Below are 72089 nucleotides of genomic sequence, written 5' to 3' on the forward strand. Positions count from 1 at the left end.
AGCAATATTACTTCTAAATTGTGAAAAAAGTGGTCAGTTTTCAAAGTGGCCAATTAATTTAAAGACGTTCTGGAAACAGATAACATATAAGCATTTCCCTCTGTTTCTCTAGGGCTTTCTGCAGAGGTTTGGGTTTAAAAAGCTGTGGTATACTTCTGTGTTCTGACACTCAGAAGGTTTGTTCACAAAGACTCGAGTCCAGAATTCTCTGTATCTTGGTGTCTTCTGAAACATAGAAGTAGTATTTTTTTAAAAAAGTAGAGAGTAGAATAATGGTTACCAGAGGCTGGGAGGGGTGGGGGTAGGGGGATGATTAGGGGTGAGCTAATGAGGACAAAACTATGCTATCTGCCCTAAGTTAATCATTCTGCAGGGTACACATGTATTGAAACAACACACCGTACCCCCCCCCCAAATAAATATAAATAAAATTGACTTTTTAAAAAAAAGTCGTGTTTCAAATACTTGTTTCAATCTACTATTCTCAATCCTCTTTGGGAGAAGAGAATTTTCAGTTTTTGAAGTGTTGACTTCAACATTACCACAACTCAGGAGCTTCCAGTCAAGATGGCAGAGTAGACGGTCCCCAGCGCCACTCTCTCCCACAAATCAACCAATTTACAACTATTAAAAAGCAATGATAGCCACGCAGGGGCCACTAGAGCTCAGGGGAAGAGGAGCAGAGACCTACGGAGTTCATGAAGGTGGGAGAAGCCAAGATGAGAGAAAGAAAAAGCTGCTCTGACTGTTGCAAGCCCCAGCCACTTCCATGCTGGAGCTGCTGAGAGCATGGAGCACAGAGCAGGAGCTGGCAGAAGCCACAGCTGTGCCCTTCAGATTGAGTTACTTGGAGGAGGCAGGGGAGAAGAGGGCCATGGTGGCCACTAGGCCAGCAAGACCACTAATAGAGTTCCCACAGACCAGCATAGTGTAGAGGATTCATAAAACAAATGTACTTCACAGGGCCTGGTTTTCAAAAGCCTTGCAGTTTCAAATATTGACCTTGCAAAGGACAGGAAATTTTCCCCAGGCTATTGAATCTCTGTTGCAAGATAAGAATTGTAACACAGCAAGGTTGCTGGCTCAAAGACAGACGAGTTATTGACTGATATATAAAGTTACTAAAAAGCTGCTGGAGGGAAAAGGAATGTTGGCTAAATCAAACCTTTGTTAGTGGATCGCTTAATTGCCTAACAGAACGTCATCTGACTTGTTTTTACTGAATGTTACCAGCTTCTATTGTAAAAATTGTTAAACTGTACTTAGCAAAATGCCACCTATGTCTCTTCCTGTAACTTCTTGGTCTGGAGAATAAATGCAGGAGGAGAACCCCAATTCATGGTTAATTTCCCAAATGGAAGAAATGCCTCGTGCTTGAGGAAGTTCTGGGATATTAACCCCTTTCCAGGGCTTCTCACTGCTCAAAAGAGATGGGCTTTGAGTAATCTTTGGTGGCTCTGTCACCCAGGGGGAAAGGGGTGACAAATCCATGGGAGGCAAAGCGACAACATAGGAGTGAGGAGCCAGAACAGCAGAAAAAGAGGAGCTACTCAGAGGCCAGTGAGTCATTGCAAGGGACCAGAGCACAGCACATCCCATAGGAAGGGTTTGGAGCATGGGCAGTGGGGGAGACAGGCCCACCGGGGGAACACTGGAGCAAGGACAGCTGATTTGCCCCCCAGTCAGTGCAGGACCACTCAGAGGAGACTGGTCAGAAATACAGAATTGCATGGGGTGCAGTTTGATGAAAAGACTCAGGCCCAGACCAGAGTTTCTAAACAATCCAGGTGCACTGGATCGCATGAGAGCTGGAAGTACCTATAAAGCCAACCATTAAACCCTGAGCTGCACAAAAAGCCTTCCCTAGAGAAACAGCAGCAAAGCAGCAATTTAGCTCAATCATGCAGTTCAAGTACTGGACCCACAGTACGTTCCCCCATTTTAGAAGTAAGCAAAGGACAACAAATTAGTTCCAGCACAGAGTTTAAGTGGTAGGAACTGCAAATAATCCAATGCAGAACTGAGAGAAAAAACAAAGTACCTGCAACCAGAGACAAAGTTTGATGTTAACTAGCAAAGGTCTCATTTCACCAAAGAACACCTATTATACCTAGAAGGACCAGAAGTCCTCTGGGCTACCAAGCCAGAAAGGGGGGAGGTTCAGGGTCCTCAACAATGCCCCCCAATACCCACAACCAGTCTCAAGGGAGGGGGACAAGGGCCTTGGTAGCACCCCTGTGACAGTTGCAGCCAGCCCAACAGTGACCACCAAGCTGCCGCAGGAAGCACCCCAGGTTCCTTAGCTGGAGTGGTGGGGGGCGAGGGCTCTTGTCACACCTCCCTGACATCTGCACCCACCTAGCAATGACCAAGCCACTGCTGGAAGCCTCCTGGTCTCCCCTGTGGGAATGAGGGGGTGCCACAGGCCTCAATCCCACGCCTCCTCCTTCCTCCTTCCATCACATTTCCTTCCCCTTGCCCCTCTCCCCCTCCCTCCCAACTGCCCAACTACTCCACAACAACATCCTAGAATGTACAAAGCCAATACTAATAAAACTATATTTAAAAAAAAAAAAAAAACTACATTAACACAACTCCTCATAATAAAGCCCGATTTAACTTAGACTGTTATCTTAGGCCACTTTCCGGCACTTGCAAAGTTGCTCCATTGTTATATTGGAGATAGTTCTCATTCCAGTGTGTATTCAGTCATTCTGTATCCTGGAAGTATCCACAAAAATTCAGGGAGAAGGGAAGGCTGAAAAAGAAAGCATTCTGAACTTAAAATCAAATAATTTATTTACCATTTTGGAAAAGATATTTATGAAAATTCTACGCAGGCACATTATGTAGGATATAGATTTGACAGATGTCACAACAGTGGCATAAACAAGATGGAAGTTTATCTTGATCTCAAGTTCAAGGCTAAGCCATATAGCAGCCTCTGTCCATGAAGTCAGCTGGGACCCCAGGTCCTCTCATCTCCCTGTTCCTGCATCCCTAGGACATTGCTCTCATCTCTATGGCACAAAATGGCTCACCACCAAGTCCACATTCCAGACAGCAGGAAAGTGATAAAACAGAAAGTGAGGGTACCCCTTCCTTTAACGGCATATCACCTTTAGGTATCCTGAGCTGCTCTCACATCCCACTGGCCAGAATTCTCACAGTGGCTAAGCAATCACAGGTAGCTACACAAGAGCCAGCAAATGCCATCTTTATTGTTGGTGGTCATGTGCTCAACCAAAATTCAGGGGAGAAAAGGGAAGAACAGATATTGGAAGAAAATAGCCTCTGCCTCTGTAGGAGACAGAATGCTGGGTGATAGCTCTACAAATCTGATACTGCGATAATTCATAAATTATCCCAGGCTTGCGGCTGAATGTGTATTGTGAATTAGCCGAGAGCTATTCCTGGTGTTCTGGGTGATTTTCATTTGAGGAAGTGCCTAATCTGTCTGCCTGAATCTCCACAATTGCAAAGTGGGAGCAATCACATTAACCACAAAGAGAAGGCTCAAGAATATGTATTGACTTGATGAATCTTAAATCAGGATTTAAAAATCAATGAAGCATTCTTTAAAATCAACTAAGTGTTATTCCTAAAAAGTTGATTTTTGTCACTGATAGTAGCTAGTGGGTAAAAACAATGCTTTATACTCCAACAACTTTATCCCTTAGAGAGAGGTGGCTATTTCTACTTTTAAGTCACATTTCAGGCTCAAGAGGACTACTTATTTCTCAAACTTAGGAGATGCCTGTCAGGCTAAAATGACCATGTTGTATCACCGTTTTTATGTTGTAGGCAAAATATATTTGATGAAAAATTTGGGTTTGGTTTCAAAAATGATAATGAAAGGGGAACCAGAAAATCTTTAAATCCTTGATATCAGGACTAAACAAATAAGCAAAATTCAAATGTCCCTTCTTTCATTCAACATGTATTTATTGAGCACCTACTGTGTTCTAGACTTAGAAACTGGATACATAAGAATAATAAAGGCAGACAAGATTCCTGTTTTCAATAGTTTGCATGCTGCTGAGTGATACAGGTGATAAACATGTAAACAAAACATGTAACAACAGATAAAAAATAAATGATAATGTGACAACTGATAGGAAATAAAGAGTATATTCTGATAGAGAATAAAAGGAACATCTGCTTTAGATAATGTGGTCAATGAAGACCTCTCCAAAAGAGTGACATTTAAGCAGAGACCAGAGAGAGAAGCACCAGATATGGACAGAAGGGAGAAGAGAATTACAGACAGAACAAAAACTCTGGAGCATGTTCAACATATGTTGGCATGTTCAGCGTAGGTAGCAATGTCAATAATAGGAACCAGTATATTGGTTTACAGCATAGTTCTCTGAAAAGTCTCATGATTTAGAACTATTGCCTATGCTTCCACACGTCCACTGTAGCTTCCATTATTTTTTATTAGTTAAAAAATAGAAATTAAAAGTAATACAAAATGGAGCATTAAAGTTAGATGGCCTAGAAAGAATACATACAAACAGAAGCCCCTAGAATGAAGTACTTCAGAAACGTATAGAACAAGTCACTGAAATGCAAAGAGCAAAAAATACTAAAGCATGATTAATTTTAACCTTATTTAGGAAATCTTGGATGTTGCCAGTTTTTTAATTGAGGGCTTCTTAAACAGATCCCATTTTAATTTTGTGGATGCACTGTCTCTCCCACATTTAGCTGGGGTTGCATTTACTTTATAATTGGAAGAATTATCCATTTCTAGTTCTGCTGGACTTAAAGCAGGATTGTTTTCTTCATCTTGAGTATTGGGCCGTCTTCCAACTCAAATCCCCAGAGAGCTGTGCACGTCTATATCTGGAAATCCCATGGTACTGAGCACATTGCTATGGCGTCAGCCCTTCCGTGCTTTCAGCGCATCCCCTTATTTACAGACAGATGCTTAAGATGCAGTTTGCGATCTCCACTACTGTTCTAGTCCATTTTGTGTTGCTATAACAGAATACCTGAGACTGGGTAATTTACAAAGAAGAGAGGTTTATTTGGCTTACAATTCTGGGACAGATGCATCTGGCATGGGCCTCAGGCTGCTTCAACTCGTGGTGGTAAGTGGCAGGGAGCCAGCGGGTACAAGCAGATCACATGGTCAGAGGAAGCAAATGAGAGAGAGAGAGAAGGTGCCAGGGTCTTTTTAAGCAACAAGCTCTCGTGGGAACTAATAGAGCGAGAACTCACTCATTAATCCCCCCTCCCCCAGGGAGAGCATTAATCCATTCATGAGGGATCCGCCCCCATGACTCAATCAGTTTCTAACACTGCCACATTGGAGATCAAATTTCCACATGAGTTTTGGAGCAGACAACACATCCAAACTCCATCAACTACCCCTTTTGTGTGCTGACCCTTTCTTTGAATATGGAGGAAAGCATTTTGAAAATTATATCAGGAAGGTTTGCATTCTCAAACTTATTCAGTAACCTCCCAAAGCATCCTTCACCTTGAAACTCTTAAAAGGTAGGCCTATAGAGATTTGGTGATAACATTTGTTTTTCTCAAAAATAATTTCTTATCTCTTAATGATCATCTACCAAAGAACTGCATTATGTTTGGAATAAAACCCCTGGACTCAGAGGCTACAGCCCGCAGGAAAGCATTTGAGGTTTGCATGCGTGCCTACATGGAGGAATGTGTGTTTTCAGAACACGAAGCACTGGCAACAGCTTTGGCAGAGGAACTTCTTAGAAAAACTTGCCCATCTTTTTCTAATGAAACCGAAAGTTTCCTGTTGTGGAAGGGTAATAGATAAGTTTTGGAGAAATGGGACAAATGCAAAAAGCTGTACAAAGGAAATGTGACTTCTGCCTAGAAGGAGATATTGCCAGAAAACATGGTGGTCCTCTCATCTCTGACTGATGTGAAACATGTGGACTAGGTGGGAAAGGGTGCCAAAAATTTCCTCGAGGACTTAGGGTGGGGCTGCAGCTCACCCCCTCACCTTCCAGCTGGTTCCTGCCAATGTGCTTGTGAGGGTTGCTCACAAGGACAGCGCTTGGACAAGTACAGCTTGTTTCCTCTCTCCCCTTGCTCCTGATTATATTTAGCTCCTAAATGGCAGGAAGAAGCTGAATATCTTTAAGGAAATCTAATAGATTTGTTTGTAGTTCCCTGTCATCAGGGGATGGAGTCTTAGATAAGGTGTCTACAAATCACAGAATTAATTTTCCAGCAACTTTTTCCAGTGACTTTTGAATCTATTTTATATCCTAGATTTATTCTCCGCTCCTGCCATCCTGTTTTCAGATCTTCTGTCCAATCATCACAGAGTAGTAGTGGAAGAAGCACTAATCTTGCAGTCAGAAAACTAGTTGTATATAATTTGGGGCATGTTGCTTAACTTCCATCAACCATAATATCCTAATCTATAAAATGAGAGTTGAAACACATGCCTACCTTTCAAGGATGCTGTGAGCATCAAGTGGTTATGATTATGAAAGCATTTTGCAAATTGTAAAGGGTTAAACAAATGTTGGTTGTTATTTATTTGTCTTATTTTGGCTTGGGGAAGAGGGTAGATTTTTAGATTGTGAGTTTCTTGAATGACAGTGGAGATGTAGAAATAAAAACACCAAAAGGAATCAATATCTCAAGTTTCTCTAACTGTTGGCAGGACAAAATATATTTTTGGAGGATGTCCTATATCCTTTGATGTCCATATGAATCAGGAGGATGGTTTTGTTAAAATGTAAATTCTGACTCATTAGATTCAGGTGGGGCCTGAGGTTCTGCATTTCTAAAAGCTCCCAGGTGAAGCCCATCCTGCTGGCCCATTGACTCCACATGCAGTTGCAGTGGATGAAGGAGAACCTGGTAAAGGGAATAGGTAAGACAGGAGAAGACAATGATGAAGACTGAGCCTTCCTGTCTCTAGTCCATTTTTCTTGATACCATACAGGTGAAATGACTGTAGGATAACAGTAACTTGTTAAAAAATCTTCTTGCTAATACTGTATCTGGACATAGTTTCTTGTTTGTAATTAAGCATCTTTCTTTGGGAGAAAATTTAGTGCAAGAGATACGTCGAAGAAAAAACAGTGGCCTAATGTGGAGCATTCCAGGCCTGCCGTGATCTTCTACCTACTAGGGAAATTCAGTTTGTAAAGGAAGCAGTCTGTATTCTGCCAAAATGAAAACAGATCCAGCAATGATAAAATCATAAGCTTCTGTGACCTTAGCTGTATTTAAAGAGTATTCTCTTGGGAACCTAGTAAAACATGTCTTGATTGGACATTGTGAACTAACATCCTTGTCATTCACATTTAGAAGCAAATGACTTCCTTCTGGCATTTTCACAGTGATTTGGTAGCTTGCCATGATATTATCCATTGTTCAGAATAATTTTCCATGTTACTGAGGTTCATTTTCCTGATTTATACCTATTTGTAAATGTTGGTTCTCAAAAGGGATGGAGAAGTCAAGAAGAAAATAATTTTATAATAAACTATTCCAAACAAAGAGCAGATATTGAAATTCTTGAAATACTGTTGTAATTGTATAAAGGTATAGACTTAGGATAAATAGCTCTTGGTGACTCAATTCTAATGTGCAACTGCTACACTCTTTTTTTTTTTTTAATTACAGTGGTGTCTTGGTTCTCTGTTGGCTACCAAAATAACTACCTCTGGAAATGTGCTATTGTTTGTAACAAAGCTGCACAGGCATAAACTTTGTGGAAGCACAATTCTCTAAGATTTGCTGCTTACCGAGTCACCCACTTGGATTACCAAAATCTTGATTAAAATGATTTATAGGGGAACATAGAGTAAAATATCTGATTACAAAAATTACTGATGGGATCCTTTAGCATAGTATTTTTTTTTTTTTTTTTTTTTTTTTTTTTGGTCTTTTTCGTGACCGGGACTCAGTGAGTGAGTGCACCGGCCATTCCTATATAGGATCCGAACCCGCGGCGGGAGCGTCGCTGCACTCCCAGCGCCGTTGCGCTCCCAGTGCCGTTGTGCTCCCAGTGCCACACTCTCCCGAGTGCGCCACGGGGTTGGCCCAGCATAGTATTTCATATTAAATTAAAGTCATAAAAGAACTCACTGTGTTGAGTGAATCTCAACTACATAATGAGAACTCTATCTTGGTTCTATCATTTGTTTATATAGAGTTTTAAAAATCATTACTATGGAGAATATAAGAGAGCAAAAATAGTCAATTGTTTGGTTCTATCATTAATTTTCTGTACCCTTTGAAAGAATTTCTTGAGGCTCTTAGCCGAGTGTGGCTGGAGGGGATGTCTGTGCAGTGGTGCAGTCTATATCCAACAACAAGGTGGTTGTTATTGCTGGCTCCCAAATCCATTTCACATTCAACATCAGCCTTTATTGTCCTGTAATGATCTCTTCCATGTACAGGGGGTTTTAATGATTATAGTCCTCAGTTTGTAGTTGCTCAAAAGTCTAGTACTGAGTCTTCACCAAGTATATTTCTGCAGCTTTTGTAATCTCTGTTCTTAACTGCACAGAACTTAAAGGAGTGCCCTATGCATCCAAAACACTTTGCAGAATGTCTGCTGACAATTGTTTATTTGTTGGGAATAACCATTCCCTTTCAATGCTTCATCTGACTCCAGGTTCCAGTGCCTTTTCTACCACTCTAAATGTGGGGAAAAGAGCAACCTCCAAATTGATTTCAAGTTGAAAAAGGCCTCTTTTATTCTTCCATGATGTAAAAGTCTCTGTTTAAGCCTCTCTCTGACCTACATATGAAGTGCTGCTTTCATTTCAAAAAGAGTTGATTTTGACTAGTTCACTTTATACTAGGGATCATCCGGTGTTAAAAATTTTTTGTGATGTGCATAGAATATGCAAGTTAGACAACAAAAAGTTGTCTAAAAAAAAACTGGGGGGACTTCCAGTCAAGATGGCAGAATAGATGGTCTCCAATGTCACTCTCTCCCACAAATCAACAGATTTACAGCTATAAAAAAGCAACAACAGTCAACCTGGGGCCACTAGAGCTCAGGAGAAGAGGTGGAAAGACCTACGGAGTGTATAAAAGCAGGAGAAGCTGTGATGAGAGAAAGAAAGTACCTCTCTGAATGTTTCAAGCCCCGGCAGCTTCCAGGCTGGAGCTGCTGAGCACACGGAGCAGGACCCGGCAAAAGCTGTTGCTGTGCCCTTCAGATGAAATTGCTTGGAGGCAGCAGGGGGGAAAAGGGCTTTGGTGGTCCCCAGGCCAGCAAGACCACTAATAGGATTCCCTAGGAGCAAGGAGCCACAACAATTGAAAAAAAGGAGCCACTCAGAGGCCAGTTAGTCATCACAAGGGACCAGAGGATAGCCTGTCCTATGGCAAGTGTTTGGAGCACAGGCAGTAGGGGAGATGGGCTCACATGGGGAACACTGAGACACAGCAAGGACAGCTGATCTGCCCCCCAATCAGTGCAGGATCACTCAGAGGAGACTGGTCAGGAATGTAGAATTGTATGCAGTGCAGTTTGATGAAAAGACTCAGCCCAGACTGGAGTTTCTATGCAACCCAGGTGCACTGGATCTCACTAGACGTGGAAGTACTTATAAAGTCAACTATTAAAACCTGAGCTGCTCAAAAAGCCTTCACTAGGGAATCAGCAGCAAAGCAGCAATTTAGCTCAACCACAGAGCTCAAGTACTGGTCCTCACAGGAAGTTCCCCATTTTAGAAGTAAGCAGAGGACAACAAATTAGTTCCAGCACAGAGTTTAAGTGATGGGAACAGCAAATAATCCAACACAGAACAGAAAGAAAAAACAAAGTACCCACAAAGACAAAGTTTGATATTAACTTGCAAAGGTCTCATTTCACCAAAGAACACATGTAACACCTAGAAGGACTGGAAGACCCCTGGGCTACCAAGCCAGAAAGTGGGGAGAGCTGAGTGCCTCAGCCATGCCCTTGGACACCCAAAACCAGTCCTGAAGGTGGGGGCCTTTGGTCTTGGCCACGCCCCCCTGACACCTGCAACCTGCCCAGCGACGACCACCCAGCTGCTACAGGAAGAGCCCTGGGCTCTCCTGAGCTGGGGCGGTGAAGAGGCTGAGGGCCTTGGCCACTCCCTCCCAGCACCTGCAAGCAGCCCTGCAATGTCCACTGAGACACAGCAAGAAGGGCCCCAGGTTCCTGAGCTTGGGTGATGTGGGGTGAGGGCTTTTGCCACATCCCCCTGACATCTGCACCCAGCCCAGCAATGACCAAGCCACTGTGGGAAGCCCCCTGGTTTTCCCTTTGGGAATGAGGGGGTTGCCCGAGGCCTCAATCCGCCCCTGCTTTTTCCTCCTCATTTCCTTCCCTTTTCCCTTCTCCCCCTCCCTCCCAACTGCTCTGCAACAACATCATAGAATGTAAAAAAAAAATAATAATTTTTTTAAAAAAACAGAAAAAGAAATAAAAAATAAAAATAAAACTGTCTTTCTGATATATAAACAATTAACATTCATTTGGGGAAATTTAAATTATAGAAAATTATTTTTAAGTTTCTCCAAAATCCCACCACTCAGAGTTAATCATAGCTAATGTTTTTTTGTAAAGAACCTAAAGGTATTTCTTTTTTCATATTATTTGGCAAGTTATTCAGTCTTCTACTGCATAAGCTTCTTTTTCCTCATTTATAAAATGGGAATAAAAATGGTACCTATCACCTAGGGTAGTTTTGAGATTTAGATGAGCTAATACACATAAAATATGTAACTTAGCGCTTGATAATAAATAGTTTTAAGAGGTTTATTGGTATTATAATCAGTGCACATTTAGAAGTAGTAGGTTTATTATTTCTAAAAATTGAATGAAACTATACACGTTACTTTGTAAACTTGCCTTACTCAATAATATATTGAAGTCATCTTTCCATTATTTTAAATTGCTGCATAATATTCTTTTATACAAATACAGTCAAATTTTTTAAAATTCTGTTTTTTCCTTGATATTCCTTAGTGGCATATCTTTGCACATTTTCTTAAACTAAGTTTCTAAAAGTGGAAAAGCAGGTCAGACTACACAATATCTTTGAAAGAAAGTGTTTTATAATAACTCAGTTTAAGGAGCTGACTAAAAAAGGCAATTTATTAATCATATTTGACAGTCAAATGAGAGAAACCTGGTATTTGGCTGTGTGCATAAGTGGTTTTGAGTACTGGCTTTGAAGAAGCTTACTTGATTAAAACCTACACCTGCACCTTACAAATTCAAGATCCACTACCTACTAGCTGTGTGACCTTGAACAAATTTTTGACCACTCTGTTCCTCAGTTGCCCTATTCATAAAATAGAAATTTTATCGTGAAAATTAAATAGGATTATGCAAAAAAGATACCATGAATAGTGCCTAGCTTATAGTAAAAGCTTAATAAATATTATTTAACTTTCTTTTTTCTTTTTTTTTCTTACATAGGCAGAGTGAAATAGAAAAAATAATTTACTGAAATTGATCTTTATGTAACTTAGGAGAAGTGATACAAATTTTCACAACTTTCCCTTGAAGAACTATTAAAGACATTTCAATCCATTTAAAATTATTTCTTTCTCACTATCCTCCATTCCCTGTATGCTGATGTAGAATCCCTGGAGGAAGTGCTTTGATTTGTTGGGTAATAGAGGACCAAATCATCTAAGCTAAACAGCCTCAGGAGATGCTACTTCCCAGAGTATTGGGGATTCTGTCAAGTTCTTTGCAGTTAATTGCTTTAAACCCCAAAGCACTAACGGAAAGAAATCTTTTCTTTGCTCTATCCAGTGCTTGGCAATAAGACAAAATAAAATAATATTCTTAAAACACTGGAAAGCATCAGCTAAAACAAGTTATCCTATATTGCTCAATAAAATGAATAAATGAATTTATTTTGTTTCCAGAACTAACCCTATTAATAAGATACAGTGTTACCAAGAAATGTACTTAAGGTAAGGTGCAGGGGTAGGTTTTAATTAAGTTCTTTTTAAAAATTTAAAATACAAGTTGATATTTGGAGCCTTCTTCAGACTCTCCCAGTTAATGTCTTTCACAAATCATGTGGACAATTTAAAAAAAGAAAAAGCAGATCTTTGTACTTACATGGCTTCCCAGACCAAAGTCATTTGGTAAAAACAGATAAGACCCAGACTCAGTGTCATAAGAATTTCTTCTTTACCAAAAAAAAAAAAAAAAAAAAAAAAAAATGGGAACAGCCAGATGTCTTTTTTTAACACAGGAAGATTTTCTCATGGACCTATACAGCCCTGACCTTGCGGAACCTGTTTGATCATGACTGGCAATGAGGCAGTTGTGAGCACTGAGAGCATTGAGTCCCTGCGGCACCCTGGTCTGTGACTGTGGGTGCAGGGCAGGTAATTTGCACAGCACATCAGGCATGGCTCAGCCACACAGCAGTCCTAAGGGAAATGTTGATTAAGTTGTGTTGTGGGTGCTCAGGCTATGGAAATGCCAATGATATGACCGCTAAGGAGTCTTCTTTTGCCCTTCAGGTAAAATTCCTAGTAAAGGAGAGTGGATGATGCAGCATAGGACCACTCCACATCTGTGCTTGAGACCGTATCTGCTACTTCCCCGAAACCCATCCTCAAAGAACATCATCAAACTCATCACACTTTTATTTTTTGTTCTCAATTAACCTCCTTCAACATGCTCTGTTCTCTAACTCTCATCTGGGCCCCCACTTGAAGGCAGGGCCTTTTGTCGTTCATTTTTCTTTCTCAGTAATGTTTGTTCAGTGAATGTCTCTGCCCATTGAATCTAGGTTGCGATTTGCCTAGCAAGTTACTTGTTTAAAGTGGTGTCTAACATACTGCTATTAACAATTACTGTGTAGAAATAATGTGTTTTTCTCACTATATTCATTAGGATCAAGAAAGCAGGTAGGGGGTATTATTTGCTGTCCCTGTGGCTTTAAACCATACTTTTACTTTCTAAGGGAAATTCTGAAAATAGTGATAGCCCTAATTTAATATTTGATGATCTTGCCCTTCTTTCTACTTTTTTTCCAGGGAGGAGCCTCCCCTCACAATAGATTTATGTTCCTTTCTGTTCACCCAGGAGTTATTTCAAATACCTTCTCTCCATTTCTCATCCACTGCCATGCTGATGATCAGATTGTTTTGGCTGAAAGCAGGCAAAGGTGGTTCAACTTACACATTTGCTGACTGTACAACAGTCAAGTGATTTTACAGATTTACTTGCTCAATCAGCCACACGGCTATACATCAGCAGGAAGGCCATGAGGATCTCTGACGAACCCCACAGGAATTCTAATTCAATGAGCTATAGAGACAGTTCACAAAAACAGAGAACAGAAAGGAGTTTTTCTGATGTTTCCCTGTATTCTCCCCATCCAAGTGTTTTTGCAGTCACATCAACATTGCAAAAATCTAAAGCCAACATGAACTTTATGCAAGATAATTACAGAGCACGCAGTTGGAAATGGTCTCAGAACAGATCTAATCTATCCTCCCTGTTCAAGCAAAAATAAACCTTAATCGTATTACTAATTCATGGACTCATTTACCTGTCTTCCATGACTTTTAAATAAGAAAATACCTCGCCTTTCTTATGAAATCATTTCAGGCATAATCTCTGGGTTATGTATGTGACTTTCCAGAGAAACAGAGGAGCAGACAGATTTGGGTTTATAGTTTAACATTCCAGACCTAGCCATTTCAAAAGAAAAGAAGGGAAAGTTAGATGTGACAGCGTATTATAATGGCACTTCATTGTTCATCCTTGATTGTAAAATTCCAAAGAAAAGAGTTTATTTTGACTAACCTTTGGGAAACTTATCCATCTGTCTGTTTTCAAGCTCAGGATACCATGATCAGAACTGGTGACATGGTACTCATTCATGCATTTATTTATTCAACAAACGTTTACAAAGCCTCTTCTATAAATTAAACACTGTGGGCTGGAACTTTTAAAAATTCAAAATTCAAAATTTCTTCAATTGAGCTCTCAATCTAGAATTAGAGATTTAAATAGATTGTTATATTGCAGTGTTAGCACAGTGGAGGGAGGTATTCAACGCATCTCCATTAAGGCAGGTCAGAGAAGTCAGCATGGAATTTTTTGTCTCTTGAAAGATGAATCTTCCTTGAACAAGGAACCTATTGAATGGGAAACAGGGTCGGGTGCAAAAGGGAAAAAATATAAAATGCATATCTCTGTTTACATGGAACTTCCAGAAGTGTTGGAAAGCAGGCAACTATTAAGTTGAAATGTTTACAAACATGATAAGGCTATTTCACTGTTAAATAGCCAGTCATATTAGATACAACAATATAAAATTTAGAACTAATTCATCCAGATCGACCTCTTCTTTTAAAGATGGAGCAGCTGGGCCATGTAATGATGAATGAGCTACATAAGGCCACCCAACTGGGGGTAGTAGAACTAGGAGCCCAGCCTGAGACTTCTAATGCTGAATAATATTCTATTTAATAGCATCTTATCTAATCGATTCCCCTTTATTAGTGGAATGAATCAAGGCTGTGTAATATATTTGACATTATTCACTCTATTTTCTACAACAAATCATTCAGAAGGTTTATAAATAGAATGGGCTCTATTTACAGTCATTATTTGGAGCACTCTCATACAAAAAAAGCCTCCCCCCAAGAAAAAGAACCTACATGCTGAATATAAAAATCCATATTTACGTGTGCTTAGAAACATAGACATAATAATAATAACATTCTATGTATGAATAATGCTTTGCACTTTATAAAGTGCTTTCACATGCATATTTTTTTTCCCTCCCACATCAACTGTGTGGGGAAGTTATTACGGCCCTATTGCACAGATTGGGAAATTTCAAGTTAGAGTTTGCGACTTAATGCCACACAGGTAATAAGTGTTTGAGCCAGGGCTCAAATCCTCTACTACACTTGTGGCATTCTTGCTGTAATACTCCTATTGTCTCTTTAACACATGGAATATGCAATAGATGCCCTGTACCTTCCCATGTCAGCCTGGTATTTAATTATTACTTGCTGTGACCTAGCATTCTCCTGGAAGCTTTCACGGACACAAAGCAGTTTAGGTAGTTGTGGTCATACCTTCAACAGTTTCCAATCTAGCAGAGGGACATGGGACTGAAATGAACAAAGTGGGGCATAATATAGTACAGGTTTTAATAAAAATCTAAATTTGTGCTGGCTTTAAGGGCAGTAGGTACTCTCCAGATGCCAAATTACATTAAGAAATACACGTCTATTGATGATTTATTTTGGAAACCCTAAAACTGAACTCTATCATCAATTTATGCTACATTATTTATTTAATGTAATTTACATGCATTTATGATGCATTAATAATCTGAAAAAATGCAATTATTGAAGATCAAGAATAATAGTACTACAATGCCAAATACCAGGCTGTGCAAAAATTCATGTTCATCTTAAATTCCAACAAGGGAATAATATTATTTAGTTTTCTTAATGTATGTGAAACTTAGCTCTGTCACAGATCTAGCTTTCAAAATCCTTTCGCTGTAGAGGCATCAATTCTTTGGTGTCATGGGATATTCACTTTGTACCACCAATTAGAACTGTTGCACAACAGCTAAGAGGAAGATCTTATGCTCCAATAGATACTGCCAAAATTCCAACTCAGATAACTGGGACACAAAAACTTTGCATTCCATTACTGATTTTATTTTTTTTAATAGATAGCAAAATGTGGGAAATGCTATTTCAAAAATTTCATATTACATTTTTTGTGCGTAATTTGACCTTACTTTCTAAATTCTGCTAAAAGACAATCTATATTTTGCAAAGGTTTAGCATTATTTTATAGCATTGTTTTCCCAGTAGGTCCATATTTTGCTATTTTTAAACCTTCACTTTTCCATATGCTTTGTCATGAATAATGGCCAATTGTGTTGTTTTGTGTGGAAATAAAGATAAGAGATAAACAGTTGCTTCCCTAACAAAGGACTTGATTATGTCTGGATTGCTTTTTATTACCTACTGTTACTTAATTTCTCAGTGGGAACCCTTGGTACTCCTGACTTTGATGACCTTTCCCTCCAGTTTAATTGATAGCAACATGATAGTAGCCAACGTTAAATATCTAACTTTGGAAGACTTTGGCACAGTGATTCTCAAACTGGCCACACATTGTAATCACCTGGAGAGTCAAAAAAAAAAGGGATGGGGGGTTAAAAAAATAATTGGGAGGCATTAGGCTGAGACAGGTCCAGTGTTCTGGGCTCCTACCTAAGCAACTCGAAACACAACTCAGTGTAAACAGAAAAAGGAACCAAGCTTAGCCAGTCAGAAATCACCAACTAACCTCTGACTAGAGACTATTCATCAGAAACTGACAAATAACCTGTATCTAGGAATCTTATCAACCAGAAACTTCCACCTATCCTCTAACAAGGGACTTCCCACTTTAACCAATCAAATATCTTCTTTGATCTGCTTCTGAAAACACCCTGTAAAAGATTTTCCCTTAATGCCCCGTGGGTGGAGCCCAAACTGCTTGTAGTTTAGCAATGCCTGGTTCATGAATTGCTCTTTACTCAAACTCTTTAAAATGTTGAGGTGCCGGAGTTTACTTTTTGACAATAGTGATGTGTGAGTCTCATTCATCACCCACAGATTATGATTCAATGGGTCCAGGTGTGATCTCGGGATTCATATGTTTAAAAACTTCAAGGTGATTCTAACGTGCAGCCTGCTTAGAGAGGTAAACTTGGATCAGAAGAAGTCATCCTAAAAACTAAACAGAAGTGACTTTTTAATAAATTAAACAATAAATATTTGGACAAAAATTAGAAATATTATGACCAGAAAGAAACTAAGACTTCCATTAATAAAATCCAAGTACTAGGTTATTTGAAGGCGGTGTGTGCTAGTGAGTGTGTAAAACCAACCCCTTAGAAGCAAAAGCCTTGTCTAGTTGTGTTTGCCTGTCTCCCTGGTGTAATTACTCCCATCATAGCAGATTTCAAGCTACTAATGCTTTAACAACTGGCTTACCAAATTCCTGAAAATTTAACAATCAGCTCTTAAGGATCAATTTTAGCTAGCTCCAGCACACCACAGCTTCTAAGAGAACTAGATTGTGTATGCCAATCACTATCTGATTGACAAAAAAAAAAAAGTTACTTATTCTTTTGGGATAAAATGTATTTATTTCGGCTATATTTAGGTTAGAGTAGATAATTATCAATTCCTATTTTAAAAAGTTGCTTAGCAGCGTTACATAGCAATATTCGTTGGCCTATCTATGGATAAATCTTAATAGATTTCTTGATTGTTTTTACTTTTGTGTAAGCAGTATTCTTAATAAATTTTGTCAGTTGGTGTGCAAATCACTTAGAACATCAACAGCTCTGAGATCTTGTGAAGTTCTTTTCATTTTGAACTATAATAAAATGATTTACTTGAACATCATATAACTAGATAAATAATAAAAACAGAAGACACTTCCACAATGCTTTTTCTGTGTCAAGCATTGTTCCAAGTATTTTACGTACATTAACCTATTTACTTTTCACAGCTCTTTGAGGTATGTTCTATTAGCCCCATTTTTTTCAGATGAAGGAGCTGAGGGGCAGAGAGGTTAAGTAAATTGCCCAATGGCGCACAGGTAGTAAGTAGTGAATTGGAATTTTGATCTAGGCACTCTGTGCTCTTAATCACATTCTTACAGAACTCAAATGCTATGATAGGAATATTTGTGTCCCCCCAAAACTCACATGTTGAAATCTTAACCCCCTTTGTGATATTATGAAGAGTTGGGGTCTTCAGGGAGGTGATTAGGTCATGAGAGAAGAGCCCTCATGAGTGAGATTAGTTCCATTAGAAAAGAGGCCCAGGGGAGTTTATTTGCCCCTTTGACCCTGTGAGGACACAGCCAGAAGATGCCATCCATAAACCAGGAAACGGGCCTCATCAAATACAGAATCTGCTGCACCTTGATCTGAGACTTCCCCATCTCCAGAACTGTGAGAAACAGATTTCTGTTGTTTATAAGCTACCCTGTTCATGGTATTTTGTTATAGCAATCTAAGTGAACTAAGACATCAAGTTTTGTTTTTTTCCCTCTTTCTTACAGTTATTTGAAAATCATTTTTAAATCTAGTAGCATGTACCACCTGCTGAAAGATTATTTTGACTTCCTCATTAACAGTGTAGTTCCACTTTTCCTGTTATGAAAGTAAACAGCACCTATGACTTTTGTATAATAGAGCAATTATATTTATTGAGAATTACATTTTATAACAAGTCATATTACCATAAATCTCTAAAAATAGCAACACGTTTTTTAAACTTTTCTTTTTATGGGTTTATCTGTTTGGAGACAAAACAAAACTAAAACCAAAAAACCCACATCTAGGTTAATGATTCCTCCCAGATGCTTGTAGACTAAAGGAGAAGGGCCTTCCAAGTGCAGGTATTTTTGGTTGTTGTGTTTTGTTTTTTTAAAAAATTTTATTTTGAAATAATTTCCAACTTGCAGAAAAGTTGCCAGAATCAGACTAATTCAAAGAAAACACATACACTTTTCATTCAGATTCCTCTATTAAATTTTACCCCATTTGTTTTATCAATTGCTCTCTTTCTTTGTGTATGTACATGTGTACTCACACACACACAAACACACACATAAGTATATTTCTGGTTTTCTTGAGAGTAAATTGCATACATTATGACCCATTACCTCAAAATACTTCAGTGTATATTTCCCAAGAATAGGGATTTTAAAAATTTAATCACAATACACTTTTTATCTAATCTACAATCTATATTCCATTCGCCAAATGACCTAATATTTATTATTCCTTGGGGCATTTAATTTACCTGTAGTAGAGGAGCCAGTCTAGAATCACTTACTTCATTTAGTTGTCATGTGTTTTTAGTATAATTTAATCTGGAACATTTCCACAGCTTTTTGTCTTCTGTGATACTGACATTTTTGAAGAATTCAGTCAACACCTCTCTCCCTTTTATAAATAGAACAATCCTCATTTAAAGTTTGTCTGATGTTCCCTCATGATTGGATTCAGATGTGGATTCCAGGCCAGAATACTACATAAATAAGGTTGCTTCCTTCACAGGGTATCACATTTGAAGGCACACATTGTTCATCAACCCTTTTTGTTGAGGTTAATTTTCATAACCCAGTTAAGAGGTTGTCCAATTTTTTCACTGCCTAGTTACAATTTTTTCCCTTGCAACTAACGTGCAATCTGTGAGGAGATATTTTTAAGACCAAACACACATCCTGCTCCTAATAAAAATTTCTCCTAGCTTTAGAATCCAATGATAATTCTTACCTGAGCCATCTTCACTGTGATGATTGAAAAATGATGGTTTTCCAATTTCAAAATTCCTTTCACATTTATCAGTTGACCCATGGCATTCTACTGCAAGGAAGACACCTTCTTGTCTGTCTGTCTGTCTATCTATCTATCTATCATTATCAGTGTGGATACATGGACTCATTTTTTCTCAGTGGTTTATAATTTATGATTTTTTCTCAATTATTTTGCACTCAGATTGTCCCAGGTTTGACCAAAGGGGGCCCCTTCAAGCTAGCTCCCATGTTTTGGTGACATGCCTTTGAACATTTCACTTTCTGGTGTAACCAGACATTTCAGGCGTATCTTGTGCCTTCCCTGCCTTTCCTTTGGAATCAACCATTTATTCAAGGAACACTACTTCCTTTCAGTGGGGAATAATATGGAACACCAAGATCTGAGTGCTAGGTATGCTCATTCCTACTGATGAGTCTTTGTTTCTAAGCTCTTTTGACAGATAGATCTAGGAAATAAATGCATGTGTATACACATATTCACACACATAAATACATGTACATATCACACACATATGCATACAGATATACATGTGCAATTATACATACATATACCTGGTTTAGAAACCTTGAATTTATATTGATTTCATTCCATTCTTGCATGGTTTCTTTCTTGCCTTCTCTCATTCCATATTTGTATATTCCTTCTTCCACAATGAACATCCTGTCTCCCATCAACAGCAGCACATTTTCTCATTTGATCAATCATAAAGTACGTCTGAAATAGTTTCACTGTTACTTGGACACAGTGGTCCCCCATTCCTGCCTGTCAAAAATGATTAGACTCAGTAATTCTATGACTACTTATTTATACAAAAGAGAGAAACTCGTAGTCCACAAAAAGTCTCGTGCAAGAATGTTTGTAGCAATTTTATTCACAGTAGCAAAAAATTAAAAACAGCCCAGTTGTGTTAGCAAAATAATGGATAAATAAACTGTGCTATATTCCTACAATGAATATTGCTCAGCATTGAAAAGGAACACACTACTGCTGTATGTAACAGAATGGATGAATCTCAAAAACATTGTGCTGAATTTAAAAAGGGCAAAACTAATCTATGGTGATAGAAATCAAATCACTACTGGCTTTTGGTAGGGGTGGGTCAGGGCAGGACATTGACTGGGAAGGGGCATGAAAAAACTTTCTGGGATTAAGGAAATGTTTTGTATCTTTATCAGGATGTAAGTTATATGGATGCATGCACTTATCACAACAGATTGAACTCTACCCTTAAAATTAGTGCATTTCACTGTCTATAAAATACCCCTCAATTTTAAAAATTGGCTGGAGTAGAGTAAAGGTTGCCCCTTTTAGCTGAGACTAGAACTCCTTGATTGAAAACTGCGTTGTCTCCTGAATTGCCTCATTTCTGATCTTCCTCCCTCATAAATCTCCTGGCCCCTGAAGGCATTTGAATTTGCTGCCCCTGATCAATACTTTTACTTCTTTTCACTAACCTATTCATTCCTTCTTATTATTATTTCAAATATACAAAGTACAACATAGGTTAGAATTTCACAGTTAATTAAATGACATTATCAACTGTTTTAGATCTGATCAATATACATATATGGTTTAATGTAGTAAGGACCTGCATGCATATGGAAAATGTTTAGATAACACTAAATTTTAGATTAATCCTCAGTTTAGGCCTTTGCCTATCTAACATAAAAACAAAACCAAAAACAAACAAGCAAACTGCAGTGTAGTCAGATCTTGCCAATGGAAGAAATTGATTTCTAACATTAAATGATCGAATAGCACTCCAATGAGGAAATGATTTTCTCAGAGTTTCTCATAGATTCTGGTGCAGACCACGCCCTTCATCTTACATTCCTTAAAAAAGAGGAAGATTTAGTTGAGTATCTAAAACTCAAACCAGAGAACATCAAATTTATAATAAAAAGAGAAATTCATGATAACTTTTTGCAATGGATGAATATGCTAATTAACCTGATTTGATCATCACACGTTATATTCATGTACTGAAATATAACTCTGTACACCGTAAATAGGTACAATCAACACATGTCAATTAAAAAATAAATGAATTTAAAAAATTGAAATTCAAAATAAACTTATAAGATTACATTTAGGAAGGGGTAAAATATCAGTATGTCAGTCTCTAGTAATTCAGAATTATGACCGTTGAAATAGGAAAGACAGTTTTAAAGTAGATCTGTGTTACTGTAAAGGAATTTTTTTTGAAAGTGGCAAGTTTTTATGTTTAATTTGTATGCATTTAAATCTCCTAAAACTATCTGCATATTTGCATTACCTCAGGGACATTTAAATATACTGTTGCTTCTTCCCCCCGCCCAAGAGATTTGCATTTAATTGTTTTGTGTTGGGGCTCCCATACTGTTATTTACTCCCCATGTAAATCTACTGCACAGCAAGGGCTAAGAACCACTGTACTAAAGAAACAAACATTCAAAACATTTCAGGAGTCTGTTTATATTAAATGTATGTGTTAATTAGTAAGCGCAGAGCCTCAACTTTAGAAAACTCATTGGAGGTCATCTACTGTAAACTTTGTCGTCGTTCCTATCTGCCGATTAGAAGAGGTCTCCAATGAGTTTAGCTTGCATTGTTGACATGTTAGTCTAAGTTACTATGTATTTTTGAAAGCAAAATACTTAGATATCTGCAAATATTTTACAATTGAGCCTTTCAGGGTGTATTTTGCTTTTAAAATATTTAGACTTGCTTCTTCTTCGTGAGTACAAACTAGTAAGATTTATCCAAACTTTCTTCAACTTTACTACCATTTTTAGGTATTGTTATTTCTAAAACAACAAATCGGCCTTTTTATTTCCAAAATCTTGGGCCAGTATTTGAAGTACATGAAGATGAGTCTTCCATGGTTTAAATATCACTCAAGCATTAACTCTGACTTTATTCTCAGCCATTTTTATTCATTTGTATTCCAGAGAACGAAATATACTTTGAAAATAATACAATCAATTTATTTATAAAGCATTGTTTCTCTATTTAGAAGTGAAAATACTCTTACCACTACCATTTTTCCATCCACTAACTTCCTCTTTATGGTTGTCTCTTTGCCATCCCATTTCTGTACTTGATTCAATGAGCCTCTCTCCAGGGTTACAATGCTCTGCAAAGACAAGTTCATATAATCGACTTGACTGGATTTTGGTCGATTAAAGAAGCAAAACATTCAATATTGAACTATTTCTATAATAGATGTCTCACGAGGCACATTCATTTTCAATAGAGTGGAGTCTACCCTTTAAACACTAGCAGGAGTAATCCTCTTTTTCAAACAGTCAACTGGGCCAACTTTGAAGAGAAAAATTAAAGATTACCTTGGTTTTCCTATTGTCAGCTGTGGTTTCTTCAAATTCCTGGCCTAGCCTGAAGGAGATCTCTGTATTTTTAAAGGTACTTTCAGTTCGTATCGTTATAATATCCCCTTTCTTGCTGATGATCACTCTGGGTTTGGCCAAATTTCCCAGTTTTCTGGTGGCTAACCCCACACCTGAAAATCAAGATAGTGTTAGAATTGTATTGACCAAGAGTGCATACCTGGAGAGACTGTGGTGGCCACATTCTGTGCTCAGTGGTGCCCTGGGTGTGCAGGTGGTAGGTTGTATCACTTAGTAACAAGAGTTTCCTTCTATGTGTCATCAGCCAATGGGAATACATGTCCAGTACTCGAACATTTAAGGTTTTTTTTTTTTATTACAAAAGTAATGTCTGCAGATTTTAAAGAGTAAAAGGATTCAGCCAGAATAGTGCAGTTTGTCCACTTTTACCACATTCAATCCTACTCCCCATTGAAAATCACTAATTATAGATTTGTATGAAACATTCTAGATATTTTAATTTGTACATAGAAATACTATAGATATGTATTTTTAAATGAAAATATGACATATAAATATTGTCCCATGGTATTTTTCCCTTTCTAATATATTATGGGCATAGAAAAGAATTCTCCTCATATCTTTGATAGAATCTCCTTTCTGAAATTTTGTGGCTCCTAAACCCAGCTGGTAGAAAAACCCTGTCCATCTTCCTTCAAGATATGTATCATTACAAATGATCATAGATAAGTAAAATGATCTTTTAAAACTTCTACATTTGAAAAGCAAAACAAAATTAGTCTTTTACATTTTATTACTATTATTACCACAACTGTATAGGTATACATGAAAAAGGAAAACTGTCAAATAAGAAATATGTGAAAGAAAAACTAGTTTCCTAAGGCTCTAGTTGGACATCCCAATGCCTGGGTTTACTTTTTCTCTATTAGGAAAACAAAAACAAAGACAAAAACAAAAAAAACCCAAAACCTTTTATATCTACGTCTACACTAAATAAAAAGTAAAAAGTTACAGGTAACAAACTGTGAACTATATTTTTTATTCTAATTCTGTTTAATCTTTTGTTGTTATCTTATGGTTTAGTATAATGTTTTCTAAACTAAATCATAGTTTCTGGGGTAGAGCCCAAGAATCTACATTTACCACTTATGCGTTCTAAAATTTGAAAACAACGGAAGAATTAGAGGGGCCTTCATTGAGACTTTCTTATATTTTGCTTTTTTCTCAGCTGTAAAGTGAAGTCTTTAACTATAACCAATCTCAAAGTATGGATCCATCTCCATAAGTTCTCATTCCAGGCAACAATGACACAATTTTGTTGATTTTATGTAAAAATAGAACCATTTATACCTACTTTCTAAACAGTTAAGTAAAGCTACAGGCATTTTGACAAGCATGGCAACCTGAGGTCATTGGCTTTACTCTCTATTATATTTACTCTGGAAACTTCCAGAGACTCTTCACATCTATTGTGTTCATATCCACAGAACATTCTCTAGAAGTAGTATAAAATAAAGTTGTTGTAACATCTCCATCTACTGCACCGACTCCAGGAAAGTCTGATGTTACTGTAACTGAGTTTGAATTCACTGCCACAACCCCTTTTCTTTTTCTCTTGATAACTTCCCTAGGCTATGAACATCCTATTTTAGGAACCATTTTTGTTTTTCAAACGCTCTGTATCTATATGATTAGGTAATAATGGACATCCTAGAGGTAGAAAGGAAAAACTTTTAGTTTAGCTAAACATCAAAATTTTAAATTGAGGTTTTCTAGTATCTGCAATATATCCAACTCCTTATTTTATAAGCATTTTAGTTATAAAACTAGCTTTCAGGAAAGCCAGAAAATGGGTTGACTAAGCTTCTAAAATTTCTATCCTCTGGGTCTGCAATCAAAACCTTATTGGTAGGGAACTGCCTTTAAAATCAGTGCGAGTTCCATGCATTTAAGTAGTTCTCACTTAAATTAAAATCTATTTAAATTACCACAAATAAAATGCAAACAAATTATCTGAATGACACAGCAGAAGATCGATCCCAGGAGAGGACTGTATTTCAGCCTGTGTGAACTTCCTCAGTCTCTTGGAAAAGATGTTAGAAGGAAATGGCATGCAGCTTCCTTAGAAAGAATCCTCTCAGGCAGAGCAACAAAAAGCATTTCTTACCCAGAGCTTTCATGTAATCATCAAAGTGCTCACTGGAGACAAGTTTCCAGGTGCCCAGGAATTTGTTGCTCATGGTGATAGATGAGAGTTCACCACAGATCTAGGTGGGATTCAGGGGACCCAGATGAGATGCAGAGGCCTCAGAAGATTCTTTTCAAAGATGTCCAAAGCACATGACTCTCACAGAGACCCAATGGGGAAAGGCGGTGTCAGGACTGAGCAATGAATGGTCTTCAATCATCAGCTGCCCATCCACTAGGAAACAAGAAGACCCCACATAATATTTCCTTTGGTCTTCAAAAAATCTTATAAAAATGAATGAGAGTACTATTTCAACCTTAGAAAAAATTCTGGTTGATCTTACATTTATAAGAGTGCTTAGGTCTTTAATGCTTTGGAAAAGACTCTATAAATTATATGATCATGAATGAACGTGTGTGTGTTCAGGCATCTTGGTAATTCTCAGTCCTGAGTCTGCACAATTAAGAATTCTTATTGAAAGGGAAGAAAGAGAGGAAAATGTCCATGAGTATTGTGATAACAGTATCAAGTATGTTGTGGGAGAGAAATGCAGGGAGCAGTGTGAGGAAGTATTCATAGGTAAGGGAGTCTTGGCATAGCTCACATATCCCAGGCAGGCAGAGTAGGCAGACAATGAGGGGTCAGTCTGCTACAGCAGAGGACAGAAATTGTATTCATATGAGAGGACAAGAAGCAGCACTATAACATGCTCTTTGACCACAACAAAGGTTTTCATCTACAAAAACCTTAAGTCTGAACTCAGCAGGTTCTTAGTTACTATACCATCTTTGAGTTTAATTCATTTAAAATAAATTCACATTAGACTGTAGCCTTATAACCCCAAGGTCACAGGTTTGGATCCCCACACTGGCCAGCTGCCAAAATAAATAAATAAATAGATAAATTCCACAGTTTTATAAAAAGAAGATGCTCTTCTTAGTAGTAGTATAAAAATCATACTAACTTACAGTGAGAGCTCACTATGGGCTAGTCACTGTACTAAGTGCTTAATGCCAATTATCTCATTTAATTCTCTAAACATCCCCAAAAGTTAGGTACTCTTATAATATCCATTTTACAAGTGAGAAAAACAGAATCTCGGAGAGGTTAGGAAATTTGCTTCCGAAACTTGAATAAGGAGAGGCAGGATCTGAACCCAGCATTGTTCCCCAATGCCTAGGCTCTGGACCATTATCTTACTCTGCTCCTACAATACCATACATGCACAGAGGCCCTGGCCAAAGATCAGAAGATACTGATACCACCATGATTGGCTAGCAATAATCATTCTCTTCTCAAAAATCTAGAGAGATGAACATGAAGAGATCCAGACTACCATGGTACATCAGAGCCGCAGTCTTTGACAGGGGGAAGCAAATGTAAATCCACTTTGAACATGTGCTGCTCTTGGGAATGCTTAATTGCTGTCATATGTTTTCCTAGCAGGTTTTTCGCATTAGCATTGATTCTGGCTGTGAGACAACTGTATTACCAGGTTTTGTACATTTCATGTACAGATTGGCACTCTTTACAACAATGATAAAATCTCATGATCAATTTGCTAGTAACAGGTGGAATCATTGACTTCAAGGGCACAGGTAACCTAGAACCATAGTTGTGCTATAACTACTGCAGTTATGTGGTTAGGATTTAGGATAAGTAAAAAATGTGGAATCATATACAGTGGGCCCAGGTCTCATTTTATATTAGTGGTGGCTGGAGAACTCATAGCGGGAATGAAATAGTGAACGGGAAATTTTCTCAGCTAACCAGCTAACCCAATTCTAGACCCCAGAGAGTGAGTGTAACTGGAGGGAGTATATTGTACTGGGATAGAAAAAGCAACTATGAAAGAAAGGGCTTTTGATTAGTGGATATATTATTTTCTTTTCCAAAACACTTTATAAAAATGATGGTATCACCTGTACCTTCAAAAAAAGTTTTGTCAGCCCTACTCTATCAAGAAGTGCAGCACTCAACATTTAGGTTTTCTGGCTAAATCAATGAAGGACTCTCAAACCCTTCCACTGCAGCTGAGCCTTTGCATTCAGAGGGACTATCACAGTAGAGCTGTGTGGATGTGCAGCAGTCTCTATATTGCACACAGGAATAACAGTAGAGTTCAAAGCATAAACACTGGCCATATATTGCCAAGGCAGAAAGCTTATAACTTTGAAGCAATTTTAGACCAAAAGAAGAATTTTCTGCTTTAGGCTTGTCAGCAATTATACTTGACTTCTAGAATTGACCAGATGAATTTGGACCAAGATGAGATTTTGAGACCTGTATGTGGGTCAAAGGCACCAAGAACAAAATTGGGGAAAAGACTGCCTCTTCAATAAATGGTGCTGGGAAAATTGGACATCCATATGCAGAAGAATGAAACTAGACCTGTACCTCTTGCCATATACCATAATCAACTCAAAATGGATTAAAGACTTAAGTATAAGAACTGAAATTATAAAACTACTAAAAGAAAACATAGGGGAAACACTACAGAAAGTAGGACTGAGAAAAGACTTTATGAATAAGACCCCCAAACACAAGCAACACAAGAATAAATAAATAAATGTGATTATATCAAACTAAAAAACTTCTTCACAGTGAAGTAAACAATCAACAAAGTGTAAAGACATCCTACAGAATGGGAGAAAATATCTGCAAACTATGCATCTAACAAGGAATTAATATGCAGAATATACAAAGAATCAAACAACTACACAGAAAAAAAAAAAAAAAAGAAATAACCCAATTAAAAAATGGGCAAAGGAGCTAAACAGACATTTTTCAAGAAAAGACATACAAATGGCCAACAGGCACTTGAAACAATGCTCAACAATACTAATCATCAGGGAAATGCAAATTAAAACCACATTGAAATATCATATCACCCCAGTTAGACTGGCTACTATCAAAAAGACTGAGAATAACAAATGCTGACAAGGATGCAGAGAAAGGAGAACTCTTCTGTATTGTTGGTGAGACTGTACATTTGTACAGCCAATGTGGAAAACAGTATGGAGGTTTCTCAAACAACTACAGATAGATCTACCATAAGATCCAGCAATCCCACTACTGGGTGTATACCCGAAGGAATGGAAATCATCATGTCAAAGGGACACTGCAGTCCCATGTTCATTGCAGCTGACTCAACTTAAATGTCCACTGATGGATGAGTGGATAAAGAAAATGTGTTATATATACACTGTGGAATACTACTCAACCATAAAAAAGAATGAAATTCTGTCATTCACAGTAACATGGATGAGCTTGGGGAAAATCATGTTAAGTGAAATCAGCTAGGCACAGAGGGAAAAATACTGCATGTCCTCACTCATAACTGGGAGCTAAGAGGAAAAGAAGGAAGGTAAGAAAGACCACAGTAGTATGTTGGGCTTGCAGAGAGAGAACAGATTGAGGGTTGCTGGGGGTGGGATGGGATCAGGAGGGAAAGGGGTATTGCGAAGAGGATGGGTGGGGAACATGGAAAATAATTGCAATTCAAGGTGACGGGCAGGCTGACAGTACTAATCTGATCAGCACATCTTGGGTACAGGTGCTGTTGGTCAGCTCTGTGACTTGTGAATATGTATAATCAATAAAATAAATAAATAAATAAATTGAATGAATTGAAAAAAAATAGCTCTTTACATGCAAAAATATGTCCTATAGAATTAAAAAGCCCATAAGATAATATTATAAACAGCAATAGATTAAAAAATTTTTTTAATTAAAAAAATTTATATTGACAGAATAAAATAAAATTTTAAAAAATAAATAAAATTAAATTTAAAAAATTTAAAAGAAATTCACAAATTTCTTAGAAAACACAATTTATCAAAAATAATGCAAAAAGAAGTAAAAATCCTGAATACTCCCAAATCTATTAGCATTGAATTCATAATTAAAATCCACCCCACAAAGATACTCCAGGCCCATAAGCTTCACCAATCAATTCTTACAAATATTTAAGGAAAGAATAATACCAATCTTACACACAATCTTCTAGATATCATCATTTAACAGTTACTGCAATGGCAATTTTTATTAAATTTGGATATTATTTGGTAAATATGCATGTCATCCACTGAAGTCTTGATTCCATGTGAGTAGGTACAATATGTGATTTTGCTCATGCTGCATTCCAAGTACATAGCACCGCTTATGCACACAGTAGGTAATAAATAAACATTTGTTGCCTGACAATGAATGAAGAAAATACAGCATTTTCTACTTATGAGGGTTTGTGTTTGTATTAAATCAGAAATAAATATTATGAAAGCATCTAAAATTAGTGCTTATGGTTAATAAAATTGCTCTCCTAAATTCTCCTCTCCTTTCCCCCCACTGCCTTCTCTTCCCTCCCTTGTTCATGCACTCTGGAAGCATGGAAAGAGCAAAGGTTTTGGAGTTATACCTATACATAAAACTGAGTTGGAAGACACATTCCTTCATTTGCTCATTTCTTTAGTAAATAGTGAAATCAGGTGATTCTTTCCATGGACAGACTGACATGATCTTATGACACTAGGAAAGTGCACATAGGCTGATTCCAAGATTTGTTTTACAGTTTCTCACCTGCATAAATTATTCAACCCATCTTTGTTGAACTGTGATAGTACTGGAGATAATATGATGAGTGAAATAGTAACAGTTCCTGCCCTCATAAGACTTACACCCTAGTTAGGAACATAGGCATTAAACAAACATTCAGATATCTGTGATATTATTTTTATTGTTTGCAGATGGAGGCAGTGAGAATGCCAGTAAAGAGCCTATTGACCATTACAATGTAGAAAGATACCTTAAGTAATTGCTTAGACATCATCATGAGACTGATGATCTGATTTATCTTTAGAACTCAGCCACTAGGGCATCTGGTGCCATTGCCAGACAGCTATTTGACATAAGGTGACAGTGGCACTTCAGGCTTGATATTTCCCTCTTCTGTGTTTCAAGTAAGTGTTTTTTCCTCTCAGTTTAACAATGCCAAGATTAAACTCGCTTTATTAATGCAAACCATTTCTTGTAATTTTCTCAGCTACCCACGAATATTTGCTCTTTGGGTTACTATGGTGACAACTGCATTTATGCTTCCCCAAATGTAGTTAACGGCTTTTCTTTCGTTAAATGGCGATAAGGAAAGGGAAGAAGTAGTTTATGATTCCTCCAAACAATGCAATTAGCTTTGTTTTTTGGCTAAAATCTAACATGCATGGTCTCTTTTTCAATAGCTATACTAAGATTTCACATCATTATTCCTAATAGAACACCTGAGAATTGAAGTTACTCACTCACTGGGGAGGGAATAAGAGGCAGGATTCCTGCATTGCAGTTTTTTTCTCTGGTCATTATAGCACAGACTGAGTTTCCAATAGTTTTTCTACTCTATTTGCATTTCCTTTTAGAGAGAAAATGATATTAACACTCTCCAAACACATCCAAGCAAGTTGTACTTTCAGGCATTAGCACAAAGAGCAGTAGGAGAAACTTTTCAGGACTTATGCATCTGCTCCCATAGTACTGATGGAAGAAAGGAATCTCTTAGAAATAATTCACTTGCAAAATAGAGAGATTTCAGAGTAGGTGAAGTTAGATCAGAAAATCAATTTAATTCATGTTTAAACTGTGACTTCTTTTATTCATGCCAACCAAGCCCTTATTCCCTCAAACAATTGAAAACTAATTTTGTAGTTAAATTCCAGCCTAAAACATGCTCATGACTGAGGATACACTATAAAAATGAAATCTCTTAAATTTTACATTAACTCAAAGTAATGCTATCTGTTGCAAGGAATTCCAAGTTTTCAGTGGCTTAACCCAGAAGTTTGTTTTGCTCAACGTCCAGTCAGTCTAATGTAGGCTCTCCTAGTCTTGTGGACCCGAACCCCTTCCCCCACCCTTGAATATTAACTGACTAGCTTATCTGCTTCTGTAATTAGCTTGCGCAAGGTTTTACAAACCCCTGCAGGTGGGACTTTCTGGTAAGGGCAGATAAAGGGCTTCCCAAACCGCCCAAAGTTCACCCAGTTCTGGGAAGGGCCTAACCACACAAGGGGTGGGCTGTTGGGCAATTCACCAGTTCCTCATCTGTATACCATGCCACTGAAAGCCACCAATGAATTTAAAAGTCACCTCAGGTGACCAATAAGCTGTATACAATTCATCCTGTTGCCAAAGTCTACCTACCAAACTGTATAAAAAGTGCTCATGTTAAGAGCTTGGGGCCACTTTTGTCCTGAAGATGGAGCGACCCCAGCATGCTGGAAATAAAAAACCCTCTAGCTTGATTGCAGTGATCTCTGTCTCCTGGTCTTTGCGAGATGAGCCTTCCCAACAAGTAAGATTCACGCTTTTGGGCCAGTCTTACACCCTCAGTATTTTAGGCTTTACCCTTTAATTTTACCTCCATTACTCTGTTTTGCTGTAAGCCCTGAGCACAACCATTCCTGGCAACAGTGTTTGGTGAAACTATTAAGAATATAATAGTTACATTCTTACTAGGCATTTAGAAATTCAGGGCCAACCCCGTGGCACACTCGGGAGAGTGTGGCGCTGGGAGCGCAGCAGTGCTCCCGCCGTGGGTTCGGATCCTATATAGGGATGGCCCGTGGGCTCACTGGCTGAGCGAGGTGTGGCCGGTCACAAAAAAAAAAGAAAGAAATTCAGGACTGACATTTGGCTCAGTTCTAAACATTGGTGACAGGTGCACTATCCTGATTATTTTAAGTGGATTTATGGAGAAGTGAGATAATGATTTTTAAATGCTCTTCAATAATTAGTCAACCATGGTGTATAATGTCTAGGCTCTATTTTGTGCTCTATCTGCCTATCTATCTACCTGTCCATCTATCTATCTATCTTCTAATCTATCTATCTGCTTTAAGCAGGGCTAGACTTCTGCAAAAATAAAGATCAGCAATATTAGTTTTCAGCACCTGTGCTGCTCAAAGTAGGTTCCAATGCTATATATATCTCCCTTTGAGGTCACATGAATTTCCACCTGTCTTTGGTAGAATGCCTTAACTTAAATGCAAAGGGTCCTATGGTGAGAACTCAAGGGCTATGGAAGTCAGGTGGGCAGAAGACAGAGGAGACTTTTGTATTGTTACAATCACACCATAGGCAGGTAGCTTCTTGCCTCACCAATTTATCAGATTGTTCCTAACCCTCATTAGTGAACAACTTCAAAACTGCACTTAATTTGATGCTTTTATTAAACAAATTTATATTGAGAATTTTTAAAAATCAGTGGCCCTGAAGTCTATCTTCTCAAATACCAGTTTCCTGTTAGTGAACAAGTTTCATTGTTGTAGACCCTTTCTTCACACCTTTTCATAGATTCTGGTGCTGACAACATTATGCATGGTACATTCCTAAAAACAAAGAGTGATCTATTAGAGTTGGTAGATGACAGATTAAACTTTCCCTGCCCCTTTCTCCCCAGACCAAACCCTCAATTCAAGGTACAAAAACAGAGTAGCTTGAAAAGTATGTATCACATAGGAGCATATAAAAATTTCAATTTAAAGAAAACTCACCACTACCATTTTTCCATCTACAATTTTTCTTTTGATCATTGTCTCTTTGCCAAGCCATTTTTGGACGTGAATCATTGCGCCACCATCTAAGTTTATAATGCTCTATAAATGCATGAGGGAAGCAGTTAGAAGTAGCAGTTCAGTACATTCTAACCTACACAAAACGAAACATCTTTTTAGTTTCTATTTTGAAATTTTTTTCTTCAAAAATCTTCACATCTATTCTTGTCATAATTTAATACCAAATACCATCAAACTAGAAAAAGGCTCAAAAGATTACTCAATTAATGCTCTCTACCAGGCAAACAATACCTAAACTATCTGTGCTACATTGTTTCATTTGATAGGAGAGGTCTTCAAAAAGTTTATGGAAGGATTTGTCTTATCTTTTACTTTTTGAAGCATCCTCTTTTATACAATGACAAAGAGATATCAGAAAAAAAAGTGAAAACAATTTGAATGTTTTAGCCCTGTTAACCATCAGAGTAATTAGCAAAAGAATTGACTTTAGAGATATGCAGCTATTAACAGAACAAGCCCAGACTCACCTGGTAATAAATAAGTTAAATTACATAGAGTAACCATGTCTAATCACCTCCTAGTTTTTTCTAGCTTTTTTCTGATTGTTGAACACCAGGAAGACTTAGTTCTGACCTTTACTTTCCGGGTGTCTGCTGTGGTCTCATCAAATCTTCCCCCAGCTTGAAGGAGATCTCAGTGTTCTTGAAAGGACTTTCTGTTCTTTTTTTTTTTTTTTTTTGTCTTTTTCGTGACCAGCACTCAGCCAATGAGCGCACCGGCCATTCCTATATAGGATCCGAACCCGCGGTGGGAGCGTCGCTGCGCTCCCAGCGCTGCACTCTTCCGAGTGCGCCACGGGCTCGGCCCAGGACTTTCTGTTCTTAAGTTCGTCACTTCCCCATGCACACTAATAGTGATGGTTGGCTTCACTAACCCTGCCACGTTCTGGGGTGCAAAATCCACTCCTGTAAGACAGAGAAAGCCACACACCTTACCAAGAGATTTGGGAAGAAGTGTTAACCATTTTAAAAATAAATAAATAAATTTATTTATTATTATTATTATTTTACATTCTAAGATGTTGCAGAGCAGTTGGGGGGACGGGGAGAGGGAAAGAGGAGGAGCATATGGTGGGAGGAGGAGAAAGGGGGCATGGTCAAGGCCTGAGGCACCCCCGTCATTCCTGCAGGGGAGCCCAGGGGGCTTTCAGTGGCAGCTCGTTCATGGCTAGGCTGGATGCAGATGCTGGCAGGGTGTGGCTGAGGCCCTCAGCACCCCCACTGCTCTGGCTCAGGAGCCCAGGGTGCTTCTGGCAGCAGCCTGGTGGTCATCGCTGGGCTGGATGAAGATGTCGAGGGGGCATGGCTAAGGTCCTTGGCCTTCCCCCCACCCCATTTTGGAAGACTGGGGGTCTTCTGGAGGTTTTATAGGTGTTCTTTGGTGGTGTTAGACCTTTACTGGTGTCTCTGATCTGTGAGTTTTTCGTTTTTTCTTTCAGTTCTGTGTTGGATTATTCACTATTCCCACCACTTAAACTCTGCACTGGAACTAATTTGGTTACTTCTAAAATGGTGGACTTCCTGTGGGAACCAGCACTGTGGCTTAGCTCTGTGGTTGAGCTGCTGATTCCCAGGGAAGGCTTTTTATGCAGATCAGGTTTTAATTGTTGACCTTGTAATGACTTCTGGGTCTCTGTGAGGTCTGGGTTGTGTGGAAACTCTGGTCTGGGCTTGAGTTTTTTCAGCAAACTGTACCACTTCAGTTCTATATTCCTGACCAGTCTCCACTGAGTGGGCCTGTGCTGATTGGAGGGCAGATCAGCTGTCCGTGTTGTGCCCCAGTGTTCCCCCAGTGGGCCCGTCTTCCCTACTGCCTGTGCTCCAAGCACTTCCCATGGGACGGGCCATGCGCTGATCCCTTGTGATGACTCGGTGGCCTCTGACTGGTTCCTTTTTTTAGTTGTCTCTGGCTCCTTGCTCCTATGTGGCTCCACAGGAACCCTATTTGTGGTCTTGCTGGCCTGGGTACCACCAAGACCCTCTTCTCCCCTGCAGCCTCCAAGCAACTTCATATGAAGGGCACAGCTATGGCTATGGCTTTTATCAGCTCTTGCTCTGTGTGCTCACCAGGGCCAAGCTTGAAGTGGCTGGAGCTAGAAACAGCCGGAGCAGTCCTTTCTTTCTCTCATCATGGCTTCTCCCACCTTTATGAGCTCTGGGTTTCTCCCCCTCTTTCCCTGAGCTCTAGTGGCCCCATCTTGACAGTTGTTGCTTTTTAATAGCTGATTGTCGGAGAGGGTGATGCTATTCCACTATCTTTATTGGAAGTCTCAGTGTTAATCATTTTGGAAAGCACTTTTTAAAAAATGCATACTCCCCCCCATTGAAATTTTGAATAATGTACAGTAACTTCTTTTACGCTCTCTGTGATATCTGGATTAAGCCAGGTCCTCCCAGTCACAGGTTTATCTAGTAATTATATCTGACATTTTCAAAGGCTAACTTCATTTTCTGAGACCATTGTGCTTCATCTAAAATGCATATTTGTATGGTGCCTTTTGGGTGGTCAAATGCTTGTGTGTCACCTCATGTTACAACAGTGCGGGAGGTGTTTGGCTTTGAGCCTGGCCCTATTGTTCAGGTTGGGGATTTTCTGTTGTCAAAATTAACTCCTTCAATAGGTGGGCAGAAGAGCTGACTCCTCTCTGTGTCGATATGGAACTCTTTGTTACATTCAGACTGTGGAACTGATGTGACGCATCTCACTGCAGAGAAGCAACGTTAGACACATGGATCACAAAGAAGAGTGAGGCAGTTAAAGCTTGGACTGGAACCTTGCCACATGCTAGTGTGGGCATGTTATTTACCTTCTCTAATCTTCAGCTTTCTCAACAGTAAAATGTGGGTAACTATAGTACTCATCTCACATATGTGTTTAAAGATTGAGAAAAAGGACTTAGCATGGTACTGGCTCAGGTGTTATTCCTTCTTGTGTCATGCCTAACCCAGCTGCCAATCAAAACAAGTGCTATTCTGGCCACAAGCCCCATGTTTCTTATATATCCTCACATTTTAATTCAAAACAAGTGAGTCTATAAATCCATGATGAGATAGGGAAACCTATTTCTTATTACTTCCTGAGAAAGTTTATACTGACTACAAAAGAGGAACAAATATTACATTTATAATCACATTGACTTCTTATTATGGGGGATAAGGGATTGTTGTTTTCTTGCCTAGAATAAGTAAACATAATTAATAGTGGCAAGTATCCACTGATCATTTCAGACAAGTTTAAAAAAATGTGAGGTAAGAAAACACTTGGCTTTGTATACAGTTTCTAATTGAAAGGAAGTTTTCTCTTAATTAAATATAAAAATATTAAGTAATTGTTCTTCTTCTCTATGATAGTTTAGCTGTCATAGACCCAAGTCCTTATAATTCACATTTAACTTGAGTCAGATAAAAGGATAGATAAGGTTTATACTTCTGAGAGTAAAAATGTTCTATTTCTCACATCAAAATCCAGAATTCTTCTAAAAATAATGTTTTAGAAATATCTCTCACATATATAAGAACTCTAAAAATCCACCAACTAAAATTTTTGGGTTTTGCTACTGCTCTTTTAAAGTTATAACTTAAGACAAACCTTGAAACAAACTTCATTGATAAATTTAATTACAGATGATAATTACTGTCTACAGATTTGTAGTTGAAAAAAGGTATTTGGGCTGGCCCGTGGCTCACTCGGTAGAGTGCGGTGCTTATAACACCAAGGCCACGGGTTCGGATCCTATATAGCGATGGCCGGTTTGCTCACTGGCTGAGCGTGGTGCTGACAACACCAAGCCAAGGGTTGAGATCCCCTTACCGGTCATCTTTTTAAAAAAATAAAAATAAATAAAAAAGAAAAAAGGTATTCAATGAAATGACCAGCTAAAGAGAAACTCTATCTAGAGGTTAGGATAAAATAGTTTCAAAAAGGATATATAGGCTTAAATATATGGATTATGACTAGAGAGAGATATTTGTGGGCTCAGTGTTCCAAAAAGAGACAATTATTAGTAGTAACAAGAAAAAAGGAAAAGTAGATGCATAAACTGTGTTAGTCTCATATGAATAAACCATAGGATCACAAACAAAAGAGAGAATTGTAGAAAAATTCATTGTGAAGTGCAAACCCAACTGCATCACGAAATGCTTCACCAGTTTCCAAATCTTGTAATATTTCTTACCCAGTTCTCTCATGTAATCCTCAAAGTTTTCACTGGACACCAGCTTCCAGGTCCCTAAGAAGGGCTCAACCATCATGGAAAGCTTGCTGAGAAGAGGCACTCACGACTGAAAACCACAGAAATGTAGGCTTTGCAGTGCCACCAGTAGCTTTAATTTAAACAGCATCTTCATCACGTGACTTTTTTGAGCTGACCAATGGGCTAAAAGACTAAAGATTCTAGGCACCAGCATTTGACTCACTTTATTTATTTCCAAATTCAGAGACAGAAAATTAACATGTAAAGTTGAACTCAGGTCAACAATTATAGCTTCTAGCAAAGAGACTCACCCAAGAATCACCTGATAAGTATTACTTGTGAAATGGAGACAATTTTCAATAGAGATTAGCTTTTTAAACTGAATACTGAGTCAACCTTGATGAAATATCCCGACAAATGTCTGATGAACACTGGCTGGGATGTTTTCCCACCAAGACAAGGACATCCCTGCTTGGTCCACCTCAGCTTTTTTTGTTTGGGCAAGTCACAACACAGTGCCAGAACATCCTTTTCATTAAAGTAATATCTTCCCTTCCCTTCCTTACAGCATTGATGGATTGATACTAGTTAATGTAACTGAAATGCCTACAGTTGCTTTGAGTGAGATAAGGTTATTATTATCATTATTACCATTGTTTTTAATCAAGGGTAATTGAGGACTGGGAAGAAAGGTCACAATTATCATTGAATAGTGGTTTGTGATTTCAGCCTTAAAAAGGCGGTGGAGCTCATGTCCGGAAAATTCATCTTTCATGCTTACAAAGTAATCTTAACATGAAAAGATATCATTTAAAATTGTTAGGGCAAATTTTGGGAAGTTTGGGAGAAAAATGATGTTTGACATCTGCATTCTAAAAAATAGACAAAGACAGCAAATAATTTAAATCTCTGTGCAATTACTTGTGAAATCATCTTCTGCAACACAAGTAACAGAAGTGGACTTTGTAGATATTGAGTTTACTAAGAAGGATTAGATTCAGGGGCTACAGATTTACATCACAGCTTTGAACTCCAGTTGTTTTGAAGATGCTGGAAAGTTACAGTGTCCAAAAGAAGAGTATTTATACTTTAATCTGCTTTGTGTAAAATATTCCTTCAACTCAGAAAAATATTTATTCAAACCATCTCTTCGTGGCTAAAACAAACAAGAATTTGATGTTTTGGCACCACAAAGTAATACTTAAGTGGGATAAAAAATTGCTTTAGGTAAAACCATGTAAAGAAGAAATTTATAATGTGATATCTTTACAAGTGGAAAAGTTATTAAAATATCTAGAGGGCAATACAGGGTAAGCAAAATCCTAGAGTCAATTACAGGAGACTGAGACCCATGTTCAAAATAAATGCTTCAGCAGTTTTAGGTACATTCAGAGGTGATGTTCAAATGTAGGGCAAGTTACTAGACTTTGCTTTACTGGTTCTAGACGTGTATGCACTCTCTGCTTGGAAGTTAGCAAGCATGGCTATGCAGGTTTGCCAGTGGGGTGGTATGGCAAGGATCTGTCATTAGTGTAATCATCCTTGTGGTTCCAATTCTTCTGCTGTAGAGTGATTCAGACATCAATCTTGTGGTCCATTTTTGAATTCAGTTGGCTCATAAGGTGAAAGGTGAAGTCAAATTTTTGGCTTTCATAAAATTTTCCTCCCCTTTGAGAGAGCCAGAAGAAGAGATGGTTTCTCTTCTTCCTCTGCATGTTTTGCTTTGTTACATGTTGTTTGCAACTGCTGCATCCATTTTGCTGACAACTCAAAGATGGAACCCAAACCAAGGATGGCAGAGCAGAAAGGTGAAAGCAACTGCAGCCACTTTAATCCTAGAATTATATCTTGTGAGTTCATAAATTCAATTACTATTTAAACCGTTTTGTGCCTAGTTTTTTTTTTAACTTGTAAATGAAGGCTTCATAATGGATACACCTTTGTAAATAGCTTCACCAAATGGCTAATTTGAACCTTCACACAATCAAGTACATGTGTCACGTGCCATTGGCCTTGTGCACAGCATCCAACATCTCTTCCTCTGTGAAACTGGGTCACAGCTTGGTGATCCCTACAGTGTGATACAATTATACTTTTAATAGGAGTATATTAGAGATACAGAAGTATATAAGAAGTTTCTAAGTATATCATAGTATTGTAACTAGTTATCCCCCAGCTGTCTCCTGAACTATTCTGAGTACATCCAGAGTGGAAAACATTTATTACTCACCCCTGTGTCCCTAAGACGGTGCCCAGAATATTGTAAGTGTTCAGTAAATGTTTTACAAGTAAGTGACAAAGGAATAGACAGTATTTCTTTCTTTTTAACTGGCTCTTCTCCTCAATAGTGTTCTTTATCTCTCTAACAGTGACTAAAGACCGGGTTAATGCATTGTCCTCTCCTGACCTGTTCCTATGACAGGTCTTTTAATCTGGTCAATATCAGATGGTAGAGGGATTCTCAGACTCCCGTCATCTTTCTCAGTGTCTCATTATTACTGTGAAATTCTTCCTTCTTAGCTAAGAGTTCTCTGCTATTTCCTGCTGCTACCACCACTAGCCTTTGGCACATTTGTTTGATTATATAAAAAAGCAAGCACTATTTCTTCAAGTAAAAAAATTTAATCCTAGTGAAGAAACCAGACTATGGTAATTTGTTAAAGAAAAATTTGTTAAAATTACATGTCTTATTTTCATGATGGTTATAATGATTATTTCTCCACCATCGAATTTTTATATACTCCTCCAACATCTCATTTTCTATATGGTATTGACTTTCTTGTGACATTTAAGACACCGAGTAGTTTTTAATATTTTTTAATTTTGAGATGCCACATTATCCACTGATGATAGACATTGGTAAAGTTAAATATACACTGGAAGGTACAAAAGTATTCTGAAACATATCTGGTAGTTTACTGCTACACATTATTTCACACTAGATTTCATAAAGCATCTTAAGGTTTTTGTTTCCACATGCAGTGATACCTCTTCAATACCACATTCCTTACTGTATTCATTGTTCAATTTTCATTATCTATTTTAATAGATGTCATAGTTATTCACAATGATTTTCAAGGTATATACAGTATTAAACCTGAAAAGTTATTCAGAGTTATAACTTATACTTTCTATTGAGAGAGAGTGAGCTGTTTTTTGCTGAACCATTTGAGAGTAAGTTGAGAAATGTTGCCCCACTCCTCTCCAAATGAGGACCATTCCTATATTACCATAGTACACCCATCAAAATAAGGAAATCAGCACCAATAACAATGCCACCACCCAATCCACAGATCCCACTCAGACGTTACTAATTGTCCCAGCAGTATTTTTTATTCTTACCAAACCAAACCAAACACACACACACTCACAATACCCCAAACTTCTCTTTTCCTATTTCCTTTCTGATCCTACTGAAAATCATGTGTTGCATTCAGCCATCACATCTCTTTAGTCTCCTTCAGTCGGGAACAGAAGTTTGGTCTTTCCTTGTCTTTCATGACTTCGGACATTGGATAAAAATTACTATTCCAAGCAAGAAGCTGGCTCATCTGCTCAAAACCGATGAGTAATTTTCACACAAAAACTGAAGTCAGTGATGCTTCAGACTTTGAAAGGAATATTTCTCAACCAAAAAATTACAGCCCAGAGACAGTGGTGTTGGGAGTTGGGGAGAAAAAGGGGCTGTGCTGGCCCCTTACTTCACTTTCCAAGGAGGAAGTGAGTGGCTCTTTGACTACTCATATATGCTTGAAGATATAGATAGATGCTATGCCCATACATTTGTCTTTCTGAGAAGTACCCCCTTGATCCTGATTCTCTTTCTTTCAGAGTAGGGTCTCCTCTATGCTTCTGTATCTGGGTTGGTAGAAGCAATGTCAGACAATGGAAATCTTCAAAGAGATTCCAGGCAGGAGCAATTAGAGAAATGTTACTTTAAGATATTGCTTGGATATATCATGACCTTAGTTTTATGGTGAAAATATAGGAATGTGAAATCTACTTATCTATCAAATTTACATTGAATTGGATCTTCTTACTCCACACCAACAGGAAAATAAGAATTAAACTTGAAATATACATTTTCAAAAATAAGTAAATTTACAAATGCACATACGTAGAAGTGGCACCTAACCTGACTTTGTAAAGGATTAGCACAGAAGCACCATTAAGGGATGGAGAAGGCTCAAGAAGGAGGGAGAGGGGAAGAATGAATCTGCTCAGGAAGGACCACAATGTAGAAAACAAACAAACAAACAAAAACCCAGAGGCAAGAAAGAATATGTGAATTGGTATGATTGAAACAAGGAACGTGAAGAAGACAACACAGAAATGGTAGAACTGGAGCATTAGATAAGAAAAGGCAAGCATAAGACAGATTTATACATCATGCTAAGGACATTTGATCTCTGGATACAATGGGAGCCACTGAGAGGTTTTAATCACTGAGTGTCCCCTCAGATTTTCACTGTGTAAATACCATTCATGAAGTCTACAGGTCTTGGAAAAGACAGGAGAAGAGACTTAAGAAGGAAACTTGTTAGGAGGATCCTGATAATTAGAGAAAAAACTTATGCTGGTTGGCAGTGAGAATAAGAAAAGCAAACATATTAAAGAAAGTTTAAGTTAATAAATCCATATGACTCTTTAAATAAAATTTGTGTTGTGGAGAAAGGAAGGAGTATTCAAGGATAATTTAAGATTTCTGAAATGGGAAATTGGATGAAACATCCTGAGATGTCCAAAATAGGATGAGGAGCAAGTTTTAGGAAGTGGGGGAAGCAGGCAATAATAATAAGTTTAGTGTATAACAGGTTGAGTTTAGTTGTCTGAGTCATCTACTGGGTCACCTTCAATTATTTTTTTCTAACTCTACCTGTTGGGGTGAGCAGGACTGAAGCCATGTTGGGATCTAAAACTGTATGGGCTCTAAAAGATTTTTAAAAGGCATAGTTTTTTTCTTGGCATACATTTCTCTGAGTTCCCTCTTTCCCATGGTTATTTGATATTTTGAACCTTGGTTACGTGCCAAGATGACATTATTTCCATGAATGTAAAGTTGTTTTGCAGTCGACCTGGAGCTGCAGACTTACACATACTATCCAAGGGAAACCAAGGGAGACATCAATAAAGCTATACTGATTCCACCCCTCCAGCAGCACCGTGAGATAACAGCAAGGACAAGATTAGAAACCACACGGAGTCGTGGCGACACTTTGCACCTGAGACCTTGCATGAAGCCCTCACTGCTCATGTGCCCCTCCCTCCTGCTTTTCATTCCCCAGGTTCCATTCCCTCAGCCCCCTCTTTAAAACTCCTCAGTAAACCTGAGTCTTGGAGATGGCTTTAGCCTGGCCATTGTCCTTCAAGTTTACCAGAGAGATGGATTAGCTAACATCCCTCTCCTCTGGTCACCAGTATTCCTGAATAAAAATTGACTTCCATTTTCACCAGCATTTGACTTTTGAGTGGTTTGCTTTTTTATGGGGGCAGGCAGCTGGACCTGTGAGTTTGGTAACAATTTTGAGGGAGCCTCAGCCAGGATCTGAATGTGCCCTGTAACATCTCTTCTTCTTAGATGATATAATAACCTTTTGGTGGGGGTACAAGGGGGTTATTGTGATAGAATACACACAAAATATTATTTACCATCTTAACCATTTTTAAATGTTCAGTTCAGTGGTATTAAGTACACACATGGTGTTGTGCAATCACCACCCCCCCACCTCCAGAACTCTTTTCATTTTGCAAAACCGAAACTCTATGCCCGTTAAGCAATAACTTTCCTTTCCCCTTTTCTCCCAGCCCCTGGCAACCACCATCCTGCCATATATCTCTATGACTTTGTCTATTCTAGGAACCTCACATAAGTAAAATCGTACAGTGTTTTTTCCTTTCGTGACTGGCTTATTTCACTTAGCAAAATGTCCTCAAGGTTTACTCAGGTTTTAGCCTATGTCAGAATTTCCTTCCTTTTTAAGTCTGAATAATATTTCATTGTATTTATATATGTACACTACATTTTGCTTATCCATTCATCTGTATGCTTGGATTGCTTCCATGTTTTAGCTATTGTGAATAACTTGCTATGAACATGGGTATGCCAATATCTCTTTGAGACATGGCTTTCAATTTGGCGTTGGTATACGAGTATACCCAGAAATGGAATTACTGGAACACAGGTCATTCTATTTTTAATTTTTTGAGGAACTACCATACTGTTTTTTACAGTGGCTGTACTATTTTACCTTCCCACCAGCAGTGCACAAGGGTTCCAATTTCTCCACATCCTTGCCAGCACTTGTTATTTTCCATTTTTTGTTGATAATAGCCATTCTAATGGGTATGAGATGGTATCTAATTGAGATTTTGATTTACATTTCCTAATAATTACTGATGTTGAGCATATTTTCATGTGCTTATTGGCCATTCATATATCTTCTTTAGAGAAATATCTACTCAAGTCCTTTGCCCATTTTAATCAGGTTCTTTGCTTTTGTTAAGTTTTTAGTGTTTTCTATATGTTCTGTATATTAATCCCATATCAGATATATTATTTGCAAATATTTTCTCCAATTCTATGTTGATAGTGTCCTTTGATGCACAGTTTTTTAATTTCCATAAATTCAATTTGTCTGTTTTTTCTTTTGTTGCCTATACCTTTGATGCTTTATCTAAGAAATCATTGCCAAATTCAATGGCATGAAGTTTTTGCCTTATGTTTTCTTCTAAAACTTTGCTATGACCTAAGTGTTTTTGTTCACCAAAATCTATATGTTGAAATCCTAGCCCCCATTATGATGGTATTTGGAGGTAAGGCTCTCAAGAAGTAATTAGATCATAGGGTGAAACTCTCAGGACTAGGATTAATGCCCTTATAGAAGGGATGCCAAAGAATTAGCTTGTCCCTTCTACCATGTGAGGACATGATGAGAAGGCACTATCTATGAACCATAAAGCAGGCCCTCACATGACACTGAATCTGCTGACACCTTAATCTTGAACTTCCCAGCTTCAAGAACTGTGAGAAATACATTTTTGTTTATAAGGTACTCAGTTTATAGTATTTGGTTACAGTAGCCCAAATGGACTGAGACAGTCTAAGCGTCTGTCTGTATGCCAGGACCATACTGTTTTGATACTATAGTTTTTATTTATTTATTTATTTATTATTTTAAAAAAAATTTTAATTTAATTTTGTCAATATACAATGTGGTTGATTATTGTTGCCCATTACCAAAACCTCCCTCCCTCCTTCCTCTCCCCCCTCCCACCCAGCAACCTCATATGTGTTTGCTTGTTGTATCAACTTCAAGGACTTGTAATTGTTGTGTCTTCTTCCCTCCCCCACCAGTTTATTCGTGTATTTATTTATTTACTGTTAGCTCCCACAAGTAAGTGAGAACATGTGATATTTATCTTTCTATGCCCAACCAGTTTCACTTAATATAATTCTCTCTATGTCCACCCATGTTGTTGCAAATGGCAGTATTTCATTTTTTTTTTATAGCAGAGTAGTATTCCATTGTGTAGATATACCACAGTATCCTTATCCACTCATCTGATGATGGACATTTGGGATGGTTCCAGCTCTTAGCTATTGTAAATAGAGCTGCAATGAACATTGGAGAACAGGTATACCTTCAACTTGATGATTTCCATTCCTCTGGGTATATTCCCAGCAGTGGGATAGCTGAGTCATATGGTAGATCTATCTGCAATTGTTTGAGGAACCTCCATACCATTTTCCATAGAGGCTGCACCATTTTGCAGTCCCACCAACAATGTATGAGAGTTCCTTTTTCTCCGCAACTTCGCCAACATTTATTATTCACAGTATTTTGGATTTTAGCCATCCTAACTGGGGTGAGATGGTATCTCAGTGTGCTTTTGATTTGCATTTCCCAAATGCTGAGTGATGTTGAACATTTTTTGATGTGTCTGTTGGCCATTCGTATATCTTCCTTTGAGAAATGCCTATTTAGCTCTTTTGCCCATTTTTTAATTGGGTTATTTGTTTTTTTGGTGTAAAGTTGTTTCAGTTCCTTGTATATTCTGGATATTGATCCTTTCTCAGATGTATATTTTGCAAATATTTTCTCCCACTCTCTTGGTGGTCTTTTAACTCTGTTAATTGTTTCTTTTGCTGTGCAGAAGCTTTTTAGTTTGATATAATCCCATTTGTTTATTTTTCCTTTGGTTGCCCATGCTTTTGGGGTCATATTCATGAAGTCTGTGTCCAGTCCTATTTCCTGAAGTGTTTCTCCTATGTTTTCTTTAAGAAGTTTTATTGTTTCAGGGTGTATATTTAATTCTTTAATCCATTTTGAGTTGATTTTAGTATATGGTGAGAGGTATAGGTCTAGTTTCATTCTCCTGCATATTGATATCTAGTTATCCCAGCACCATTTGCTGAAGATGCAGGCTCTTCCCCAGTGTATAGGCTTGGTGTCTTTGTCAAAGATCAGATGGCTGTAGGTGTGTGGGTTTATTTCTGGATTCTCTATTCTATTCCATTGATCAGTGTATCTGTTTTTACGCCAGTACCATGCTGTTTGGGTTATTATAGCTTTTTAGTATAGTTTAAAGTCAGGTAGTGTTATGCCTCCAGATTTTTTTTTTTTTTTGCTCAGAATTACTTTGGCTATGTGTGGTCTTTTGTTATTCCACATAAATGTCTGGAAAGCTTTTTTCCATTTCTGAGAAAAATGTCATTGGAATTTTGATACAGATTGCATTGAATTTGTAGATCACTTTGGGTAGTGTGGACATTTTCACAATGTTGATTATTCCAATTGAAGAACATGGGATATCTTTCCATCTTCTTGTGTCCTCTTTAATTTCTCTCAGCAGTGGTTTGTAGTTCTCATTATAGAGATTTTTCACCTCCTTGGCTAACTCAATTCGTAAGTATTTTATTTTTTTGGTGGCTATTGTAAATGGGCAAGCTTTCTTGATTTTTCTTTCCACATGTTCACTATTGGAGATTAGAAATGCTACTGATTTTTGTGTGTAGATTTTGTATCCTGCTACTTTGCTGAAATCCTTTGTCAACTCCAAGAGTTTTTTTGTAGAGGCTTTAGGCTGTTCGATATATAGGATCATGTCATCTGCAAACAGGGAGAGTTTGACTTCATCCTTTCCAATCTGGATGCCCTTTATTTCCTTCTCTTCTCTGATTGCTCTGGCTAGTACTTCCAACACTGTATTGAATAGGAGTAGTGAGAGTGGGCATCCTTGTCTAGTTCCTGTTCTTATCATCCCATTCAGGATGATATTGGCAGTGGGTTTTTCATATACGGCTTTAATTATGTTGAGATACTTTCCATCTATACCTAACTTGTAGAGAGTCTTTATCATGAACGAGTGTTGAATTTTATCAAATGCTTTTTCAGCATCTATAGAGATGATCATATGGTCCTTGTTGGTTTTATTGATATGGTGTACCACGTTTATTGATTTGCATATGTTGAACCAACCTTGCATCCCTGGGATGAATCCCACTTGAATGTGGTGTATAATTTTGCATATGTGTTGCTGTATTCTGTTAGCTATTATTTTATTGAGGATTTTTGCATCTATATCCGTCAAGGATATGGGCCTGTAGTTTTCTTTTTTAGTTGTATCTTTACCTGGTTTTGGTTTCAGGGTGATATTTGCTTCATAGAATGAGTTTTGGAGAATTGCTTCTGTTTCAATCTTTTGGAATAGTTTGTAGAGAATTGGTGTCAATTCCTCTTTGAATGTTTGGTCGAATTCTGCTGTGAATCCATCTGGTCCTGGGCTTTTCTTTGTTGGGAGCCTTCTGATAACAGCTTCAATCTCTTTTATTGCTATTTGTCTGTTCAGATTTTCTACATCATCTTGGCTCAGTTTTGGTAGTTTGTGTGTGCCCAGTAATTTATCCATTTCCTCCAGATTTTCAAATTTGTTGGCATATAGCTGTTTGTAGTAGTCTCAAATGATTCCTTGTATTTCAGAGGTATCAGTTGTAATGTCACCTTTTTCATTTATAATTTTTGTTATTTGGGTCTTCTCTCTTTTTTTTAGTTAGCCATGCTAATGGTTTGTCAATTTTATTTATCTTTTTGAAAAACCAACTTTTGATTCGTTGATCTTTTGTATCATTTTGGGGGTTTCAAATTCGTTAAGTTCTGCTCTGATCTTAATGATTTCTTTCCATCTACCAACTTTGGGTTTGGAGTTCTTGTTTTTCCAGTTCTCTTAGGTGAAGTATTAGGTTGTTCATTTGCCATCATTCCATTCTTCTGAAGTAAGCATTTAATGTGATAAATTTCCCCCTTAGTACTGCTTTTGCAGTATTCCACAGGTTTGGTATGATGTATCATTGTTTTCATTAGTTTCAATAAATTTTTTGATTTCCTGCTTGATTTCTTCTTGGACCCATATGTCATTAAGTAGAATGCTGTTTAATTTCCATGTGTTTGTATAGTTTCCAGAAGTTCATTTGTTATTGATTTCTAATTGTAATCCATTGTGGTCTGAAAAAAATACATGGGATATTTCCAATTTTTTTGAATTTGTTGAGACGTGATTTGTGACCTAACATGTTATCTATCCTGGAGAATGATCCATGTGCTCTTGAGAAGAATGAATATTCTGAGGTTGTTGGATGGAATGTTCTTTGGATATCTGCCAGGTCCAGTTGGTCTAGAGTGTTGTTTAGGTCTTGTGTTTCTCTGTTGATTCTTTGCCTAGCTGATCAGTGCAATATTGACCAGGGGGTGTTCTGGTCCCCTGTTATTATGGTATTAGTATCTGTTTCTTTCTTTAGTTTCAAGAGAGTTTGCTTTATAAATCTGGCTGCCCTGACATTGGGTGCATATATATTTATGATTTTTATGTCTTCTTGATGTATCAATCCTTTTATCATTATGTAGTGGCCCTCATTATCTCTTTTTATGGTTTTTACTTTAAAGTCTATTTTATCAGATATAAGAATAGCTACTCCAGCCCATTTTTCATTTATGTTTGCATCATAAATCTTTTTCCATCCTTTCACTCTTAGTCTATGTGAGTCTTTATAGGTGAGGTGGGTCTCTTGAAGGCAGCATATAGTTGGGTCCTCCTTTTTAATCCAATCAGCCAGTCTGTGTCTTTTGATTGGAGAATTTAATCCTTTTACATTAAGAGTTGTTATTGAAAAGTGTTGATTTACTCCTAGCATTTTCTTGATATTTGTTTTGATGTCTTAAGTGTCTTTTGTTCCTTTCTTTCTGATTTACTGTTTGTCTTCTGTATTTGTTGATTCCTTGGGTTGTAGATAAACTTTTTTTTTCTCTTCATTGTTGGCATTTTTATTTTACTAGTGGGTTTTGATTTTTCTTGAGCTTTTATGGCATTGGTAGTTATTTTTCAAGTACCAAACCCCGTACTCCCTGAGAATTTCTTGTAAGGGCGGTCGTGTGGTAGTGAACTCCTTCAGTTTTTGTTTATCTGAGAAATATACTATTTGCCCTTCATTTTGGAAGGATAGTCTTGCGGGGTAGAGTATTCTTGGCTGGCAATCTCTGTCTTTTAGTATTTTGAATATATCATCCCATTCCTTTCTGGCTTTTAAGGTTTGTGATTTTTTCACAAATTTACTTCAAAACTATATTATCAACCAGAGAGGTGCCCCACCTGAGAGGCCCTGCGATCTTCAGAGACAACATTCCCCATGGCACCAGCACATGACCGAGCAGGTAGGACTCACCACTGCTGGTGAACATCAGAAAAGTCTGATGTTAGTCTGATTGGGGCTCCCTTATAGGTGATTTGATGCTTCTCTCTTGCAGCTTTTAAGATTCTCTCTTTGTCTTTAAGTTTTGTCAATTTGATTATAACATATCTTGGAGAAGACCTTTTTGGGTTGAATACATTTGGCGATCTTTGAGCTTCCTGAATCTGAAAATATTGTGTCTTTTCCTATACCTGGGAAGATTTCTGCCACTATTTTGTTGAATATGTTTTCAATGCAATCTCCTTTTTCCTCCCCTTCTGGAATACCCATGACTTAGATACTTGAGTGCTTAAGGTTGTCTGATATCTCTCTTAGATTTTCTTCAAAGTTTTTCATTCTTTTTTCCTTTTTTTTTTTTTTTGTCTTCCTGTGTTATTTCAAACAGCCCATCTTCAAGGTCAGAAGTTCTCTCTTCTGCTTCTGCAAGCCTGCTGGTTAAACTCTCTGTTGTGTTTTTTATTTCGTAGAATGAATTCTTCAGCTCAGTAAGCTCTGCTACATTCTTTTTCAGGGCATTGATTTCCTTGTACATTTCTTCTTTCAGATCCTGTATACTTTTCCTCATTTCATTGTGTTGTCTAGCTGAGTTTTCTTGTATCTCATTTAGTTTCCTTAGAATTATCACTCAAAATTCCCTGTCAGACATTTCAAGGGCTTCTTGTTCTATAGTATCTAGAGCTTGAGAGTTATTACCCTTTTTTTGGTGAACTTTCTTGATTTTTCATATTTCTGGTATCTTTCCTTTGATGTTTAGTCATTGTGGCAAGGGATTTCATGGTCCACTGGTTCAACACTTTTGTCTGGCTAGTATCCTGCCAGGGCTGCCAATTTGGCAGGGCTGCCAATTTGGCATGGCTGCCTCAGCGTCTGCTCAGTCACCTGCTGGTGCCTTGGGCATATGGTTACCTCTGGTCTTGGGCCTCTCTGGGGAGGCACCCCTCTGGTTGACGCACACTCAGCCAGGCTGGGGATGGGGTCCAGTGGTGGCAAGGCCTTCCTGCTAGGTTGTGTGCTGCTGCCATGGGATGCATGGTCTCCATGGGACTCAGGTTTCTGTGGGGGGTGCCTCTCTGCTTGGCGTGCACTCGGCCAATCTGGGGATGGGGTCCGGCAGTGGTGAGTCCTACCTGCTCGGTCAAGTGCTAGCACCATGGGGCATGTTGTCTCTGCAGGTCTCAGGCCTCTCTGATGGGGCACCATTCTGGTTGATACTATACTTTTGAAGTAAATTTTAAAATCAGGAATGGTGAGTCCTCCAATTTGTTTTTCTTTTTCAAGATTGTTTTGGCTATTCAGGGTCCCTTGAGCTTCCATATAAATTTTAGGATGGAATTTTAGAATGTACTTTAGGATGGATTTTTCTATTTCTGTGATACTCATCATTGGGATTTTGATGGGAATTGCATTGAGTCTGTAGATCACTTTGGGTAGTATTGACATCTTAACAATAGTGTCTTTTGATTCATAAACATGTGATGTCTTGCCATATATTTATGTCTTCTTTAATTTCTTTCAGCAATATTTTGTAGTTTTTATTGCACAAGTCTTTTTCCTTCCTGGTTAAGTTCATTCCTAAATATTTTATTCTTTTCGATTACATTGCAGATTGACTTGTTTGCATAATTTCCTATCTGATTATTCACTGTTGGTGTGTAGAAGTGAAACTTATTTTTACATGTGGATTTTATATCCTGCAACTTTTCCGAAATTATTTATGAGTTCTAACAGTTTCTTGTGTGGAATCTTTGGGTTTTTCTACATATAAGATCAGGTCATATGTGAAAACATATAATTTTACTTCTTCCTTTCCAATTGGATTTTTTATTTCTTTTTGTTTATTAATTGTTCTGGCTAGGACTTCTGAATAGAAGTGGTAAAAGCAGACATCCCTGCCTTAGTCCTGATCTTAAGGAAAAGTTTTTAGTCTCATCATTGAGTATGATGTAATCTACGGACTTTTTATAATTGGTCTTTATTAGTTAAGGCGGTTTCCTTTTATTGCCCGTTTGTTGAGTATTTTAATTATAAAAGGATGTTGAATTTTGTCAAATGCATTTTCTGCATCAATTGAGATGATCATGGTTTTATTTGTTTTGTTTTTTGGTCCTTCATTCTGTTAGTGGGGTGTGTTATATCAATCCATTTTTATATGTTGAAGTCCGAGAGTAAATCCCATTTGGTCATGATGTATATAATCCTTTTAATATGCTCCTGAATTTGGTTTGCTTGTATTTTGCTGAGAATTGTGTCAATGATCTTAGAGATTTAGGTCTGTAAGTAGTTTTATTATTTTTTTTCTAGTGTCTTTGTCTGGCTTTGGTATCAGGGTAATGCTGGCCTTACAGAATGAGTTAGAAAGTATTTTCTCCTCTTCAATATTTTGGAAAAGTTTGGCAAAGATTAGTGTTAGTTCTTCTTTACATGTTTGGTAGCATTTACCTGTGAAGCCAATTGGTCCAGGGCTTTTCTTTGTCTGGGGATTTTTGATTACTGATTTATTCTTCTCACTAGGTATGGGTCTATTCACATTTTTAATGTATTTCTTCATAATTTAGCCTTGGTATGTTTTGTGTTTCTAGGAATTTGTCCATTTTATCTAGGTTATTCAATTTGTTTGTGTGTAATTGTTCATAGTATTCTCTTCTAATCCTTTTTTGTTCTGTAGAATCTCTAGTAATGTACCCACTTTCATTTCTAATCTTAGTCATTTGAGTCTTCACTCTTTCTTTTTTTCTTTCTAGTTTTTCTTAGTCCACTTATCTAAAGGTTTGTCGATTTATTTGATCTTTTCAAAGAACCAACTTTTGGTTTCATTGATTTTCTCTATAGTTTTTCTGTTCTTTATTTTGTTGCCCTCTCCTCTAATCTTTACCTCTTCCTTCCTTCTTCTACTAGCTTTGAGTTTAGCTTGTTCTTCTTTTTCCAGTTCCTTAAGTTGTAAAGTTATGCTGTTGAGATCTTTCTTTTTAAAAAATGTATTTGTAGCTGTAAATTTCCCCTGAGAACTGCTTTTGTTGTGTCTCATAAATTTTGGTATGCTGTGTTTCCACTTTCATTCATCTCTAATTTTCTAGTTTTTGAATTAGTATTTTCTAATTTTCCTTTTGATTTCTTCTGTGATATACTGGTTGTTTAAAGGTGTATTGTTTAATTTTCACAATTTTGTGAATTTTCCAGTTTTATTTCTGTTATTGATTTTTAACTTCATCCCATTGTGGTCGGAGAAAATATTTTGCATCATGTCTATCTTTTTAAATCTACTGAGACAATTTGTGGTCTAACATATAGTCTATCTTGGAAAATTTCCCTGTGCACTTAATAAGAATACATACGCTGTTATTGTTTGGTAGAATGTTCTATATATTTTTGTTATATTTAGTTGGTTTATTGTGTTGTTTAAATTTCCTTTCTTATCTTCTGTCTTGTTGTTCTATCCAGTATTGTTGGGTGGGGTGAAACTTCCAACTATTATTGTAGAACTGTCTATTTTCCCTTCAATTTTGTTTGTTTTTGCTTCATATATTTTGATGGTTTGTCACTGCGTGTGAATGTTTACAATTGTTACTTCTTGCTGAACTTTTCTTAATTTAATGTTCTTATTTGTCTCTTGTAAATTTTTTTGATTTAAAGTCTACTTTTTCTGATTTTACTTTAGCTACCTCTGCCCTCTTTTGGTGACTATTTGCATGAGATATCTTTTTCCATTCTTTTTACTATCAATCTATGTGCATCTTTGGATTTGAAGTGAACTTCTTGTAGATAGCATACAGGTGGATCATGTTTTCTTTCTTTTTTTTTTTTTTCCATTCTCATAGTCTCCATCTTTCGATTGGAGAGTTTTTAATCCATTTACTTAATTCTGTCATTTTGCTATTTGTTTACTATGTGCTTTTTATTTCTCACCTCTTGCACTTACTGTTTTCATGTTTAGTTGATTTTTTTTGTAGGGAAAATTTTAATTTCCATATTCTTTTTTTATGTATATTCTATAACTATTTTATCTGTGGTTACAATGGGGATTACATTTAATACCCTAAAGTTATAGCACTCTAATTTGAATAAAAATTCCAGCTTAACTTCAGTAACATACAACAGTTCTGCTCCTGTACAGCTCTGTCCCCACCTCTTTCAGTTATCGATGTTACAAAATTATATCTTAATGCATTGTATGTCTAAATACATAAACTAATAATTTAATACATTAGCCTCTTAAATTGTGTAGTTACTCCACAAAATGTAGAGTTACAAACCAAAGTTATAATACTAGTTTTTAAACTAGTAATCTTTTAAAATGTATTAGTCTCAAGTCATGTAGAAAACAAAAAGTGGAGTTACAAATCACGTTACCATAATACTAGATATTATAGTTGGCCATGTTTTTACCTTTACGTAGATATTTATTTTTTCATATGACTTTGAGTTACAATTGAGAGTCTTTTTATTTCAACCTGCAGGACTCCGTTTAGCATTTCTTGTAGGGCAGGTCTAGTGGTATCAAACTTCCTCAGCTTTTGTTTTTCTGAGAATTTCTTAATTTCTCCCTCACTTTTGAAGGGCAGTTTTGCCAGATGTAGAATTATTTGACAGTTTTTAAAAATTATTATTTTGGCACTTTGAATATTAGCACACTACCTTCTGGCCTCCAGAGTTTCTGATTAAAAAAAAATCTATGGATAATCTTATTGAGGATCCCTTGAATGTCGTGATTTGCTTCTCTTTTGCTGCTTTCAAGAGCTTCTCTTTGTCTTTGTCTTTTGACAGTTGGATTATATCACATTGTGGGTCTCTCTGAGTTCCTTCTAGTTTGTTGAGCTTCTTAGATGTTTATAGTCATATCTTTCATTAAACTTGGTAAGTGTTTGGCCATTATTTCTTCAAATAATCTCTCTCTCTTCTCCTTCTGAGACTCCCAAAATGCATATGTTAGTCTGCATGATGGTGTCTCATAGGTCCCTCAGGCTTTCTTCACTTTTCTTCAATCTTTTTTCTTTATGTTTCTCAAACTCAATAGTTTTCATTGCCCTACCTTCAAGTTCACCGATTCTTTTTTTCTGCCTGCTCAAATATGCCTTTGAATCCCTGTAGCAAATTTTGTTTTTTCACTTATACTTTACACCTCTAAAATGTCTTTTGGTTTCTTCTTCGGTGTTTTATCTCTTTATTTGTAATTCCATTTTATTTATACATTGTTTTCTTCACTTCCTTTATATCATTCTTTAATTCTTTGAACTTCTTTAAGACATTTTAATGTCTTTTTCTATTAGGTCATCAGATGATCTTTCTCAGGAACTGTTTATGTTGGTTAATTTATTTATTTTTTCCTTTGAGTGGGCCATATCTTCCCATCTCTTTGTATGCCTTGTGATTTTTTTTCCTGAAAACTGAATATTTGACTCTGATATTGTGGTAATTCTGGTAATCAGAATCCCTACGGGTTGCTGGCTTTTGTTTTTGTTCCTTTTTTTGTTTTGTTTCATTTTTTGATTGTTGTAGGTTATCTCTGTGCCAAGCATCAGTTGGAGGGGTGAACTTAGGTGTTCTTGGGTCTTTTCTGATCCTGTGCCTTCCCTAGGCATGTGCAGTAGCATTTTAATTTCTCCCTTACATGTGGTTGTTTTTCATATCCTAGGCTTTAGTGGCTGGCTCCCAAAAGGGAAAAAGATAAAAATGAAGTGGAGAGAGGGGGGAGAACCTGGCCCTTTAAATACCCTGGAAGTTGCTTTAGCCCAAGAGGAAGAGACTTAAAACAATAAGGGGTGTGTGTATGTGCAACAGTGGCCACTGCCCTTTATGTCTGCACCTCTGTGATCAGAAACAACAATCATGAGTCAAACACAGATCCACAATATTTGGAAAACAGGGTCCTTATTGCCCACCTGGCTTCTGCAAGCTGCATGCCAGCTACTCCAGGAACGTGTGCACAGTTGCCTGTCACAGGGCTGAAGGGTGGGGGATGGATATCTGCTACTATGTTAAGAGCTGAAATTGACCAAAATTTACCACAATTTATAATCTAAGATTTACCCTGAATATTGCAAGGATTTAATAGACTCCAGCATTTCCAAATAGTTATATCAAACAGATTCTGCCAGTGTAATTGTTATCCAGGCGGGGAGACATATTCCTGTGTGAACTTAGGAATACTAAATCCTCCTCTTTGGAATATTTTGGTGATAAGTGACATAAACTATGCCAAGTGCCTGGCACCATAATCAGTGCTTAATGAACACTGGTTTACCAAAAACTGTCCTAATCAACTTCTACAAATATTCTCTATTTAAGTTCCTCAAACCTTTAGAGAGCCCAAAATGAGAATCTTACTCTCTGTTTTTGTGAAGAAAATCAACCGTTATGATCTGGAACCTAGCCCACCTCTTCTGGCCTCTCCATACCATGGTGTTACACAGGGGATAGGTACTCAAAAAATTAATATCTTTGCACTTATTTTTAAGGGAGCATCACAAACAGAATTATATCCACTGCAGCATACACTTTAACAGTTTTTTTTTTTTTTTTTTACTATAAAATGTAAGCATGTGGGCCCTGGGCCTCAGCCCTACCCACCACCAACCACAACCAGGCCAGCTGCGAAGCCAGAAGCCCCTGGGGTCCTGAGATGGGGGCCAAGGGCCTCAGCCCTGCTCCTCCTCCCCCCTCCCCCAACTTAGAATATACCTATTAAAAATATATAAAATAAAATGTAAGAATGTGATTTAGAAATTTCAATCTATGTACATGGAACCCCAGTGATCTACAGAGTTGCTTCATAGCTTCCACAACAGGTAGGAGAAACATACACACACCACACACACACACACACAAGCATACACAACACACACATGCACACACACACTACTTGGGAAACCTCATTACCATTTTTGTGTGTTTTATATTTCGGGACCCTATGGAAATTTTACTTGGAAAAAAAGTTCCATTGATAAGATAACTAGAAGTTTGGAAACCACTGTAATAACATTTGTATCTTTACTCACAGATAAGACTGTCACCACTTTTCTGGAATGAATATTATGGAATCATTGCAATGAATTCTGGAGAGATTTCAGAGATAGCCTGAAAATAATGATTTTACCAATAATTTTTCAGACTAAAAACTGCAGACTAGAAATTTTTTCTACAGCATGCACTGTATGTTCTTCTCTCTTGCAGTGCTCTAGGACAGGACAGATATCAGATGTGAGCACTTGGACCAGCTGGCTGTGGACAATTTCACTGTTTTTAAAACTACCGTAGGTTTCTGAGAGATAGTTACTTAACTGGAGATATGCTAAAGAAAGATTTAATATTCAGTAATGGCACATGCTTATGATCTCTTATCTAGGAAAATGGAAAATTCATGGGTATTAATTTTTTAACCTTGGATTATTGAGAAAGGTTTTATTACTTATATCAGAAACAAAGTAATAATGCACATTTTCTGTTTCCTTCACTCAATTATGAATAAGAAATTATCCAGCACAATAAATACGTCATTACATTACCTTCTAAATCTAAAAGTTTTATTTAACCAGCACAGCCTTATTGAATAAAATCACCTTGGGGTGGGGGTGGCGGGGAATGAGTTGCTTGCTAATAAGTGGAAAAGAACATCTTTTTGAACAATACATCCAAAAGAAGGTTGTAGAGTTTGATGCAAACTTCAGTTCAGGTCAGGATCCCTTGGCTTATGCTCTCTCATATACTCTGGTGGAAATGACATCGTTCATGATACATTCCTAGATAACAACAAAAAATTCTTTGTCAATCACTGGGACTAAACCATGGGTTTATTTATTGTATCCCTCAATGTTGGTAAAGAAACAATCAAAAGAAACGTCAAAAGACGTTTGTCTGGGCTCCTATGTGTTTACATCATATTGCAATCAGGGAGATACAAAGCCTGGGAACATCCAAGTCTTCTCCTCAGAGAGGCTTACACTCTATATGGTGAATGAGCATAAGCAGAAACATGTTATACAATGTGGTGGGGGCACTGCTGGAAGCAGGCTCGGGCTACCTGAGACGGGGCAGGGAATGCTTCCTGGGAGACAGCATGCCTGGGCTGAGCTCAAAAGCACGAAGGACAATTGCCAGAGTGGAACCATAATCGCAATCAAATCATGGTTTTTTTCTGTAGAAGCAAGGTGGGTATCTGTTCCCTTAAGTGGAATAATAATCATGAGATGGCCTAGCAAAAGGATCTAGAATTAAGAAGCTAGAAGATACTTACCACCACCAGTTTATCGCCCTCTCGTTTTCTCTTTATGGTGGTTGATTTTCCATCCCACTTCTGCACCTGTACCAGGACACCCCCTTCTAAAGTTATGGTGCTCTGCGGGCATAATAAAAGATGATTACAGTTTGCATTTGGAGGCAGAAAATAAAATTTAAAATACAGTTCTGTTGAAAGGAATGTTTCGAGGTCATTAGTAATTTTAAAGGGCAAGACTATATTTCAACAAGAAAAAAATGAATCTCAAAAACAGCATATAATTTATATATTTATATTATGATTAGAATATTATACAAACTTGCATTTGAAAAAGTACTGTGAAGGTAGTATATAGATAACAAATTTACATTGAGGTGATAGGTAACATTATGGGTGATTTTTCTTCTTTTTGTTCTATTTTCTTATAAACATCCTCTAACATTGTTTTATTACTTTAATTCACTTCAAATACGCTCTGTATTATGTTAATCATTTTTTAAAAATATAAAGAAATCTTATTAAAAAGGGGAAAAATTTACCAGCTACATATTGAAGGCAATAGGGTTTAGGCATAGAAGTTCAAGGATCTTTGGCCTATGACAAAATAGTTTTCCTCCTTTTATTATTAAATGGCTTCTCGTAAACAGTGGCAATTTAGAAACCAGGTGTTTACTCTCTGACAATTCCTTATTCCTCACCTTGACTTTCCTGTCATCTGCGGTGACTTCATCAAATTCCTGGCCCAGCTCGAAGGAAATCTCAGTATTTTTAAAGGTACTTTCTGATCGTATGGTGATCACATCCGTATTCACACTGATGATCATGTTGGGTTTGGCCATGTTAGCCATTTTTCTGGTGGCAAAGCCCACTCCTACAGTTAGGAAAAGAAAAAATGTTGGGTTTACACTTTCTCTCACGTCTTTATCTAAGTCAGAGAACCCTCGTGTGTGTGTGCACACACGTTTAAGAGGTAAAACACAGCAGTGAGTTTCTTAAAGGCCTCATTTAAACAGCTCCTGCTGGTAAGTAAATCAGGCTAATACTTAAAGAAAAACTCTGAAGCACACACAGTAGGTGTGGGTCTATTTAAACTCCTCTTCTCTGGTTCTGGATACAACTCCTCAGGAGACCTGTTGTTCATTTTCAACAAGAATATATATAAAGATTAATTCTTCTAGAATATATATTTTTTACAATGTCAGTCACTATCATTTTCCTGTGTTCATGAAACACTTGAGGCAACTTGACCATTTCTTCTCAGAAATTAAAATTTATATAAAAAATTCACAGGCAGAGATAAAATTTTCAACAGGATTTTTGAGACTAATATAGTTATTCGGTTAAAAGATAATCTATTTTGAGTATATGAAAATCACATTTAATGGCATTTGTTGGCAACTCTAGTTTTTCAAATTACTTCACCATGAAATGGAGATTTTGATTAATTTCTCCAAAAGGTGAAATGGTTCCTACATTTTTACCATTCAGAAGGTGATATCATTACCAATAATTTATAGAAAATATTAAAGAGGGACTAGGCATCAATTCTAAAAACTCCAAAATTTGAGAAATCACTGTTTTTTCGTTTAGAAACCAGTACTTTGATTCCCAATCAGCTAAGTTGTGAGCTCCCCTTTTTTGAAAATAGAAATATATTTTCTTGTGTAAGATATAGGATGAACAGTTTACAACCTAATGCAGTGAAACTTGCTGTCACTGCATGTATTTACAGAATTTATGACAGTCATAAATGCACTGATTTTTTTAAACACGTGCACAGAAATCTAAGCTATTTTTTTACTAAAGGCTACCAAAGGTTAGAAATAGGGAAGAACTGGGAGGGAGATATGATGCAAAATAATGCAAAAGTAGGGGAGAACTGGGAAAGATATATGATGCAAATTAATGCTGAGGCTCTTATTTAGCCCCTTGTCTGAAAAGTGGTCACAGGTAGGAAGATGATATGTTGTTTCATCAAGTCCTGGCTCTGTTTCAAACTACAGCACTGAATATATGTAGTGGGTCAGCATACTGAACGGAGACAACATTGAGTGTGATTCTAGAATGGCCAACCTTGAGAAAAGTCATATTCTCCATTTAGATTCTGTCTTTATCTGACTGATGAGAGCAGTATCACCCACTCATCCTCAATTAGAGCAGCTAATTTCATCCAAGAGGTATCTTATTGTTGTAGATTATCACTAGTCCTTTATGATTTAAAACCAGAATATTATAAGAATTTAAATATAAGTATTAAAAATGTAAAATATTTCTAAAAAACAATAGCTAAATGGCCTGAAATCCTGGCATTTCTATATATGTGCATACTAATTAGTTTATTGAATCACAACTAGTTGATATTCTAGAAAGTTAGGTCTTCCTCATGCTGAAGTACCTGATTTCCCTATCGTTTATAAACAAGAAAAATAGTAGTGACAAACAAGTAAAAATACATATACTGTATAATTCAGTGGAAAGTTAAGTCTTTTGAGACTTAGGGATTAAATCCTAAACACTACTAAAGATATTGTGTGAAATTCCTCCCCAGTTTGCTAACCCTGGATCCAACTTTATCATACACAGGGGAACAGGGAGAATGACTCTTAAAGTAGAAGTTGCCCGAGTGAGAAAATGCCTCCCTAATACCTCCATTGCTTTACCTCCAAAATTATCTGGGCGACATTCACATACAGACACACTGGCAACATTAATAAAGTCTAAAAAATCGAAAGCCTCCATTATCAAAGAGGAGGGATGTTATATATGCTACATTCCCCTTTTGAATTATTCAATTCTATGGCATTCGTGTCATTTCTAGTCAAAGAAATATTTAAGCCCTTGAACAAATGTATTTTCTGAAATTAGGATTTTGTCTACCATAAAACAACCACACATTTTAATAGATTGACATTGAGACAAGAAAAGAATTAGTTAACACACATTTACTAAAAAAAAAGAAAAACAAATTGCATTAAGATGGGAAATATAGGGCCTTCAGTTTCAAACGGAAATTATTGCATGCTAGGAAATAAATATAATTTTCTTTCTAAGTTATTGCTTATTTTATATGCAAAAGGGATAAAAGAAAAACAGGCAAAGAACCAAGCAAAGACACCCACATTTTACAATTAAAGTAAAAAGCTTTTCATTTCTGTAGACCATAAAATTTCATTTAGACCCTTTTCCAAATTGTTCCACCTTTAGGAAGCATTAGGTATACCTTTGGTTCAGAATGTTTCTAGAAACAAATGATTCTCACGTGCCACTTGCACAGCCTTTATGTAGAAAGCATCATTTTCATTTCTGGCCAGTGCTTCCACAGTGAAAACACAGCTATAGACTCTTATTCCCCAAAGAAAAAGTTATAAATGCAATCACTCCACAATGCCTTTCCTTACCCACTTCTTTCATGTAATCATCAAAGTTTTCACTGGAGACAAGTTTCCAGGTACCTACAAAAGCATCACACATTTTGTGAACTTTCTAGGATTATTCTCCAAGGTGCAAAAGAAGCTGCAGCTGTCTGGAAGGTGCTGTGACCCTCTTAAGTCCAAGTAACTTACTTTTAAAGATGCCCAGAACATGTGATTTTAGGAATAACCAATTGGGAATGATCTCAGATCATTTCCTTCATTACCAGCCTGTGCAGTTTTTCTTCTGAGTCATGTTTTTATAGAAATTTCTCAACTTTGGCTCCCCTTGGCAAATGATCATTGGACTTTGAGTGCAAATTATTTTTAAGCACTTACAGAATGATTTAAACATTCCTGCTTTGACAGTTTAATGCTCAGTGCATTGAATTTCCCCCTATTATGTTTATACATATTTATCTCAGTGTACAGTAGGGTAATTACCTTGGGATGAACTTTGGCCCCTTTTTCTTGGGTTTTTATTAAAATTGAAATTGTGTGGTTCTTTTGAATTGAGAAACATAAGAACTACCTTGGAGATTTTTAAGTAGTTGCAAAGGCTCTTTGGGACAGTACTGTTTCAGAAATTGCCTGGCAATTAAAACAAAATAAATACTGGCATTTAAAAATAGCCCAGATTTCTAATTTCAAATGTTCCATATGAATAAAAATGTACATTCAATTCACTACCAGGAATCTAAACTATAGATTTAATTAAAATAACAATTTAATCTCACTCGTTTCATCCCCTAAATGGGAATATAGTATTGATTTCCACAGACTCCTTAAAAAAAAAAGTCCCAATCCCAAATATACTACCCATACTGAGAAAATTCATTCAGTTCCTGAACTATATTATAAGCTCTAAATGTATCCAGGTCTAAGAGGTGTTGCTTTACTGGAGTGATCAGAATTGGTGTGGTCAAAAGCTTTCAAAACTTGTTTCCTTCTTTTACATAGTGACTGATCTGGGAGATTACTTTTCTAAAGTAATCATAGTTTTCAATCACCCCACTCCATATCAGAATGATGGAAGATGTTCACATGTGCAACAAATTCCTGTGAACATACCCAGATTTTAGGAAAGAAAAAAAGAAACTAGAATATTGTGGAGTGATGAATCACTACACTGTGTATCCCACTGAGCAATATCTGCTGAGCATATGATTGATTCACAAGCCCATGTAAGTATCCCAAGAGCTTCCCGAACATTTATGTTCCTGATTAGCAAAGTCCAAGGTCCATTAAGGCAGAAACTTTTGTCCAGATTTATTCAGTGTTAGATACCAAGTAATTAAGTATTCAATAAAATGCATGAAGGAAACTCTAATTAGGTATGTTAGTGAGAGTCTACAAGCACTCCAGTAAAAACACATCAAGAACATTTCTGTGGGCCAGTAGCATCATCCTCCTATGTCAGCATATTTAATGTCTGATCATTGTTGAAGAAATGTCATAGTTGAGATTTTCTAGAAACAACCATTGTCTCCTTTAATGATTTCATGTAAACAAGAACAGTAGTAACCTATAGCAAAGGGTCTTGACAACTTAAATATCAATGAAAGAATTAAGACGTGAGAGAGTAGTTAAGTCCACACAAAGAAATTTCATGTTGTCAGTTGTGGAGAGTAACAAAATAGGCTTGGATAAGTTTCTTACTCAAGGGATGTTGTCCTTAAATGCAGCTTAATTTATGATCCAAACACATGGGCCATCATGTGGAATACTAATATTCTTCCTATGCACAAGTTCACTAAATTATGTCTCATATTAGGTAGAGAACTCTTTCTAGACAACAAGCTGTCCAGAAATGTAATGCAGAGGCCCATACCTCATGTTCTGCTGTATAAACAGGAATACAAGTAACTGCTTAGTTCCTCCAGAAATTATCTAAATCTCAGTCCCGAATACTTAATCTTGCTGACATGAATAAGATGGAATGTTCTCTCATCAAATTATTATCATCTTTCACCACAATGCTGATGGACTGCTATGTGAGTGAGGTGGTACAAAATAAGGAGAATCACACTAAAAAATAATTCCATATTATATGGCCTTGGGTTCGATGCTCTTTGAAGAATATCCTTCCTAATCATTAATGAAGAGAATTTGAGTTTAACCAAAATTTTGGTGGTTATCCTGTCTTGAAGATTATTAGAGGTTATACTATTCACATTTTCAAAACATTATATAAAGTTTACACTGGCAAATTATTTTTTAAATATCTTTTTTTGCAAACCTGCTATGTTCAAGGCACTGTTCTACGTGCGGTAAGGGAATATAATAATAAATAAAACATGATTTCTGTCTCTAATGATCCAAGTTCCCATTCTAGTTACCAGCATAGAACCAAAGTAAAATACAAAACCTCTTTTTAAGGTGTTTTGTTTTGACAGTCATCTTGATATAGGCATTTTTTTGTACAAGAGGCAGGCGCTGCTCTCCTAAGTTTTGCTTACACTTTTAGCATCTTTTATTGGCTTTATACCGTATACAAGAAAAGTAGTTTCCTCACTCCATTCCTAATCTCCCTTCATTCCTGCCTTCCCTTCTCCACCCTGAACTTTATCCCATTCATGACTTCAAGTTTCTAGCATTTTGCTCATTCACCAAATATTTGGATTAATGAATTAATTAACAAAAGGAATGAGATATGGGTTTAGGCTATATAATCATACTTAATGCTCGTATGTATGTTTTAAACCAAGAAAGCCACAGGCTCCTATCTGAGTTTCAGAAAGATGAACCTAGTAGCCCAAGGAGGAATGGATTATAGAGCATAGAATGAGCAGATGTAAATCCACTTAATAGGCAAGAGTTAGGAGATGATGAGGGGCCAAGCTAGGGGAATGGCCATGAGACAATGAAAAAGCAGTGGAAGAAACTGAGAAATGATTCTGAAAGGGGATAGGATGCTCCTTCTTTCTGGAGGGGCCCAGTACCCAGAAACAAGGTGGTAGAGGAAAAGTCTGCCTTTGATTATGAAGAGAATTCCCACCAGGGTTATTACGCTTTTATTCACTAATATTCAAATACAGCATAAAATGCACACGCCAGGTCAGAATGTTTTCTGAGAGCCGTGGGAAGGGTTTTCGGCACCTAGAGTCTCACTCTGCTTTGGGGACATGGAGACTGGGGACATGATTCCAGAGAGGGGCGGGCACTCTCTGGTTCAGGCTGTTCCTTGCACTTTGCTGTGCTATGGACAGCTTCCATGGAATGAGTCTCTCTGACCTTTGCCTGTGTTTATTTCTTTTGGAGGAAATGAGAGTATTTTTTCTGATAACTTTTAGATTGAGGAGGAAACATACAAAGCCATCATGAGAAAGAGTGTTTTCACAGCTTGTATGTAGCAGGTTAAGTAAGGGTTCCTGCCCAGGCTCTCTTTCTGTTTGAAGCAAAGATCCTTTATTAATGCATTATTGCTACCAATGTTTGGGGGTTTGTTAGAGTTTTAAGATGAAACCTTGACAGGAAATTAGGCATATTTTATTTAGTTCTCTCTGCCCACGTATTAGTGGGAACATTTAATATGAGAACTGTTTTACAATTTCCTATCCTAGGTTTAAGAGGTAAAGTAAAGATAACCCTGTATAAGTCTGTATACCTTTAATTGCACATATGTTCACAATGACTGGATATTGACTCTTGACTCTTTGACTTCAAAATGGTGACAGTTTTGAAAGAGTGAATAAGCCATAGGCTATGCATCTGTTAAAAGGTTAGTGGCTAATTCCAGACGGGGTTGTGCCTTGCAACTTGTTGCGGAGCTTCTTCACTTGCCCTGTTACTCATAAAAGGGACTCTTCATTCTTAGTGTAGTGGGTGCAAGTGGGAACCATCAAAAGAGCTGGCCAAGCACTTTCTGAATGTAAAGTGTGCCCTACTTTGTCTTTATTTATTAAAGCAAGCGACATTATGAACAGACTGTAGGCAAAAGTGAAAAGATCAACTAGGAAAACCAGAAAGGTACATACAAATCTGTTGTGATATCAGAGGATGTCACCAAGAAAAATATCCAGGGGGACAGACAGAAACACACGCATGCACACACAAACCCATCAAGTTCGTTTTCTTTGTGTTTACGTAACATCAAGTTATGTCCTTTTCAATTCCCTGGTGGAAGCTTTTGGGGGGCAGGAGCTGTGTCTTATCCATCTTTGTACACCCCAGGCTTAGCATTATGTGTGACACACGGTAGTTCTGTATAGTTCATTAGGAGTCAATGAGACTAATTTAAATCACATTGAGGTATAATGGCAGACAGCATCATCATATTATTAGATGTACTTGCATTAAAAAAAAAACCATTCTGATTGTCCCCCCCAAAATTGTGACAGAAAAGGGAAACATTTCAGGTGTGGGGCAGAAGAAATGGTATGACCTTGTGAAGATGTAGTAGTATGTAAACCGCTACATGTGCTTTTAAGAGCTCCTGTCAATTGCACAAGGAAGGAGCATACCTTGTCTCTTCCAAACTTCTGTTCATAGCCTCACCTTTACCAATCTCAGCCCAATTATATTTTATATGCTTTCTAAAATTACACATATTATGTAATTTAAACTACACAAATAAAGCTAAATGCAAAGAAGATATTCAGCCATGTATTCATTAAATGCCGAATAAGTAGTACAAGAATGAATAACAAGCGGGGGAAGCACACGAGGACCAATACGGCATCAGAGGGATTATAGGTAAAGAACCACAGGCTTCTACCGGAGTAAGATGCCTCATGCAGCCTTGATCAGGGTAGAGGGGCATCAGCAAACACTTCCCAAGGGTCTGACATCCAAAATAAGGCTGAAGGATAGCTTAGAATGTGTTTTGCAAAGCTAGATGTGAGAGCTCCTGTGCTAGCCAGAGAAAACAGCTTGTGGCATAGAGGGAGTCTAGAAACACGAGGGAGCCTCTGCCTTATGGATAATGGAAAGGCAGAGCGGCTGGAGTCAGAGCGTGAGGGGCCATAGAGAATTAGACAATGGTCAGAGCAAGCAGGACCTTTCAAGCTGGGTTGAACTTTTTGGACTTAGCTTAAGAGCAATATGGAATAACTGGAATTTTAATGAGGTTGTAACATCGTCAGATTTGAATTTTTCCAAAATTATTCAGGCTGAACAGTGGAAAATGGATTGGGGTGGGAGCTGAGGGTTGGTGTAGAGATTTGGAAATAAAACACTAATAAATACCACCATCCAGAAATTACCATTGAACATTTTGATATATATCCCTCAGATATTTTGTACACACAATTATAATATTTTTTAAATGATTAAAAAATATTGCTTCAGAACTGACTTCACTTAATAGAAGAATCATAAAATTTATTTAACATTTACTATATTTAACACCTACTATGTATCAAACTCTGTTCTAGGTATTAAAGATAAAACCATGTTCTCTGAATATCATTCTGTGTCAATAAGTATACTGATATCATACCACTTTTAATGACTATGAAGTATTCCACTGTATGGATACACATAATATAATCAATATTCTACAATAAAACATCTTATTTCCAGTTTTTATGATATAATAGGTAATAGCACAATGATGGTCATTATGCAAATATCAAAACAGCTTTTTCTAATGATTTCCTTAGGCTACATTCTTGGAAATGGAAATGTTGCGTCAAATAAATAGATATTTTAAGGCTTTAAAAATGTACTACCAAATTTCTCTGCAAAATATTTATACCAATTGACAATCCTATTTCATATGTATATATGTCCTAAAAAATATTCAGACATTTTAGAATTCAAAACATTTAAAAATATTATAGGTAGAAGATATTTGATATGTATATAGTGAGGCTAGTCTAAACTTTTTATGAGAAAATGTGCCTAAGGTTAGACAGTCAGTAGTGGCAGAGCTGCAATTAGTGTCAAGGTTTTCTGAGTCCATTACTCTTAACCATTAATCTGTCTTCTTCCTTCCAGAAAGCCTAGAAACTTTAAATTAATAAGCAAAGCAATTTTTAATCACATCATAAACTTTATAAGGCTGTAACCTGGAACTGGGCTTAAGGAGCTTATTTGAGTTTGACAACACCCTGTACATCGTGACCGTATGTAATTATGTTTCTGATCTCTACACTATGAGCTTCCTGGAAGAGGAACTGTACACCCAGAGAGTTTCTGGCAAGCAGTAGGCACAGTTTCTGGTTCACAGTAGACACTCGAGAAATAATGTTTGAGAGAGAAAAAAGGGAGGAGGAGGTTAGGGAGGAGGAGGAATAGAAAAAAATGAAGGAGAAAAAGTATAAAGGAAAGAGGGAAGAGGAAGGGTGGGAATGAGAGAGAGAAAGTGGAGCACACTTACGATGAATACATGGGTACTCTGAGGCTGCAGACAAAATGAGAACCATGTGCTAGAATGAAAACACTAGGTAGGAGCAGATGCCACAACAGGCACTAACTGTGACTTGATACTGATAGAGAGGCAGAACAGGAGCAGTTCATCCAGGAACAGTTTTGATTACAAAGAAACACTGAGTATTCTTTCTGGAAGGCACTTGTGCTGTGAAACTTCCCCCAGTGAACTCTGATCGAGTAGGAAAGCATAAATGTCAGGCATCTGGAATTATAATTGCCATCTGGGTGTTAACTTCCCTCTTGACGAAAATCCTCCCTCACTGGGTGAAATGTGCATTCCTGCATTTATTCTGTGGCTTGCCAAGATTTTCCATGTCTAGATATTATTATTCCTGCTACAAGATGCTTGACTATGAATCTGTGCTAAAACGATACTATCATTCTTTATAATTTTGTCATTGTGTTAAATTTTTTATTCAGTAGACACTAATGTACTTGTGACATTTTCATGGTTTCCTTATAAATTGTATTATGTGATAGAAAGAGCCATGAACTCTGGAGTTAAGACATGTTGAAATTCTATTTCCCCTATTCACTAGCTCATAACCTTTGGCAAGCTAATTAATTTCCATGACACTCAGCTTTCTCATCTGTAAAACTGGAAAACTATACTTAATGGTGTAAGTATAGCAATCTTTTGTTTAAGTTAGAAATCTTTCATGTCAAGTATTTTGCATGTTGCCTACGGTATACTTGCATATGTTGCTTTGTGTGTATGTCACTCAACATGTGGCAACCTGTAGTAGTAGTAGTAGTAGTAGTAGTAGTAATGATGTAGTCCCAGAAAACAAATCATACACTTGGGGATGTGAATCCTGGGCTGGAAAAAGTTGGAAAAGTTTTTTTGATGAAGAATAGCTTTACGCAGGGTCATCTTTGTTCTTAGAACTCTAAAAAGACTGTGCTTTCTTCAGCAATGACTCGAGTTTAGTCTTGAGGCAAATCTCAGTTGTAGAAATTCATGAAGTTCAAAATGTGTTTCCTTGGTATTCATGATTCAAAACAAGAATTTTTTTTCTCAAGGGACAATATCATATGAAACTCTATTCCTCTCATGGTGAAAAAATGTCCTCCCCAAATGGGAATATTTTCAATAATTTTTTTTAAAAAACGCTTCATATAAAAACTCAAACTACATAGATATAGAAGAGAAACTAATTGTCACACTCTCCGGTGGTCATAACTTTTAATAATTCCATGAATATTCTTTCAGTCTTTTTCTATACATATGCAAACATATATATGGAATATGTGTATGAATTTTATTAAAAACATTGAATAATATGTGAAGACTATGTACATACATACTCTTCCATAATCTTCATCTAGATACCATGGTTATCTTTTCATATCAGTGAATATAAATGTCTCATTTTTTAAAATTGCTGCCAAGTATTCCATTTATATATGTGCCACATTTTAAACAATACCCCCACTTTTCATTGTTAAAAAATGTTTTACTAAACATTGTTATACAGATATATCTTGTCTAGTTGTGTAAATATATTTTTGTATAATAAATGCCTAGAGATATAATTGATGAACCAATCGTCATATACATTTAAATGTTAGTTTACATTACTGAATTGCCCTCCAAAGAGGTCATGCTCTTTAAACTCCCACCAATAATGAGTGAGATGACCTATTTCCTCTCAGTAGAACTGGCTTAAAATGAAGCTTGCTTTCAATGGGACTAATCATTTGAAATACTCAGCATTGGCACAAGCAAGTAGATAAAAAATACGAACTTCAGTACCAGACCAAAAGCCAAGAGCCTATACAAGACCAGGTTCCTATGAACCTGTAGTAGTTGTAGTCAGTAGTCATTCAACACATATTTGTTGACAGACTATCTGGCTATCTAGCCAAGATCATCAAAGGCATGGCTTGGAAAAGTAAAAGAATTGAATGAGGAAATAAATAACATTATATACGACATTAGTGTTCATGGTTTTCTGCTTTAAAATAAAGCGTGTGAGTGAAGACACATTTTAGGGCTGGCCAGTTAGCTCAGTTGGTTAGAGCACAGTGTTATAACACCAAGGTTGAGGGTTCAGATCCCCGTACTGGTCAACTGCCTAAATAAATAAATAAGAAAAGAGTTTGAAACAACTTCTCTCGAGAAGACTTATGGAAGATGGTTGGAACTTTTCAAATCCTAGTCAGAGAGAGGGGAAGTATACAATCTTCAATTGTATATTTTCATCTGCCTTTCAAATAAAGAGGCATGAAAATTGCAGGGACTATAATTGGGTCACAACCACTCTCCCAAGATCAATTAAGACCTTACAAAGTATGATTTTTCCCCTTTGTGCTTTCTGGGTGGTTGAGAATTTGCACAGTTCCCAATAAAGATAATTTTCATCAGTAAGTATAGGAAACAGGTTTGAAATATTCTATTTTTCTGAGATAAAAAGGCTTATTGTGATTGTGATTCAAATTCTGTTTGAATGCTTATTTTCTTAAATGTATAAATAGTACAGTGTCTTACACATATTAAAGACTGTGTTGTGTGAACAGGTTTATCAGTGAGGGAACTAGTTTGTCTAATCAAATTAAGAACAAATATACAATAAATACATGATATTCAAAGGCACATTTAAATAGTACAGAAGTTCCTTTAATATGGAAACAAACATAGGGAAAAATCCAGCATAAAATCTGATTTAACATTCAGGAAACTGGATTGTGTTTGCTAACATGATTTCCATGCCAAAGAGTGCACCGTTGGAACCGGTTGTCCCTTTCATAACCTTCCTGTGGTTGTATACACCGTGAAGCAGCCTTGTGATCATTAGTGTTGCAGAGAGCAAGGAATTCTACCAAGAATAATTTGTTTTGCCTGCATAAAGATATCATCATTCCTCAAAGGCATATCAATGAATACAAATACTGAAAAACTTCTTTGAACATCTCTATTAAAAATTGCTACTAATGTCAAATGATGAATGAAAATTCCAGGTAGTAACAGTTTTATCTAATACAAATAAAGTCACCCCCTTGATTATTTTTAAGTAGACTTACCATTTTGTACCTGTGTGAGGAATCATGCATTACTTTGACAGGAATTAATTTTTTTTTCAAGAATTTTGTCTCCTTTTTTTTTCTGGGGAAATCATTTAATGTTTCTGTAAAAATTTTTTGGAGATTGTAAGTTCATCTGTACATTGAAGCCTGTGCTTTTTCAAATAATTGTTGAAGTTTATATTTTTAATATTTGTGTTGTTGTTCCAAAATATTGTCTGGAATACACTTATATTTCTTAGAATTTTCTTAATTATTTATTTCTCGAATCCTCAAAGAAAGAAGCTCTAGCTTAGGAAAAACATCTACTGTGAAATGCTTTTACTTTGCCATAATGTGTCTGAGGTTTATAAAATGTGTTTTTTTTCCTTTCTTGGTTTAACCAAAAGATGATATCAGCATCCTTTCAACAGCTTAAGCAGGCAAGGCTATGAGCTTAAGCATTCCCAGTGATTCCAAAGTGGAATTTCCCTTCATCCAGGTTCCTCCAGGGTTTTGATTTCTGATTGCCCTAAAACTTGGAAGCAGTTATTCCAGCTCTTGCTCTTTCCCCTAGTTGTTTTGCCAAACTCTGTAAATGTGTTTCTTGCTTTCTCACAAATCAGACCCAGGGACATTGTCCTCACTTCTTTCTAGATGGCTTTTCCCCTCCTTGTCCTCTGACATACTTCTGAGTTCCTCTGAACTACAGAACATGGAATATTTTAAATCCAGTCAATAAAATACTCTCAGTTCCCATATCTACGTTTTTGTTTAGGTGCATGTATTGTCTTTATTCAAAAAGAACATTTTTACAGTGCAACACATCTATTTAATAGCTGTAAAAATATCTGGAACATAAAACCTCAGTGAACAGATCTTTTTTTAAGAATACTTTATTCCTTTTAACTGTTGGATAATTGCCTAATAACATGAATCAGAACTCCAAATGAAACATTCTGAGTATATAAAAGGAGGCATGTAATAATTTTTCATGTTATATATAGGCTCTGCTTTTTGATGTTTTAAAGTTAATTTTTCTAAAATGTTCTTTTTTCTTCGTAGAGTATAAGATATATTGTTGTTTAAAATTTTACTACTCTTTTTTGTTCTTCTGGGTTTCTTCAATTATTGCAATTGTACAATGACACCAAGAAAATAATTAGAAAAAGCATACAATTATGTTGCTGTCGTTGACCTCTAATGAATTCTCTTTATTTTATTGGTGAAGAAATAGGATCCCAATACGTTATATGGCTTGTTCAAAATCACACAGATACCAACTCAACCAGCATCAAAACAGAGTTAACTTTGTATGCTCTCTTCCATATTGTAATTTTATTTTTCCAGTGTTATTCTATTTTCCCTAAATTATAGTCCAACGTATACTTTGTTAGTAATTATAATATTCACTATTTGTCTTGGGTACATTGAAGCGTCTCCTTAGAATTTCTCGGTGTTGTCTCTTGGACCCTCAGCTATTTCCTCTGCTTCAGCTTCCACAGCAGCCAAGGCAGTAAATCATTAATAATACTGCGTTCCTGGAAGGATTGTAGATATTAGTGACATCATCAAAGACATTAAAAATGCAGAGATCGTGATCTCTATCATATCCCTATTCAGTTTACCTGTCTAGCCCCTGTAAAAACTAGATGGATCACAGCAGATGCTGATGGATTACTGCCAATTTAACAACATGATATCCCTAATCAAAGCTGCCCAGGCCTGATGTGGTATCTTTACTGGAGCAGACAAGCATGTTTGGAGATCAGGTGAGCAGGCACTGTCAGGTGGGGCTCCCAGGCAGGTAGCAGGATCCCAGTGACTGGGCTGTATTTGGGACTCAACCAGGGACTCAACCAGGAGGCTTATTAACACTATCAGGCTCAGCCCCTGGGGTAACGTAGCAATTTCATCACTAGATCTAGTCCACAAAGTAGGCACTGAGTCCCAGAAACAAGAAGAAAGCCCAGTTACCAGAACTGGGACACTAATACCCTGGAGCCTGGGCTGCAAGGTCAGAGGGCAGGAAGATGCTGTCTCCCAGTGAGGACCCAGACAGCACTTGTGCTTCCTCAGGACAGGACTTGCTCCAGAGGTGGAGCAAGGTTGAGACTCAGGAAAGGATGAAGTGACCTCAACCAGGGGGAGGGAGATACTGAGTGACCAGGGCATAAACAGGTCATTATAACATGCATGACTTTTACCCTCTGTCCCCCAACTTGGCTTTTAAGGTCTTTTTTTCTTTTTTCTGTGTATCTCTTCACATATGTACAGTATTTTATTATAATACTTATCTTTTAGTATTCCATTTGAGGATCAATGTTGAAGAAAAACTTTTAGAGGAATAAAAAGCCACCTCTAGCACTCCTTCTTGCTCACTCTACTAATAGAAATACTGCCCAGGAAGCCCCTGCAGGTACCTTTGTAAGTAGCAGCAGTCATGACTTTTAAATTAGTAACCTTTCGAAAAACTTGGCATCATTTTTTCATTCATTCATTCATACGATGGTACTTCAAAAAGTTTGTGGAAGTATAGAATTGAAAGATAATATGAATCTTTCTATGAACTTTTTGAAGTACCCTCATATATCAATCTCTTATTCATTCAAAAAATATTTACCAAGTGCCTACTGAATGCAGAGCGCCTACTCTCAGGT

The 72089-nt window shown here is 37.2% G+C and overlaps 3 protein-coding genes across 3 annotated transcripts; all 3 read right to left on the reverse strand.

Annotated features, from left to right (window-relative positions):
• Positions 1 to 21122: 21122 nt before the first annotated feature.
• On the reverse strand, positions 21123 to 24927 carry LOC134363799 (myelin P2 protein). Its single transcript, XM_063079461.1, has 4 exons — positions 24855 to 24927; positions 22667 to 22839; positions 22354 to 22455; positions 21123 to 21173 (listed from the first exon to the last, which is right to left on the reverse strand). Exons 1-4 carry the CDS (start codon positions 24925 to 24927, stop codon positions 21123 to 21125), a joined length of 399 nt encoding a protein of 132 aa, XP_062935531.1.
• A 7273-nt stretch (positions 24928 to 32200) lies between these two features.
• LOC134363800 (fatty acid-binding protein 9-like) lies at positions 32201 to 36744 on the reverse strand. The gene is given in 6 exon segments (XM_063079462.1): positions 32201 to 32251; positions 32417 to 32518; positions 33071 to 33108; positions 33111 to 33152; positions 33310 to 33402; positions 36672 to 36744. Coding segments are annotated over 6 exon segments (399 nt in total).
• Positions 36745 to 55932: 19188 nt separating this feature from the next.
• Positions 55933 to 60160, reverse strand: FABP4 (fatty acid binding protein 4). The gene is made up of 4 exons (XM_063079460.1): positions 60040 to 60160; positions 57340 to 57512; positions 56660 to 56761; positions 55933 to 56165 (listed from the first exon to the last, which is right to left on the reverse strand). Exons 1-4 carry the CDS (start codon positions 60110 to 60112, stop codon positions 56115 to 56117), a joined length of 399 nt encoding a protein of 132 aa, XP_062935530.1. The 5' UTR covers positions 60113 to 60160; the 3' UTR covers positions 55933 to 56114.
• Positions 60161 to 72089: the final 11929 nt, after the last annotated feature.

This window comes from Cynocephalus volans, chromosome 15, assembly GCF_027409185.1.
Source record: "Cynocephalus volans isolate mCynVol1 chromosome 15, mCynVol1.pri, whole genome shotgun sequence".
NCBI classification, from domain to species: domain Eukaryota; kingdom Metazoa; phylum Chordata; class Mammalia; order Dermoptera; family Cynocephalidae; genus Cynocephalus; species Cynocephalus volans.

Bases quoted from the DNA above. Each gene is read 5' to 3' on its own strand.
- LOC134363799 (XM_063079461.1), bottom strand. From the start codon at position 24,927: ATGAGCAACAAATTCCTGGGCACCTGGAAACTTGTCTCCAGTGAGCAC. The intron at 22,840-24,854 runs GTAAGAAATGCT...CTTGATTTTCAG, and splicing joins TGATTACATGAAAGCTCTGG to GTGTGGGGTTAGCCACCAGA. The intron at 21,174-22,353 runs GTAAGAGTATTT...CTCTTTTTTAAG, and splicing joins TGGATGGAAAAATGGTAGTG to GAATGTAAGATGAAGGGCGT.
- FABP4 (XM_063079460.1), bottom strand. From the start codon at position 60,112: ATGTGTGATGCTTTTGTAGGTACCTGGAAACTTGTCTCCAGTGAAAAC. The intron at 57,513-60,039 runs GTAAGGAAAGGC...TCCTAACTGTAG, and splicing joins TGATTACATGAAAGAAGTGG to GAGTGGGCTTTGCCACCAGA. The intron at 56,762-57,339 runs GTGAGGAATAAG...TTATGCCCGCAG, and splicing joins CAGATGACAGGAAAGTCAAG to AGCACCATAACTTTAGAAGG.